The sequence below is a fragment of the Mustelus asterias genome, chromosome 13, assembly GCF_964213995.1.
Source record: "Mustelus asterias chromosome 13, sMusAst1.hap1.1, whole genome shotgun sequence".
NCBI classification, from domain to species: domain Eukaryota; kingdom Metazoa; phylum Chordata; class Chondrichthyes; order Carcharhiniformes; family Triakidae; genus Mustelus; species Mustelus asterias.
This window is the reverse complement of record NC_135813.1, coordinates 39,377,383-39,449,471: the sequence shown is the minus strand read 5'-3', so window position 1 is coordinate 39,449,471 and position 72,089 is coordinate 39,377,383.

Genomic DNA, 72,089 nt, shown 5'->3' with positions numbered 1-72,089 from the left:
AACCCACCGCCCCCCCCACCCCCTCCCCCCCCGCCCCCCCCAACCCCTGCTGCCAGACCACAATGTCAATGAGCAGTGATGCTACTGTTAAGATGTTGTGACATTCAAACACAGACAAAAGAGTTGAATGCCAGAGGAGAACATGATTACCCTTGACATCAAGGCAGCATTTGGCTGAGTACGGCATCAAGGAGCCCTAGCAAAGTGGAGTCAATGGGAATCAGGGGAAAACCTTCCCATGGTTGGAGTCATACCTGGCAGAAAGTAAGATGATTGTGGCTGTTGGAGGGTCAGTCATCTCAGCTCCAGGGCATCATTGCAGGAATTCCTCAGGGTAGTGTCCTAGGCCCAACCATCTTCAGCTGTTTCATCAATGACCTTCCTTCCATCATAAGTTAGAAAGTGGGGATGTTCGCTGATAACCGCACAATGTTCAGCATCATTCGCAACTCCTCAGATACTGAAGCAGCCCATGTCCATATACAGAAAGACCTGGACAATATCCAGGGCTTGGGCTGACAAATGGCAAGTAACATTCGCACCACACAAGTGGCAGGCAGTGACCATCTCCAACAAGAGAGGATCTAACTATCATCTCTTGACATTCCATGGCATTGCCATCACTGAATCCTCCACTATCAACATCCTGGAGGTCACCATTGACCAGAAACTAAACTGAACTAGCCATATAAATACTGTGGCTACAAGAGCAGGTCAGAGGCTAGGAATCCTGCAGCGAGTAACTCGCTTCCTAACTCCCCAAAGCCTGTCCACTATCTACAAGGACAAGTGAGGAGTGTAATGGAATACTCTCTACTTGCCTGGATGGGTGCAGCTCCAGCAACACTCAAGAAGCTGGACACCATCCAGGACAAAACAGCCCACTTGATTGCTATCCCTTATACAAAGATTTAATCCCTCCACCACTGATGAACAGTGGCAGCTGTGTGTACCACCTACAAAATGCACTGCAGAAACTCACCAAGTTTCCTTGTCACTGGGTCAAAACCCTAACAGCGGCACGGTAGCACAGTGGTTAGCACTGCTGCTTCACAGCTCCAGGGTCCCGGGTTCGATTCCTGGCTCGGGTCACTGTCTGTGTGGAGTTTGCACATTCTCCTCGTGTCTGCGTGGGTTTCCTCCGGGTGCTCCGGTTTCCTCCCACAGTCCAAAGATGTGCGGGTTAGGTTGATTGGCCAGGTTAAAATTTGCCCCTTAGAGTCCTGGGACGCGTAGGTTAGAGGGATTAGTGGGTAAATATGTGGGGTAGGGCCTGGGTGGGATTGTGGTCGGTGCAGACTCGATGGGCCGAATGGCCTCCTTCTGCACTGTAGGGTTTCTATGATTCTATGAGCACTGTGGGTGTACCTACACCTTGGCAGTTCAAGAAGGCAGCTCACCACCAGCTTCTCAAGAGCAATTAGGGATGGGCAATAAATGCTGGCCTAGCCAGCAATGCCCACATTCCATAAATGAATAAAAATAAACTTGCAGTGTAAACTTAGTCACAGAGGCACTATATCCAGAATATCTCCTCCAGAATAGAATGGGGAGACTATCTGTGTTATCATCTGTCCTTGCCAATATTTGAGATGGGCGGCACAGTGAGCACTGTTGCCTCACAGCTCCAGGGACCTGGGTTCGATTCCCAGCACGGGTCACTGTCTGTGTGGAGCTTGCACGTTCTCCCCGTGTCTGTGTGGGTTTCCTCTGGGTGCTCCGGTTTCTTTCCCCCAGTCCAAAGATGTGTGGATTAGGTGCATTGGCCAGGCTCCTTAGTGTCCCGGGATGCATAGGTTAGAGGGATTAGCAGGTTAAATATGTGGGGTTACAGGGATAGGGCCAGGATGGGATTGTTGTTGGTGCAGACTCAATGGGCTGAATGGCCTCCTTCTGCACTGTAGAGTTGCTATGATTTCCGTGAATATTTATCCCTTAGTCAACCCCATTGAAACAGGTGACTGGCTTGTGGTTTGGCTCCCACTTGAAATAGTACTTGGAAATCTCTTCAGGTAGTTTGTGCCTAATCTGTATTAAAGAAAGTTTCCCTCTACTCACGAGCGACTCTGTTCCAGTTCAGGTAGGATTCTTCCAAACCTGCTTTATTTATACATAAAAGGCTTGTCATTAAATACATCTCTCTTTTCCATCTCTCTATTCCATCTTTCTTCACAGTCTCCAGCACATGACCATGGCATTGTGATACACATCCCTACCCTGTTACCATAGCCAATAACCCACTATTCTAAAATTACCGATCATCAATGCTGTTTTGGGCTACTTTGCTTCGCACACATTGGCTGCCATTTCAGCTACTTTGCAGTAATGCTACACTTCAAAAGTACTTAAATCAGCTCCAAAGTATTATGAAATGCTCTGAGTGCATGCAAGGTGCTATATAAATACAAGTCTTCCTTTTACTGACCTATTGCCTTGTCATTAAGAGCAAAGCATCAGAGTGGAAACCGACATGTCATGTTCCTTGTTAGCTCCTATAGAGCTGCAAGGTAATTCATTGCAAAACCTTAATTGCCAATAGTGCACCAAAGCATTCTGCTGTTGGAAATCAAATCAGACCCCGTGTTGTTAAAGCTGCTGAAATACAGAATGTTGGCATGGCCTAAAAATATCCGCGGTGATGATTTAAAGTAATATTTTGATAGCAAGGCAGATCTGTCTGTTGAAATGGATTGTGTAGTATGGTGACTGGGTCTGATAATTCCCCAGATTCTGCAAACAAGATTGTTATCAGAACTGCACAAAAGAACATTGTGACACAGTTGAAACGAGAATGTTAGCTGGTAGCTACTTCTGCCAGCCTTCAGCGAATAAAGATATTGGGAGTGTTTGTAAGCGGCAGCACAATGTTTGATCTCAAACAGAAACAACGGCTTCTAACGCTCAGCTCATTACTTGGAGATGGGAAACTGAACCAGGCTGGAGGCCTCACATTGAGTTTTCTGCAGAAACAGATGGATGTACTTATCCCTCTTCTGTATCAGCAAATTAACTGTGTGTTATATACGGTTGTATTACTTGTAAAGAGCTAGGAACTAATTAGCGAGCAACTAATTTGTTACGTGTCAGTGTTCCAGAGGCCACATTTCATGGCTGCATGAGAGACTGATCTGATGTGAAACAGAACCATTTCAAACTGGCCCTTCTTGTGTGCAGAAAGCATCCTTTACAGATGTATCACAGCTTGGTATGTCTCCTGCTCTGACCAAGACCGCAAGAAATTACAAAGGGTTGTGAACATAGCCCAGTCCATCATGCAAACCAGCCTCCGGTCCATTGACTCTGTCTACACTTCCCGCTGACTCAGAAAAGCAGCCAGCATAAGCAAGGGCTCCACGCACCCCGGACATTCACTCTTCCACCTTCTTCCATTGGTAAAAAGATACAAAAGTCTGAGATCATGTTCCAATTGACTCAAAAGCAGCTTCTTCTCTGCTGCCATCAGACTTTTGAATGGATCTATCTTATATTAACCTGATCTTTCTCTACACCCTAGCTATGACTGTAACACTACACTCTGCACCTCTCCTTTCCTTTTCCCCAATGTATTCTATGAATGGTATGCTTTGTCTGTGTAGCACGCAAAAAACAATACTTTTCACGCATAGCAATACATGTGACAATAATAAATCAAATCAAATCAAAAAAGCAAATTAAAGATAAAGAGTACTAAGCTTTCCAAGCTTAAAATGTGATTATTGCCAACACCGAGGAACCAAAATCATGTTGGTAATCGTAATAATAAGAATACGTAACACTGTATATTGTGGTATTAAAGCAGGCAGACTAAAAGCTCCTGAGTTTCATATCTGAAGTAGACTGAGTGATGAGTTTTTCTCTCAGACGCTGTGGTACTGTTTTGCCAGGTATACAAGGGGCACCTTCAGCACATGGATGACAGCAGTTCAAGAAGATGGGCAATGACAGCGTTGCCATTGACATCCACGTCCTGAGATCTACCTTTCTGAATCACTATAAAATTACAGATAAAAACATGTGAAGTTGTGTTGAATTATCACTTTATATATCGAAAGAAAGGTGCAAGTACTCATTTCTAATCAATGACAACCACACACATGATCCAGCATAAAGTAAGAATGAAAATACAACCCAAATCACTGTATGAAATAGTGAGTGGGGTTTTCTGTCATCGTGCATCCCAAGACCAGAAATTCCTGTCTGAGGTCAACGGACCTTCAGGTGGTCCACCCAATTTTCTGTCCCGCCCGTTACAATTCCCCCGATAGGTGGAACAGGAAAATTCTGCCCAATGAGAATCAAATAATGGTCCCAGACAACTATTAAAATTAGAGAGGAAAGTTTGTTAATTAGTTGTTTCTGATTGAAATGTAGGGCAGAATCTTGTGGTGGCGATGGGGGCCTTGGCTGTCAGCTGGAGGGCTGGCGTGAGCCACGCACTACCTTCAGACCCGCTCGCTGCATGTTGTTTCACTCGGGCACATAGCTGGAGACAGCACTGGGTATTCCCCCAGGACCAAAAACCCGGGAGACAGAACATCACCTGCCAAGATCTGCTGGCCCATCATTGCTGGATCCCAGGCCCTAGGTGAGTGATGGCGGGAGGAGGATTGCGGGGTGGGGACGCCGATGAGAGGGGGGGTTGGCTCCAAAGTTTGGGGAGCAATTAGCTGCAGGCCTCCCCTACTGCTCGATGCGGGCTCACGCACTGAGTGCGTTTGAAGGAGCACCCCTCCCCAATCTCGCTGGGAGCTGGCAAGCCACCCTGCGCAGGTTTGTTAGTGTGCTCCCCAATGGTGAGGCCCCCTGCCCGCTGCTGGGCTAATACCAGTGGAAATGGGATCAGGCCCATCAAATGCCCACCCAATGCCCTCAAAATGCAGTGTGACAGGAAGGCAGTCTCTGGGCATTCCCACCACAGATGTATCAAGGTGGAAAGATAACGGGACCCCACCTACCATCCTTCCAGCTGATTAAATTCCCCCACCACCAAACCTGCCCCAGGAGAGGGCAGAAGATTCTGCCCAAATGGATTTGTGCAAAACTACTGTCATTAGCAATAAAAATTCCAGTTCATTGCAGTCCACTGCCATAACCTCTAAAATTCCCTTAAAGAAACATTTCAGTATCTACAAACTATGTTGTGGAAATAAATCTTTTTGAATGTCATGGATTATTGGTGAGGCTGTTGAAATCTTCACAGATGTCAGAGGTTTATTTGCTATTATTCTAGTAGCATCTTGAATGCATTGACTCTGTTGCAGAACAAGTAGACTGCACTTCATCGCATGTAAAATATTTTGGGATGTTTCTTCAAGAGTAAGAAGTAACAACCTTCTTGACTTCAACCCACCGTGCACAACCAAGAACTTGAATCAGATCATAAGATGTGGAAGTGTTGGAAAAGGTGCAGAGGAGATTTACCAGGATGTTGCCTGGTATGGTGGGAAAATCGTATGAGGAAAGGCTGAGGGGCTTGAGGTTGTTTTCTTTAGAGAGAAGAAGGTTAAGAGGTGACTTAATAGAGGCATACAAGATGATCAGAGGATTAGATAGGGTGGATAGTGAGAGCCTTTTTCCTCGGATGGTGATGGCTAGCACGAGGGGACATAGCTTTAAATTGAGGGGTGAGAGATATAGGACAGATGTTAGAGGTAGGTTCTTTATTCAGAGAGTAGTAAGGGTGTGGAATGCCCTGCCTGCAGCAGTAGTGGACTCGTCAACATTAAGAGCATTCAAATGGTTATTGGATAAACATATGGATGATATTGGAATAGTGTAGATTAGACGGGCTTTAGATTGGTTCCACTGGTCGGCACAGCATCGAGAGCCGAAGGGCCTGTACTGCGCTGTAGTTTTCTATGTTCTATAAGAAATAGGGACAGGAGTAGGCTATTCGGCTCCTCGAGCCCATTCTGTCATTCAATAGGATCATGGCTGATCCGACATTCCTCACGTCCACTTTCCTGCCTTTCCCCACAACCCTTGATTCTTTTACTGATCAAAAACATGCCTTAAATACACAAAAGGACTCTGCGCCACAGCTCTCTGGGGAAGGAGTTCCAAAGACTCCCAACCCTCTGAGAAGAAATTCGTCCTCATCTCATTGCATGCTTTTATTTTGAGGTTATGCCTTCTGGTCCTAGACTCTCCCATGAAGGGAAACATTCTCTCAGCATTTGCCCTGTCAAGCCTCTTAAAGAATCCTATACAATGCGGTCACCTCTCATTCTTCTAAATTCCAATGAGTCGAGTCCCAACCTGTTTAATCTTGCCACATAAGACAATCCCCCCTATACCAGGAATCATCCTAGTGAACCTTCTTTGAATAAAATTGGCTATTTTTTTTTGATTCAGTGGCAGTAACAGTTAAATACACATGGTGTAGACAATCACAGCAATGAATAGGACTGCAACACAGCTGAGTAACAGTCAATGAGATCTGCTTTCCACTGCCTTCCTGTGTTACAACAAATCAGTGAATATTAAGGAGTAGCATTCATTGAATATCAGCAGCATTGAGTAGAATCTTTGACAACACACATGTCTTTGTATTGTCGATCTAATGAAGTATGAAATGTTCAATTTAGCAATATTACCAGATAGACAAAGGGAAATTTGGAATTGAGAAAAATCCATTTGGCCCATCAAAGATTATCCTTTCAGGTCAATAATTCTGCCACCAGGAAATTCTCAGCCCCGGGAGAATCATAAAATCATAGAATCCCTACTTGCAGAAGGAGGTCATTTAGCCCATCAAGCCTACACTGACCACAATCCCACCACATCCCTATTCCCATAACCCCACATATTTACCCTGCTAATCCCCTAACACTAGTGTCAATTTAACATGGTCAATCCACCTAACCCACGTATCGTTGGACTGTGGGAGGAAACCGGAGCACCCGGAGAAAAACCACGCAGACACTAGGAGAATGTGCAAACAGTGGCCCAAGGCCGGAATTGAACCCGGGTCCCTGGAGCTGTGAGGCAGCAGTGCTAACCACTGTGCTACCGTGCCGCCCCAAACAGACAACAACTAACTAGTCTTCCATTAACTGCAATCCATAGAGAAATCCAGCTGATTTATAATAAACGCTTAGCATTGCAGACACATGAATAAGGATCCACGGATGTGTGATGGGCTCGGGAATGTAAGAAAGGGAACATGATCCCACATGTTTTGCACTTAACGGCACAGTAGAGTGGATTCGTAAAGGGTTGAATGAGGAGTTTAATGAATCGAATGAAGACAAGCATTTCCATCCCTGCATAACTGGCGATCAAAAAAAAATAAAATAGGGCAAGATTTTTTTTGTCCCGTCCACTGCGGGCGTCATAACGGGTGGGACAGAAAATTCAGCGGACCATTTAAAGGTCTGTTGACCGTAGTCTTGGGGTGTGCGTGGTGGAAAAACCCCATCCATAATTAGAAGAGAAAAGTTGGGAGAATGCTTTTGGTCAGAAGTTGTTAGGTCGAGCAATATCCAATTGGAAACAAAATCTATAATAATAGGAAAAGCTGATTGAAGTGTTTGAAAAGCAGAAGGAAATGGCTGAAGGACAAAGGAACGTGATTAAGTGGGCATCTTTCAGGAAGCCAGCACACGCACAATCTTCCCCATCTGCCTCGCCAGTCAATACAGTCTTGGCTGAGCTTCTACTTCAAACCCATTCTCTCTCCGGCTTCCCAAATAACGGGCAGCGTGGTGGCACAGTGCTGCCTCACAGCGCCAGTTTCAATTCTAGCCTCAGGTCACTGTCTGTGTGGAGTTTGCATGTTCTTCCCGTGTCCACGTGGGTTTCCTCCGGGTGCTCCAATTTTCTCCCACAGTCCAAAGTTGTGTGGGTTAGATTGATTGGCTATGCTAAATTGCCCCTTCGTGTCAGAGGGATTAGCTAGAGTAAATATGTGGGGTTACAGGGATAGGGCCCAGCTTGAATTGCTGTGGATGCAGGCTCAATGGGCCAAATGGGCTTCTTTGGCACTGTAGGGGTCCTTTGATTCAATGATTCTAAATCCCTTGATTCACTGCAAAGCTAAAAATCTCTACATCTCAGCTTGAGACTCTGTGTGGAGTTTGCGTGTTCTCCTGTGTCTGCGTGGGTTTGCTCCGGGTGCTCTCGTTTCCTCCCACAGTCCAAAGATGTGTGGGTTAGGTTGTTTGGCCATGCTAAATTGGCCCTATTGTCAGGGGGTTTAGCAGGATAAATGTGCGGGGTTACAGAAATAGGGCCTGGGTGGGATTGTTGTTGGTACAGACTCGATGGACCAAATGGCTTCCTTCTGTACTGTAGGGATTCTATTCTATGGAAACTCAATGATGGAGCATCCACAATCCTCGAGGGGAGAGAATTCCAAAGATTCATGACCATCTAAATGAAGAGGATTCTCAGTTTTAAGTGATTGACCCTTTATCCTGAGATGGTGTGCTGTGTTTCGAGGTTCTCCAGCCTGGGGAAACAACCTCTCAGTTTCTGCCCTGTCAAGTTCATTCAGTATTCTATGCATTTCATTCCAATTGCCTCTCATTTGTCTAAACTCAGAGAGCATTGACCCAATTCACTCTGCTGGATTTCATCAGACATTCCTGTCACTCCAGGAACCAATCCAGTAACTACCTCTAATGCAAGGATGCACAGGGATTGGGTGGAATGAGTGGGGGTGCTCCCTGTGACAGGATCAGGGATACTGTAAAATGTAATGGTGCCTCCATTTTGCTTTGAAAACCTCAATGTGTTCGCCAAGTGTTTCTTGGTAATTTGTGAAAATTACGGGGCACAAAATATGTTTAAATTTTTGAGTAAGTGAGATGAACAAGCACTGAACTTAATCAGAGGCCTGCATTTTCAGGGGCAGAGAGGTTTTCTGATCTAGTCATAGAATCCATAGAATCCCTACGGTACAGAAGGAAGCCATTCAGCCCATCGAGTCTGTACCGACCACAATCCCACCCGCACCCTATTCCCGCAACTCCCATTTACCCTGCCAATCCTCCTGACACTAGGATCAATTTAGCATGGCCAATCCACCTAACCCGCACATCTTTGGACTGTGGGAGGAAACCGGAGCACCCGGTGGAAACCTATGCAGACACGGGGAGAAAGTGCAAAGTCCACACAGTGACCCGAGGCCAGAATCGAACCCGGGTCCCTGGTGCTGTGAGGCAGCAGCGCTAACCACTGTGCCACCGTGCTGCCCCGCAGCAACATGGGACCAAAGTGTTAATTCCGGACCTGTACCCAAACCTGGCACTCACCATTTTCACTGGTAGGGGAGGAAGGGGGAAGCTTGTGGTTTGTACACCCATCAATATTTTATAAGCTAGATGCCTAAAGCATAACTGGTAGATTTTAAACTTTTCAGGGATAAGTCTAAACTTAATCAGAGTTCTTTGGAGGGGGAGGGTAACCTTTCAGAGAGATAAAATCACCTTCTGGGTAGAGTCAGGGACACTTTTGTGAGAAGGTAAGGGTTCTTGAAGGTTTTAGAAAAGTCAATATAAATGTACAAAGTAAGTGGATCAACTCCCAAGAACTGTCAGTCTGGCAAGATTTTTAAATCTACTGCCCTTTAAACAAAAAAAGAACAATCTGCAATGTTTTTTAAGAAACTGAGCTTGCTATTTCACTCTGTCTGTTGACATAAGCCTCAGGGCTATCATTATAGGTTTCATTCTACAGGACTGATTTCACAATCTACCATTGTCACAGTAGGGTACTGTCAGTTCACAAGTCTGACTGACAGCTCCAAGTGACCTCTGATGTGGAGCTATGAATATAAATACATTTTTAGAATAGATTAAGCAGTTGAAGTAATTTAAATTTACTGACTAGATTTGCAGCAGTGAGATTCCCGAATACGATCTTCCCTTCTCCCCTCCGATGATGCAAGCAGGTTCACACTCATGAAGGGGCATGGTGAGGGGTATGACAGGACAGACCTGGGTGGCATTGCCAGATTGGCACTGCCAAAGGTGAGCCCTTTGGGGAGGAATTCCTGTGAGAGAGTGGAGGATGGGGGAGGGGGGTGGGGGGGGGGGGGGGTTGATGCCTGTGAGGGTGGGGGGGGCGGGGGGGGTGATGCCTGTGGTGGGGTGAGTGCCCCAATGCCTGGGTGGATGCCTGGAATTTTGCATGGTGGGAGGGGGTGCCCTGATACCTGCTTGGTCTGGCGGGGCGGGAGGGGGGCTGTTCTGATGTTTTTTTGTTGGGGAGAGGTCAGAGCTCCAATGCTCACCCTATTATAGAAAGGATACCATTAAACTAGAAAGTGTGCAGAAAAGATTTACTAGGATGCTACCAGGACTTGATGGTTTGAGTTATAAGGAGAGGCTGGATAGACTGGGACATTTCTTCTCTGGAACGTAGGGGACTTAGGGGTGAACGTATAGAGGCCTATGAAATAATGAGGGGCATAGATAAGATAGATAGTCAACATTTTTTCCCAAAGATAGGGGAGTCTAAAACTAGAGCGCATAGGTTTAAGGTGAGAGGGGAGAGATATAAAAGAGTCCAGAGGGGCACTTTTTTCACACAGAGGGTGGTGGGTGTCTGGAACGAGCTGCCAGAGGTAGTAGCAGTAGCAGGTAAAATTTTATCTTCAGAAAGCATTTAGAGTTACATGGGTAAGATGGAATAGATGGATATTGGGCCAAACACGTCAATTGGGAATAGCATAGTGGTAAAAACTGGGCGGCATGGACAAGTTGGACAAAAGGGCCTGTTTCCATGTTGTAAACCTGTATGTCTCTATGACTCTAAATCACGGAGTTCTCTTAAACAGCTGTTTTAATGCAAGCTATAGCAAGGATGCTGGAAAGATACAGCGCACATCTCTGTAGCTAGCCAGAGTGGCATAATCCGAGATACAGAAGCAATTATATTTTCAAATTCAATTACAAATAATTAACATATACCAATTGCAATCACTTTATGCTTGCTTCATTATAATATCCAATCAGTGTGAAGGTTTAAAACAAGTTATCATGATACAGCTCATCCCAGTGTCTGTGGTTCATTCCTTTTCTCCGAGTTACAGATATCTGATTTAATAGGCTTTGCCCAGACTCATGACCTTGGTGCCTATCTGTGAAGGCTCTTATAAGACCTTTGTTTTTCATAGCAGCTTGTGTTATTTTTAAACTTGTGTGATTATTAACTTTTTAAACTTCCTTTTGTTCAGTGTTTGTCTTTCCTGTGAAACACCAGAAGGAAGGTGTTGTGTTTTGTATCACTTTCACTGTTTCGTTGAGGGAAAAGTTGGTTGTCATGTTATACTCAGCAGAATCTGACAAAGAGCGATGAGGTGAACAGTCAGTTGAGCTGTGAGTGAGCAATGGTGTAGAATAGTTAATTAGGTTATTGGTGAAGAAGTGATAACTCTTACTTCGGAGACCAAATAGAATGTGGCCAACTGAAAAAAGATATCTTGAGCAAATAGGAACTGCTTCAGCGGACAGATGGGTGAGATTGAATTCATGATGTGGAGATGCCGGCGTTGGACTGGGGTAAACACAGTAAGAGTTTTAACAACACCAGGTTAAAGCCCAACAGGTTTATTTGGTAGCACTATCACTATTTGGTAGCCTTCACAGATAGGCTAATGGCATTTGCTACCAAATAGACCTGTTGGACTTTAACCTGGTGTTGTTAAAACTCTTACGGAGATTGAATTGCCATGGCTGACTCCTTCCAGGAGTCTTGTTGGGATTAAGTCCAAATTCGGCAGCCCCTTGGCCATCGCTGAGTTTTCTGGCACTGCCAGTGATTATTTCCCACTGCACGTTCTCCTGAAGTGTGTGGATGTCCTGCCTACAAGAGCTGTGAGCCAACCAGAAACCTGCAGCTCTCCAGTAGCTGCAGCAGCCACTCGGAATGGTGGCCATTGTCGGTACCTCAGGACACTCAAGGGTGAAATTCTGGTGCGCAGGAGAATGGGGTGGGATTGCCGAGGCCAGTCAGGAATGGAGGGAGGGAGCCAATGTAAAAGGCAGCGGCTTCCTTCAACTGGATCCCCCCCTCTCCACCGGTTGGTTCCTCCGTTAGACACAGGTGCATGGGAAGAAGGGACCCTCCCCACTTGGGAGCAGGCATGCCCGCCAAGGCTTACCTGGCTATTTGCCCAGTGGGCACATTCCCTGTTGAATCCCAGTGGCCACCTAAGGGCTTCAGTTGGTCGCTGGATGGGAGAGCCATTCTGGACCCTTCCAACATACTCGTTTGGAAGGGAGTCAGGAAGGTGTTGTGTTCTCTCTACCCTGCACTTTCCAGCCTCATTATACCCCACACTGCCTTGAAGTTGCTGAACTGAAATTCCTGATGATCTTAAATCATGCATTCAACAGTTTCTGTTGAACTGCGAGTCTTTTTCTGTGAGGAAATAACCATTGAGAATTTACATTGAGCCACAGTTGTATTTATTAAAAATAAACCGTGGGCTTTCTCTTCTCAAGTAGAGAGAAGCAAGTCCAACTTTCCACTGGGAACAGAAAGACGAGTTTGTACTCTTAAATGGGAATCAATACAATGAAAGAGTTTAAATGTTTCCTTAAGGCATGTGTGCATGTATTCACATACTCTCAGTTATTGATCAGTGTATCCATCGGACTGAGTGTACTGTATTCTGTGGCTGATCCACAGAGTGAAAGATTTGAGTGAGGAATGCCCCTGTAAGCGTTGCATACTGTTAACATTTGTCATCAACAACTACACAGAATTTCTTTGTAATGTTTATAATTGCGGAACAATCCAAATTTCGGAAAACCCGAATTTTGGCGTTGGCTGCAGATCTATTCATCATATCATTGGTTGGAGAGATCACCCAATGTCCCCAACAGCAAGAGACTCTTCACAGTGACAATAAGAAAGATCAAGACAGATATGGTCTTCCAAAACTGGCGTTCATAGAATCCTACAGTGCAGAAAGAGGCCATTTGGCCCATCAAGTTTCACTGACCACAATCCCACCCAGGCCCTATCCCCATTTACCCTAGCTAGTCCTCCTGACACTAAGGGGCAATTTAGCATGGCCAATCCACCTAACTCACACATCTTTGGACTGTGGGAGGAAACCGGAGCAGAAACCCACGCAGACACAGGGAGAACGTGCAAACTCCACACAGACAGTGACCCAAGCCGGAAATCGAACCCAGGTCCCTGGCGCTGTGAGGCAGCAGTGCTAACCACTTTGCTACCGTGCTGCCGTATGAGTTATTGTGTGCCATTGTCATTAGAGTTATATACACCACAATCCCTAACATTGCAGCCCAGTAAATCCCTTACTGGATGATCACCATCAAACCAAGAGACCATCACCCAGGAATGGCACTAGGTGTACTGCAGAATGAGTAGTTATTCAGATCAAGAAAGTGTTACACTAAAGCACCGGAGATTGCAGGCTATAGACGATAGGTGGTTACTCGATCAACAGATCACGGCAGAGCTTTCCAGCCCTATTATATTCTAACCTAGAATAGCATGGAAAATTAGGCAATTAACCAGAGAAGGAAAGCTTCATGAGCATCCCGAATCTCAACCGCAATGGAACCTAGCCTATGACTGCAAGACACAGTCAATCAAAAGTGAGGAGTGGGCAGCCCTTCTTAACCTCTTGTCGATGTCCCCAGTATCACGGATGACTTGGAATTATATGACCATTTTTTTCAGTGTCACTGGATCAGTAGAATATTTGGCCAGAATTTTTACTCCTGCGTCGAAAAAGCAGGATCGGGACAATACTGTACACAATGTTCCAGATGTGATCTCACCAATGTCCTGTATAACTATTTGCAGCTCTCAATCAATCCTTTAAATGGAAGGCACCCCACTGTGACACTGGGAAGTTGCGAAATCGGTCATGCAGCACAAATCCAATAATGATTACCCTCAGGCATACGTCAATAGACATAGTGAAATAGAAATGGTTTTTTTTTAGCATTCCACGGTTTTTCAAAGATTTAAATGGCATAACTTTTAAATGCCTTGAAAGCTTGACTGTTGCTTTTGACATTTTTGACAGTTTTGACTGTTCCTCTTGACAGCTCTCTTGACTGCTCCAATGAGTTCATGGGCTTCTTATGCACATTCATGTCCGCTTTTAGCAATCCCAAAGGGCACCTTACTTCTCCCAGAGGGTAGTTTTCCTCTCCGACAGGTTTCCAGGGACCATATACCTATCTCACCAAAAGGGTACCTCAACTCTCAAAACACTCTCCAAAGTTTAGTCCTGCTCATACCAGATGTGATACACACATGTTGGGTGCAATTTAGCGGCCCCATTAGCCGCAGGCACAAATCCCGTAATGGATGCCAAAATCCACGGGTGGGCAAAAGCGGGATTTGCACCGTGAGATCTCAGTTTGAGATCTTCCCCGCCCTGTGCTGGTGACGTAATCTGGTTCACACCCAGGGAGGGCGTCAACCTGATTTCCATTGTTTTAAATACATTTTAATATAATTATTGGGATTGATGCTGTAGCGTCCGCCCATAATGTATCCATCTCCTGACAGCGTAACATCATGCCAGTGCGAATCAATACTTATTTTCAAAAGTAAAAGCCAGCCGTGATGATTACTCTGGGGCACGGAGGTGCCTGTACCCCTGGGAGTTGAGGGACAAATTGGGCATTGCCCCCAGCACTATGTCAGTGCTGCCCGGCGTGCCCTGGCACTGCCAATGGGAAAGTTCCAAGGGAGAAGTGCCAAGTGGGCACATGAACAGGGAACATGAAGGGGGCAGTGCCAAGGGGGCTCTGGCACAGAGGTAGTCCTCCTCCATGGGGGCAGGATGGTGTAGTTCCCCTTATGTGTGGTTGGGGGCTGGGGGAGAGAGAGGAAGGCCATGATGCCTTTGAGGAGTGAGGAGAGAGAGGGGAGAACCCTGATGCCTGCAAGGGGCGATGTTGGCATTGTGGTGAGGGGGGTACCCTGGTGCTTGAGGGTGGTCTTGTTCACCATGGGGGGTGGTCCCGATGTTCGTGGGGGGGAGGGGGCATTAAATGTAAATTTGAGATCGGGGCACCCTTTGTAAACCATGGAACCAATTACAATCCCAGTGTGTTTAGGTCCTGCCCCTCTAGATGGCTGTGTGATCTAAAGCAACACTTTGTGTAATTTTTAGAGTGCTGCTAAATCAGCAGAGAAAAGAAGTTGACGAGTTTCACACAGCTTTTCTCGCCTGATCCTACACTCCATGCAATTTTGGGAAAATTGCACACACCATGTTTGCCACTCTTGGCAATGAAAATCAGACATGACTGGAGAAAGTAGCCATTTTATATAGACAGCTACCTCCTCAAAATGTGCACTTGCAAATCGGAACTCGGGCCTATTCCCACCCCATGTAAATGGTAGGTGCCCTGTTAAGGGGCGGGAATTGATACTTTAGTCTCTTATGCTATTTTCGCAATGACCGGAAAATTCAGGCCTTGATGTTTATTTGTCAGAGAGGCTTCAGGATCAATGCAGAGAATCCAGATATCCCCTCACTCCATTTTATCCGGTAATCTTTTCCAACACTATTAGCCTCTCTCTATCCATATCTTGGGTTACCGCACAATTCATTCTCCCAATGTTCCATTATGACAGGTTGAGTTGCAGTCAATGTAACCCAGTTCTCTTGAATAATCTTCACCTTGCTACTTTCCGTCATGCATTCCATATCTTCCTAACAACTGATTACAAAGTGACTAACCATTTTCTTAGCTAATCATCTACAATTCTGAGTGTGGGGGTAAGGAATGGACCATAGAATTGGAACAATGTAACTCAGCCAAAGATGTTTAGCTTTCAAAAATAATTGTCACAATGATACACAGATCTCACTAAAGTCCGACAAATTTATTTTCTTTTCTTCTCTTTTATTATGAAAGGTTGAACATCTAAGAGAAAATTATGTTTCCTGTATTGTTCAACTTACATCCTGTCATGCTGTTGCTACAATCAATGTCACTGCTTATCTAAATATCAAACAACAGCAACATCATATGAACCCGGTACCTTTTCTTTCAGAAGAAAAATAATAAAATCCGATTACCTTAGAGAAATGGATATTCAGCAAAAATGGATCTCTAAATAAGCCTGAATTCAATCTGTGCTGCTATATGCATGTGAATTAATGTTAAAAAAAATAACATAGATGGACAAAATTAGTCCTCATTGTTAGAATGTAAATGGTGACAACTTTGTATTGGTTGTAATGTGACTAATGGGAACAAGATGTAAGGGTCAGCTGACCCAGTTACCCATGGAACCAATTACAGAGTGATGTAATAGTCAGCCGACCAGCTGATTCACTACAAATAAGGAACTATGTAGAGTTGTGGAGAGCTTGGAATGGCCCAGGGCGAGGCCTCAAGTTTGGAGTAATGATGTTTCTTTATTAAACCCTTTTTTTGATTTGTAAGTTGGAGTAAGTTTTGTTGCATTTTCATTCGCTGCATTTTGAAGAGTTCCTTCTGAAGAAACACTCATGTTTGGCAGGAGGCAACTAATATGACAACTTGCAAGATCTATTAAATGTAAATCTATAAGTTTCAATCATAATGCCAGAGTCCTTCTCCTTTATATGTGAGCCCATTTGATTTTGGTTTGATTTGATTTAATTTATTATTGTCACATGTATTAACAAAGCATACTATTCATAGAGAAGGAAACGAGAGAGTGCAGAATGTAGTGTTACAGTCACAGCTAGGGTGTAAAGAAAGATCAACTTAATGCAAGGTAAGTCCATTCAAAAGTCTGACAGCAGCAGGGAAGAAGCTGTTCTTGAGTCGGTTGGTACGTGACCTCAGACTTTTGTACCTTTTTCCCGACGGAAAAAGGTGGATTTGATTGTGGCAAGCATGCATGTGTAGTCAATTCTGTTGCCTCGGGATATATTAGTTGAATAATTGCACATAGAAATAGCACTGTGTTTTGGCCAAACTCAATTATATCTTCAAACATTAAACAAAAGGTACTCATTCACTAAATGTTAATTAGATTGAGTTTATAAATCTAAAACAATGCTCTTCAACTTACACTTCAGTGGAATCAATAATATGCTTTTTGAGCAACTTTCCTTCAATACTCTCCTTGGGAATGTATGAATGCTTTTGTACACTGGCCGTGGGTGGTATGGGTGGCACGGGGGTGCAGTGGTTAATGCTGCTGCCTCACAGCACCAGGAATCCGGGTTGAATCCCAGCCTCGGGTCACTGTCTGTGTGGAGTTTCCACGTTCTCCCCATGTCTGCGTGGGCTTCCTCTGGGTGCTCCGGTTTCTTCCCGCAATCCATGGTCATGCTAAGTTGTCCCTTAGTGTCCAAAGATATATAGGTTAGGAGGATTAGTGGAGTAAATATGGTAGGGTTACCTGGATAGGGCCTGGGTGCAATGCTCTGTCGGAGAGTCGGTGCAGACTTGATGGGCCAAATGGCCTCCTCCTGCACTGTAAGGATTCTATGATTCTTTTGGGATTCTATGAGTGTCTGAGTTTACTTCAGGTTTGGAGTGCTGATTCGTACTGACCCATCCAGGACAAAATCCTATCTGGGATCCAAAGACAGTCAATGTCATTCCATCTTTATGTGTAGTGTAATGAGCTAATAGAATAGATATGCTAATGAATGATGTAGACGATGATGTATCAGTGATATCAGCAGTCATGTGTTAGATTACCTTTCCCAAGAGTGGATGGAACACTCTGTACTCAGGAGGGACATACCCACCGTGTAGCCTATCCTTTATACAATGTCAGTAAGCCAGTTTAAAGCAAATACCAGTGTAAGACTGCAGTCTGTCTGGGGGAAGATAGCCACCAACAAGAAGCCAGAAACCATGAAGAGAGTACCACACAGATCATGCTGGCACTACAAAGCAATGTGCTCAAAGCAGTTAAATTAATTCTGAGGCCATTAAAATGTCATTTGACCATTATCCCAGGAGAAACAACTAATTGAGTAAAGTAAACATGTGGGGCGGGATTTTACGGCCTTGCTCGTCCCAAAACCATAAAATCCTGGCCGAGGTCAATGGACCTTTCCGTGGTCTGCCCCTCGCCTGCTCCAATTCCTGTGGCGGGAGGGCCAGTAGAATTCCGGCTGTCGTCTCTGCCCCCACCAGTGGAGGGCAGGGGTGCTGAGAGCATTTATGGGAACCAGCTTTAATTCCAGCTGATGGGAACCTCTCCCGACGGGGTGGGAGACATTAGCGAGCCTGGAGGATACCGTGATGGGCTCGCTCATATTGAAATTAAGATTCCAATGTTGTAATCAGCCTTGCGCTGATTTCCGGTGCGAGGCTGATTACATTTTTAAAAAGGCCTGGGAAAGCTGTGATCGCTGGACACTGGTTACGAATCCCACTACCGGCCCCCCGCTGTTATGTCCCGGCTGATATCTACTCCAACAGTGCAGCAGGCCAGGAAAATCGCACCGTTTATTTCAATATCCTTACTATCCTTGGTCAGCTTTGCCATTTGGAACCCAAACCAAGGAAAATTGGATTCACAGCTGTGTTCAATACCCCGAACTTGAATCTCACCCTATCCAATACTGGGGGTGGCTCAGCATTTGATTGTGGGTTGACTCAATCTGACATTGGCTTTATTTGGTTACCTGCATTCAGATCAAAGTAAAGAACAAACAAACAAAGAACAAAGAACAATACAGCTCAGGAACAGGCCCTTCGGCCCTCCAAGCCCACGCCGCTCCCCGGTCCAGGATTGAATCCTGAATCCAGGATCCCCGCCTAAAGAACTAAAACATTAAAAATGGGGGCGTGAGACACTCCTGAAGGGGGTTAAAATTGTATCATGCCTTGTGATGGGAAAGGAGAACATTATTGAAGCCCTTCTGATAAAAATTCACGGTGTAGTTCAGTCACCATGGTAAGCACAAGTTATGAAGTAAAGCTAACCCAACATGCATGTGGACTTTTTTCCAACCTAATGTGTGTTGCAGCTTCTCACATCTTCAAGGAGAATCTGGTTATTGCTCCCGATTGCACCCTAAGAAGTTTGACATTAGGTAACTGAGCAGCATTGTCTCAGTCCTCCCTCATGAATGATGAGTAGCATGACTCATCGAGAGAGGTGCATGCATTTCTGACTACCGTATCGGCAGGAAATATATCCAAAGCAGAGAGATTCCACCATTTGGAGGCACAGCATTTCGGCAACAGTTACTTGCCTCTCTGCAACCCAACCTCGGTGGGCACAGGTCCCTGAATACATGAGCACATAATGCAATTATCAACATGATGCAGTTTTTGTCCTGCCAGCTATCTCAATATTGAAAAGCTGCTTTACTGTGCACCAAACCTACTCAGCAATATGTGCTGATTCCAGATCCCCATGTCAGTGGGTTTGGGAAAAAATCTGTGCAGGCAGTGACGCTAAATACTCCTCCTTTGTCAGGTTGGTATTGGCTAGCAACTTCCCATACTGCAGCTCTGTGCTTCCTTTCTACAGAGATTTGCCTCAAAGCTTGGTGAAGATTGTGATGTGTGTGTATATAGATATATATATATTGCATGTTGGGGTTTTGTGTGCGGACTGCCCCTTTAAGAGTACGGGTTGGGTGGCCCATGGGCTATAAGCTCCGCCCAGTGTGGGACTCTGTTGGGCAGTCTTGGACCTGACTGTGAATGAGTGTACATCTTCAATAAACAGCTCCCAGGGCAGGATTTTCCAGCCACGCTCGCCCCAAGGACGGCAAATCCCGCTCGAGGTCACTGGGAAATTTGCATGATCCATGTCATGTCCCTTATGATTCCTGTGGCCAGCAGGATGGGAAAATCCTGCTCCCAGTATTGAAGTCATGTTGCAGCTTTATAGAACCTTAGTTAGGCCGCACCTGTTCAATTCTGGTCACCACACTACCAGAAAGATGCGGAGGCTTTGGAGAAGGTACAGAAAAGATTTACCAGGATGTTGCCTAGTATGGAGGGCATTAGCTATGAGGAGAGGTTGGAGAAACTTGGTTTGTTCTCACTGGAGGTTGAGGGGCGACCTGATAAAAGTCTACAAGATTCTGAGGGGCATGGACAAAGTAGATAGTCAGAAGCTTTTTCCTAGGGTGGAAGAGTCAATTACTAGGGGGCATAGATTTAAGGTGCGAGGGGCAAGGTTTAAAGGAGGTGTACGAGGCAAGCTTTTCATACAGAGGGTGGTAGGTGCCGGGGAGGTAGTGGAAGCAGATGCAGTAGTGACTTTTAAGGGGCATCTGGACAAATACATGAATAGGATGGGAATAGAGGGACATGGTCTCCGGAAGGGTAGGGAGTTTTAGTTCAGTCAGGCAGCATGGTCGGTGCAGGCTTGAAGGGCCGAAGGGCCTGTTCCTGTGCTGTAAGTTTCTTTGTTCTTTGTTTATTCAAGCTTACTTTGTGATTCTTTATGGCCCTTAGTCCACAGGGGCATACATAAGAAAGGTCTTTTGCTTCACAAACCAGTCTGCACCAACCATGAATGTGACAGGGAATCAATGTGACAGGAACACAAATAGTGACATATTTCATTTAAAGAAATATGGAAAATAAAGTTTTGAGCCAGTAAGAAATAAAACTGAAATGAAACTTTATTTAGTCCCTCTAGCATTTTTATGTCCACGTTAATCCCACGGGAATGAAGCAAACAATTTTTTATTGGTGTGTGCATATATAGGTTATCGCTAATTCCAGGTGCCTCTCACTAATCTACTAATCACCAAGGTAAAGAAGAAACTTGTTTCCTTTTTGAATTTCTTTTTTGGGAAGAATGTGGAAGGGCCTTTTAATTTATACATGCTGCAACTTTGAAATGCTGACACTACTTACTCTGTATTACAGTTCTGCTGCTCCACTTTCCATTCATTGTACTGTTGGGATTTCTCATGATTGAATTCAAAGATGACATGCCTGGAGGTCTTGCTGTTAACATAAATATTCTGTGTTTTGATGTGTGGGCTTGAGAAAGGGGCTTGCAGGTAGATTCATTACAGATTGGATAAATGTGTTTTCTGCACAGCAAAGCTCTGGTGAAATTTCTAAATATTTGCAACGGGTGGCACAATGGTTAGCACTGCTGCCTCACAGCGCCAGGGACACAGGTTCAATTCTGGCCTCGGGTCACTGTCTGTGTGGAGTCTGCATGTTCCCCCACTGTCTGCGTGGGTTTCCTCCGGGTGCTCCGGTTTCCTCTCACACTCCGAATGACGTGCTGGTTAGATGCATTGGCCATGCTAAATTCTCCCTCAGTGTACCCCAACAGGCGCCGGAGTGTGACAATTCGGGGATTTTCACAGTAACTTCATTGCAGCGTTAATGTAAGCCTTACTTGTGATGCTAATAAATAAACTTGAAACTTTACCTTTTTCTGAAGGTCCACCTTATTTCAGGCATCTCAATTCCATGTGTAAAAAGTGCTGAAGTCCAGTCAATTTCCCATTGCGGTTAATTGCAGTTGGCAGGAGAACTTAGCAGAACTGATCGAGAGGGAGGTATTTCTCAATGAAGAAGTTGGCTTTTTTTTAATGTCATGTAATTTAATGTCGTGTTTTGTGGCAAGTTTGAGCATGTGCAACTGGCAATCCGAACACTTCATTTTCCATCAGCAAATAGGTTGTAATTAACCTCAGGATCTTTAGGCTGTTGTGTGATATGAATGTTGTGTACAGTCCTGGTTACCAGGAGGATGTGGAGACTTTGGAGAGGGTACAGAAAAGGTTTACCAGGATGTTGCCGAGTTTGGAGGATATTAGCTATGAGGAAAGATTGGACAAACTTGGTTTGTTTTCACTTTTATATCGGAGGCTGAGGAACGACCTGATAGAAGTTTACAACATGATGACAGGCATGAATAAAATGGAGAATCAGAGGGTACGTTCATGTTATGTTCCCACTGCAGCAAAGTCGGAGAATTTGGTGCCCAGCAAAATTTCCGTTCATTGCAATGGGATGGGAAAATCCCACCGGCATGAATGGCCATAACATTCCAACCAGTCTTTTTCCCAGGGTAGAAATGTCAATTACTAGGGGACGTAAGAGATGTGAGAGGCAAGTTTTTTTTACACAGAGTGCCTTTTCCCCATAACCCCGATCCCCTGATCAACATACTCAATGACTGAACCTCTGGGGTAGTGAATTCCAAAGATTCACCACCCTCTGAGTGAAGAAATTCATTCTCACCATGGTCTGAAATGTCCTTATTCTGAGACTGTGTCTCCTGGTTCTATACCCTCCCCCAAACCAGGGGAAACATCCACCTTGCAATGACCCTGTCAAGCCCTATAAGAATTTTGTACACTTCTCATATAAATTAGGTTCCCTCTCATTATTCTAATCTCTTGAGAATAAAGGCTCAATCTCCTTAATCATTCCTCATAGAACAATCCCATTACCCAAAGGGTTACTCTGCTGAACCTTTGTTGCACTTCCTCTGTGACCAGTATATCCTTCCTTAGGTACGGAGGTTAAAACTACATACAATACTCCAGGTGTGGTCTCATCAGGGTTCTACACAACTGCAGCAAGATTTCCTTACTCATGTACTCAAATCCCCATGCAATAAAGGCTAACGTACCATTTGCCTTCCTCGTTGCTTGCTGCACCTCACGTTAACTTTCAGTGACTTATGAACAACACCCAGGTCCCTTTGGACATCAACACTTTCCAATCTCTCCCCATTTAAAAAAATACTCTGCATTTCTGTTGTTCCTACCTAAGTGGATAACTTCATGTTTTTCCACATTATATTCCCTGTGCCATGTTCTTGTCCACTCACTTCCTCTGGTCTAAATCCCCTTGATGCTTTTTTGCATCCTCCTCACAACTCACACTCACTTTAGCGTCATCAGCAAACTTACAGTTGGTCCCCACACCCTAATCATTGATGGAGATTGTGAGTAGCTGCGGCGCAAGCATTAATCCTTGTGATACCCCAATCATAACAGCCAACCTAAGAATGATCCCTTTATCCCTATTCTCCATTTGCTATTCATTAACCAATCTTTAATCCATGCCAGTATATTAACCCCCAATCCCATGTGTGCTTTTTTAAAAATACTTTTCCAATTCAATCAAATCAAGTCCAATTCAGAGTCTCAACAAGTTGAGACATTTCCAATTCAGGCTGACAAGACAGGGCAAGCGACCATTTACCCTGTCCTGGGCCTGATCTACATGAGCCAAGCTGATTGGAGGAGGGGCAGGACTTCCTCCTCCAAGGCTTGATCTCATTTGCATCTTAGCCAAAAGGCCGAGATGCCGCTTTTAAAAATTGCTTCATATGAATATGAAGCTTCAATGTAACCTAATGACCTCAACCAAGTGCAGCATCCAATCCATACTACACTTGATCTTAGCCAAAAGGCCGAGAAGCTCATTTGTATTTATTAACATATCGTGTGGGACCATATCCAAAGCTTTCTACAAATCCAAATACACTCTGTCCACTAGTTCTCCCTTCTCTATCCTGCTGATAATGGGTGGGATTCTCCCAAAACATTTCTAAGTATTGAATTTGCATAAAAATGGAGAAAATCCATTTTTTTCAGCGGGAGTTTCAAAATGAATCTCCCACACTCTGAGCACTGCAGAGTGCCCTAGCATGAATCTCATTAAAAATCAGTGGGCAGGGCCTACTCCCACTGAAGAAGCTGGCAGAATAGCGCTGAACAGTCCAGTGCGCATGTGCCGGTCTGTCAGTGCTGAGACTGGCACGTGCGCAGTCGCCCCGCACTGCCAGCCTCCCAATTGCTGGCCAACGCAATCACTGCCCAGCCCCACAACCCCGCAACACTGACCTCCATGGCCCCCTTCACTCCAGCGGGGTCAGATCGCCAGTTCCCCATTAGTTGGAGGGGTTAGCGGACCCGGAGACTTCAGTGCCAGGTCCGCTATTCACATGTTAATGGGCATTTGAATAATTTATACACTGATTTCTATGCTGATTTCTGGGGCAGAGCCGACGGCGCTGGAAATCTGGTGGCCGGAGACACGTGGAGACCATGGCGCCCAGCAGGGAGCCCGCTAAACGCACTCTTCTCAAAGCAATGCAGCGGGCTGGGAGAATATATATCATATGCTAGGGTTTGGGGTGCAGACTGCCCCTTTAAGATTGTGGTTCAGGTGGCCCCTGGGCAATTATCTCCACGCAGTGTGGAACCCAGTTGGGCGTTCTGAGATCTGACTGTGGAACAGTGCACATCGCTAATAAAGATCTCCCAGTGTTCAAGTCTACCTCGTGATTCTTTATGTACCCTTAGTCCATAGAGATATACATAACAGTAATTCCCCACTCTACATAGGGGGCATGGTTAGTAAGTTTGCAGATGACACCAAGATTAGTGGCATGGTGGACAGTGAGGAAGGTTATCTCCAATTGCAGCGGGATCTTGATCAATTGGGCCAGTGGGCTGACGAATGGCAGATGGAGTTTAATTTAGGCAAATGCGAGGTGATGCATTTTGGTAGATTGAACCAGGGCAGGACTTACTCAGTTAATGGTAGGGCATTGGGGAGAGTTACAGAACAAAGAGATCTAGAGGTACATGTTCATAGCTCCTTGAAAGTGGAGTCACAGGTGGACAGAGTGGTGAAGAAGGCATTCAGCATGCTTGGTTTCATCGGTCAGAACATTAAATACAGGAGTTGGGACGTCTTGTTAAAGTTGTACAAGACATTGGTAAGGCCACACTTGGAATACTGTGTGCAATTCTGGACACCCTATTATAGAAAGGATATTATTAAACTAGAAAGAGTGCAGAAAAGATTGACAAGGATGCTACCGGGACTTGATGGATTGAGTTATAAGGAGAGGCTGAATAGACTGGGACTTTTTTCTCTGGAGCGTAGGAGGCTGAGGGGTGACCTTATAGAGGTCTATAAAATAGTGAGGGGCATAGACAAGGTAGATAGTCAATATCTTTCCCCAAAGGTAGGGGAGTCTAAACCTAGAGGGCATAGGTTTAAGGTGAGAGGGGAGAGATACAAAACTGTCCAGAGGGGCAATTTTTTCACACAAAGAGTGGTGAGTGTCTGGAACAAGCTGCCAGAGGTAGTAGTGGAGGCGGGTACAATTTTATCTTTTAAAAAGCATTTAGATAGTTACATGGGTACGATGGGTATAGAGGGATATGGGCCAAATGCGGGTAATTGGGATTAATTTAGGGGTTTTTAAAAAAGGGCGGTATGGACAAGTTGGGCCAAAGGGCCTGTTTCCATGCTGTAAACATCTATGACTGTATGACATCAGCCAATTTACCCCTCATGCCTTCATAGTTCCCTCAATTTGGACTTTCAAACTTTGTGTAAAATTCTATCATTTTATGGTCACTCTTCCCTCAATGTTCCATTTCAATGATATTATTAATTAGGCCCTTTGTCATTGCAGAATTTTAGATTTAAAATAACCCATTGTCTAGTTGGTTCCTTGACATAATGTGCTCGAAAACCATTGTGTAGACATTCCAGGAAATCATTTTTCTCAATGCCACTGCTAATTAGGTTTACCGTAAATGATTACTGTATTTCCCTTTAAATGCATATCTAATTTCCTGATTTATACCATTCCCTACATTACCACTCTTGTGTGGTGGCCTAAAAACAATTCTTACCAAGGCTTCCTGCCCCTTGCTGTCTCTTAGCTCCACACAAACTGATTCCACGTCTTGATCTTAAAATCTAAGATCCTCTCTCACTAATGTACTGTCCACAACCTTTAATAAAACCATTTCCTTTTCCTTTGTGCCTATCCTTGTTAAATGCTGAATTCCCTTGAACTCTGAGTTCCCAACCTTGGTCAGCCTACAGCCATTACTCCTACACCAATCTTTCAACCCTGCATTTACCTCTCTAATCCTATTTGCACTACACCAATTTGCTCATGGCTCAAAAAATAGTTAAGAAATGATTACCTTTGAGGTTCTGCTTTATAATTCAACCCCTAGCTGCTCATACTCTTGAAGCAGAACCTTCATCTTTGTCCTATCTATGTCATTGGTACCAATATGGACCACAAACACTGGATCCTCCTCTTCCTTCCACTCCAAGTTTCTCTCCTGCTCAGAGCAAATATCCTCAATCCTAACAATAGGCAGGCAACCTTCTGGACTCTCACTCTTGGCCCCCTCTCTACACTGTCCTGTACTAGCATTATATACCTGTTAGCTCCTCCCTTTTGAATAACTTGTATGGTGTGATGGTCAGTCCACTCTGCCGTCCCCACTCTCATCTGTATAGGCTGCACACATTGGCTGTATTGGGCTGTTGTATTTAATGGCAGAGCAGGTTCAACAGGTCGAGTGGCCTACTCCTGCTCCCATTTCTTATGTTTGGTAGAATAATAATGTGGATTGTTAATTTGCATATCAGACTATATACGTATAATGGTATCTGGAAGCTCTGTCGGCACATTTAACATGTAAGACATCTGCTCTGTTCTATCGACAGAATAGGTGGGATGAGACATCACATCCTGTCTTGTGATGCATAATGATGGACAACTGTTTAAAATACGCTCCCTTAAAGGTACATCACAACTTTGGCCACTCTTCAAGGCTAGGTGAGCAGCCAAAGAACATACGCCTGTTGGAGATGAGTTAGTAGACATATCTATTCATATTAATTTTTGAATTTGCCTGATTTGCATTTCTCAGTGTTTTTTGTTGTATTTTCCAAAATGGAAGATGTCTACACTAGGGTTGGGAAACATTCTGAAAATATTGCGTGTTCCCACTTCAGCTGGAATTAGGTCTAGATACAGAATGAAGTCAACTGGCATATCAACTTTCACTCCTTGCTTCTAGCTCACAAGGTTGTGGTTCCATGTCTCCACAGGGTGGCACGGTGACACAGTGGTTAGCGCTGCTGCCTCACAGTGCCAGGCACCTCGGTTCGATTCCTGGCTTGGGTGACTGTGTGGAGTCTGCACATTCTCCCCATGTCTGCGTGGGTTTCCTCCGGGTGCTCCAGTTTCCTCCCACAGTCCAAAGATGATTGGCCATGCTAAATTGCTGCTTAGTGTCAGGGGGACTAGCTTGGGTAAATACGGGGATAGGTCCTGGGCGGGATTGTTGTCAGTGTAGATTCGATGGGCTGAATGGCCTCCTTCTGTACTGTAGGGATTCTATGATTCTTTGAAAAAACTGGCACTCGAATGGACTATTAAGGGGAGGATTAGATTGTTGATGCCGATGCCCTGAGTATGAAATGTTAAATGTAGACCTCGCCTGCCTGGCCTCATTGTCAGAGTGGGATTTTGAAGATGCGATAGCATTGGTCAAAGACAAGAACTAGAATCATTGAATCATTTTACTGCATGGAAGGATATAGTTTATCCCATTTTGTTCATACTGCCTGACAAACAGCCAGCCAGCCTCATCCCTCTCAGTGCATATCCAAGCACTCTGAATGATCTGAAGATTTCTTCCTCCACACCCAGGCTGTGAGTTCCAGATCCCCACCACTCTCTGAGTGAATGAAAGGAATGATAGACTCCTCGATGAAACCATTCAGAAACATATCGATTGCCCATTTATCTCGAAGCTATTGGTGCAGAATGCTTGTGTTTTTACACGTCAAGGGTCACTCACTCTATTTAAAATTAGGTAATTTATTCCTTAAAGATGTGACAGCATGCAAGCTTTTGTTGAAGAGTGAATATGTTGACTTGTTGATTGTATCATAGTACCTAAGTTGCAAGATTCCCAGAAGAATGTTCCAGCTCATTTTGTGACAATGGTTAGTTGGTTTGTCTAAAAACAAGTACAAGGGCGTGTGGCCAAGCCACTCGATTCAAATATGAACATCTAGTCAAGTATGGGTCCGAATTCAGTAGTTATTGGAATCCACATGGTCGATGAATGTGTTTATCCACCTGTCTTTTTCAAATAAGTGTAGGTCTGTAGACTTTGGTAGAATTTCCTGATAAACTATTTGATTTGATTTGATTTATTATTATCACATGTAATAACGTACAGTGAAAAATATTGTTTCTTGCGCGCTATACAGACCAAATATATCGTTCATAGAGAAGGAAACGAGAGAGTGCAGAATGTGGTGTTCCAGTCATAGCTAGGGTGTAGAGAAAGATCAACTTAATGCAAGGTAAGTCCATTCAAAAGTCTGACAGCAGCAGGGAAGAAGCTGTTCTTAGTCAGTTGGTACGTGACCTCAGACTTTTGTACCTTTTTCCCAACGGAAGAAGGTGGAAGAGAGAATGTCCGGGCTGTGTGGGGTCCTTAATTGATTATGGTGATTGAATTAGTTGATCCCCTGTGATCTTTCACTTGGGGATTCAAGATCAATTTTAAAATGGCACATTGTGAAACATTCAAATAATTTTCATATGCAACAGATTTCTAATAAAGTCACAGGCCATTTATTATTTCTCATTGCAACAGGGAGCTTGTTCAGCTGAAGGAGGACTGTAAAAATGGCACGGTGCTCGCTTCTGCGTGACTGTTTTATATGATGTTATCCTGCCACCTGCCAATGGTGAAGGCAGATCCACAAAAGACAGAGGGCAAAATTTTCCCATCATGGGAAAATTGACCTCAGGCGGGAATTTTCAGCCTTGGGACAGACGTGGCTGGAAAATCCAATCCAAAGGTAAAAGTTGACAAAGTGAGAGAATTTTTTTAAAATTCAGGAATTCGGAGCAAGCCACATGGGACACCCCTGCTGGAATTTTACCACCTCACCCGCCTGAAGCTCGTAAAATCCTGCTCGAGGCTAATGGAGAATGCCGTTCTGCGAGCCTCTCCTGCCCGATTCCAGGGCAGACTTGCCGGTAAAATTCTGGCTCCCATGTGGGACACAGGGAGCTAACACTTGGCCATTGGGTCAGTCAAAATCATGGAACCTAAAAATCTAATGCGAAAGCTAAAACCAAGATGAGAAAGGGACTGTAAATACTAGAGTCTTATTCTGAAATGATCAACAATCTCACTCATCATTGTTCTGTGAAGGGCAATTTCACTTGTAACATTATGAGTATTCCCATTCTAGGTGCCATCTTTTTTGAATGAAATTGATAGTTTGAGCTGAACTGTCAGAGGTCCACTCATCTGAATCACGGAATCTACAGTCCTGAAGGAGGCCATCCGGCCCATCGAGCCTGCACTGACAACAGTCCCACTCAGACCCCATCCCCGTAACCTCATATATTCACCCCTCCCCCTAATTTCCCTGACACTAAGGGGCAATTTAGTATGGCCAATCAACCTAACCTGCACATTTTTGGAGTGTGGGAGGAAATCGGAGCACCCGGAGGAAACCCATGCAGACACGGGGAGAATGTGCAAACTCCACACAGACAGTTACCCAAGTATGGAATTGAACCCAGGTCCCTGGCACTGTGAGGCAGCAGTGCTAACCACTGTGCCAGCGTGGCTGACTTACACTCCAAAATTTTGTGGAGGGGACGCATGCTTAATCATCCACAGCAAGTTTGTATCCTTTAAAGAGAAATGGCTTCACTGATGTCAATCTAGACTGGATTGAAACCATTACCTTCTAGGTTAAAGGTATTTTCAAGCACTAATCCACAGAGCTCGAACAGTGTCAAAGTGTGACAATCAAGTTGGGTAACAATCAAGTAGCAGCGCATCAGAAATAAATCTCTCTTTGTGGGAGACAGAGTGCTGGCATTGATTAAACCTTATGGATGCTCTGCAGATTCCCTGTGGTAACATCTGTCTCCACAGATTTATGATGGTATTAAACTACTGGGTAAAATAATTGCATTTCGTGTGGTCTGTTTTATGCGGTGACAACTGACTTGTATGCGTGCCTGTCAGCTGCTTAGTTAACAAGCATTAAAGTTGTATACATGTTTGAACAAAGAGGTACAATGAAAGTACTGTTGATTATCTGTGACCGACTAATTGACTTGGACACTGAAAGCACATTCCTTCCCGGTTACACAGAGTTGTGATTTACTGCTGCGTTACTGAGAACTTGTGTGCACAGCTTTCAACACTCGCAGACGGAACTTCCAAAAGTTTGCTGAGTTGCAAAGACACATTTGATTGCCCGATCACTCTTAGATGCAGTTTGGTGTTGGAGTGAAGAGAGGAGAGGGAGCAAGTCGGCTAAATGCCTGCTGCCACAGGGACTGCAGCATGGCCGAGGGGCTGTAGAGTATGACTAGCAGCGGGATTTTGCAGCCTCACTCGTCCCAAAACTGCATAATCTTGCCCGAGGTCAACGGACCTTCCCATTGCCCGCCCCCTCACCCGCTCCGATTCCCCTGGAGGACGGGTGGGTAAAATTCCTGCGATGGTCTATAGCTCCATAGCTACAGGAAAGTGGCACAGGGGGCTGTCATGATACAGGGGTTGCAGCATGGCATACACCATTGCTTGGCACAGGAGCTGAAGAGTGGCACAGGAACTACATATTGGCAATTCAAGGCCTGTCAAAGGGGTAGGAAGAAATTAAACACAACTCAAGCATTGTCTTGTGACAACATTAGGCAATCTAATCTAACGATGCTACAAAGGGATCCAATGTCTGAGACAGGTCGGGCGAATGGCCTAAACCTTGTGAGTGCCTGAATGGAGCTTCAGCAACTTCACAAACTGCCCCTGAAGCACAAAATAACATTATAAATCAAATGAGGCACAATGCGCGTGTACATCCTTATATGTAAATCAACTGCTAGCATCCTGCTACTTGCTTGGGGCTGATCTAATAATTGACAGTGGAATGGTTGGATTGAGAATGTATCTCTTCACTCCACATATGTCGCTGTACTGGCTGTGGGGGGTTTAGAATCAGGGGACATGGTCTGAGGGTGCAGACCATTTAGGACTGAGGTGAAGGGCAATTCTTCAGTCAGAGAGTGGTGGAGCTTTGGAATTCTCCACCTCCGAGATCTATGGAAGTTCCGTTAGTGAGCATGTTCAAGACAGAAATCAATAGATTTCCAGATCTCAAGGGGTTTGGGGATAGGGAGGAAAACACGGTTCTGTTGGGATATCAGCTATTATCTAGTTGGATGGTGGAGCAAGCCCGAAGGGCTGACCTCAATAAAAAAATGAAATTAAAGTCTAATGATGACTTTGTGAAATCATGAAAACATTACTGATTGTCAAAGTTTGTTCACTAATGCCCTTCAGGGAAGGAAAGCTGCCGTTCTTACCTGGGCTGGTGTACATGTCACTCCAGACCCACAGAAATATTGCTGACTCTTAACTGCCCTCTGAAATGGATGAGCAAGTCACTGAGTTCAAGGGCAATTGGTGATGGGCAATAAATAATGGTCCAACCAGTGACGCCCACATCCCGTGAACGAATAAAAGACAATCTCACCTTTGGTGCTAAACTTCAGTTCTTGCAAGAATCTGTGATTTGATCTGTTGATTCATTTCCTGGTCTGTCACATTGTGTTCTTTGCTTTAAAACCTGAATTTGGTGAAAGAATGCCCATGTACCCTGAAAGCCTTAATACAGAGAATGTGCGGACAGTCCGCTGAGCCTGAGAAGCTCCATCTGCAAAGTGCAGAAGGAGACCATTCGGTCCATCGAGTCTGGACTGACTACAATCCCATCCAGACCCTATCCCCATAACCCCATGCATTTACCCTAGCCAGTTCACCTGACACTAAGGGGCAATTTAGCATGGCCAATCCACCTAACCCGCACATCTTTGGACTGTGGGAGGAAACCGGAGCACCTGAACGGTATAGATAGGGTGAACAGTGGGAAGCTTTTTCCCAGGTCGGAGGTGACGATCATGAGGGGTCACGGTGAGAGGGGTGAGGTATAACTCAGATATAACTCGGATATCAGAGGGACGTTTTTTACACAGGGAGTGGTGGGGGCCTGGAATGCGCTGCCAAGTAAGGTGGTGGAGGCAGACACGCTGGCATCGTTTAAGACTTACCTGGATAGTCACATGAGCAGTCTGGGAATGGAGGGATACAAACGAATGGTCTAGTTGTACCAATGAGCGGCACAGGCTTGGAGGGCCGAAGGGCCTGTTTCCTGTGCTGTACTGTTCTTTGTTCTGAAGGAAACCCACGCAGACACGGGGAGAATGTGCAAACTCCACAGAGACAGTGACCCAAGCCAGGAATCGAACCCAGGACCCTGGTGCTGTGAGGCAGCAGTGCTAACCACTGAGCCAACGTGCTGTCCTATAATTTCTTAGCAAGTATTCAGTGAGAAAAAAAGACAAGCAAGAGAAAAGTAGACGGCTCGTTCTGCAATGCACTGCCTGAATGCATAGTGGAAACAGATTAAATGATAACTTTCAAAAGAGAATTGGAAACATACTTACAAGAAAAGGTAACAGGACTATGGAGAACGAGTTTGAAGTGGGACAAATGGATAACTCTTCTGTACTGTAAGAGTCTATGGGAAACAATTGAACAAGGGCCAAAAATGAGTGATTAACTGTCTGCGGATTTTAGTGATCATAGCGTACACTTGTGCACTAAACATGCTGCTGAATAGTTGTACGTACAAGTTCCTGCAAGGCTAACACCACATCAAACTGGCCTGCTATACTGCACTTGAAAGGGAGGTGCAATCTGACAGTAAGTAGCGAGGGAAAAGCTTACGGGGTCTGTGTGAAGAGTTAATATGGTGTAGCCAAACAGACTGTGGGCAGGATTTTACAGCCTCACTCATCCTGAAACCGTAAAATCCCACCCGAGGTCAATGGACATTTCCATGCTCCACCCCTTGCCTGCTCCAATTCGCGTGGCGGGCGGGACGGTAAAATTCCGGACTACGCTCTAGGGCTCTCTATCCCAGCACTGGAGGCCTTGGTGCAGGAGGCCACCTATCCACAGGGGGTAAGGAGACCCTCCAGACAGGGTAGTGGGAGCAGAAATTCATCACAGCAATCAATGGCAGCTTTGGAGACCTGGATACTTTGACACAAGAAATTTAATGACCTCACACATTATGACCAGCCCCAGGTGAAGTTCCCAAAAGCTGTTGATCTTTTGATTGATCCCCTTGATTTGTCACCATCCTGCTGGGATGCCCCGCGATTGCCAGCCCAGTGAACTGTGTTCACACAGTGTAAAGAGTGTGTTAGGAGATCTCCTGTCCCTCCCCTCCCATCATCCCCCACCTCATGGATATTCAAACCTGTGGCTGATCACTTCCTCCCCACCTCCCACCAACCCAGACATCATCCTCTCACCCCCCAGTACAGCGTTCCCCACCCCTCCACATTTCCCCACAGTCCCCCCACCTGGTTGCCATCCCAGCCGATCAACCCCCCCAATAGTTTCCCCCTTCCCACCCTCCCTACAGAGCTCTCCCCCACCTCCCCCAAACAAGGCCCCACCCCTGTCAGCCCCTTCAGGCCCCGCCTCCCTCAGGACCCTTCCCCAGCAATGCAATTTTGCAGTGCCAGGGTGCCCAGTGCCCACTGGCAGGGAGTCAGGCTGGCACCGCCCAAGGGGCACTGTCCACATTTGCATCCGACCAGCCCGGGGGCTTCAATGGCCTCCGGTGACACCGGCAAGGCCATCACTTCTTACCGTCAACGGTGGGGACCATATGTAATCCTCCCTGTCAAGGACCCCAACCGGCGAGGGGGTAAGGTCAAGTGAGCCCGGACGATAGCATCCGGGACTAACTAATGATATTTAAATTGGGTCATGAATACTGCTGCCAAAACAGGCTGGTAAGATCACGAGAGGTGAAAAACCAGGCGCCATCCTGATTTTTTGCCCCTCGCCCAATCTTAACGGTTTGCCTCACCAATCGATTTGCGGGGCTGAACTGGTTAGATCACCCCCAACATGTCTGTATTCAACCCACCTCCTGCTGGTAGCAAAATGGTTTAATCTAACAAGTTTCTCCTTTTCTTGGATATCTTTTCCAGACCCAATAATGATGTTTAAAATGGGGCTCATTTAACCAGGCTTTCTTGAGTTAAGATAGAGTAAGTTTAAATACTAAAAAGGTAAGGAGACCTGGTAAAACACATGCATCTACATTCATTTGGATTAGAAGTAAGAATAAAGCCCAGTAGTAGGTAAATATAAATAAAAAGTTACATGGAACAGTCATTAAGTTGCAAGGAATAGGTGATGAAGCATTGTAGCCATTATAAATTGAATCCAGAATAGTTGAATTCTGCTGCCAAGTATTGATTCTTTGATCCAGGTGATCTGTGGTTTGGTAGAAATATTATAGATTCATCGAATCACAGAAACCCTACAGTGCAGAAGGAGACCATTCAGCCCATCAAGCCTGCACCAACAACAATCTCACCCAGACCCTATCCCCATAACCTCATGCATTTACCCCAGAGAGTCCCGCTGACACTCAGGGTCAATTTTGCATGGTCAATCACCCAAAGCTGCACATCTTTGGAGTGTGAGAGGAAACTGGAGCACCCGAAGGAAAAGCACACAGACACGGGAAGAACATGCAAACTCCTCACAGACAAAGGCCGTAATTGAACCCAGGTCCCTGGCGCTGTGAGGCAGTAGTGCTAAACACTGTGCCACCATGCTTGTTTGCTGGCTGGTTAGCTTCCACAGTCAGAGAGAGAGAGTTTTTCCAGCTGTCTTTCTTCACAGCACGCGCACGCAACAGCTGTAAGTAACTCTCGGCTGGTTTTTAATCCACTTCTTTATGTATTCTAATTAGAGTCTACTAGTCGTCCTTGGGAGGCAATTATACAGAGTCTTTTAGATGAGATAGCCATTATGTTCCTTTGTCCCTACCAGGGATGGTCAACAGTCTTTGGATGCCTTTAGCAAAAATCTGAAGCCCCAGCACAGGTCACTACAAGACTCTACTGTCACATCTTGCATACTTGGTTTTCTGCCAGCCAACCAATCTTCTATCTGGGCTAATATGTTACCCTCTACACTATGAGCTTTTATTTTCTACAATAACCTTGGATGTAGCACCTTATCAAACGCCTTCAGTGCTGTATGTCTCCAGGCTCCCCTTTATCCATAATGCATGTTATGCCTTCAAACCACTCAATAAATTTGTTGAACATGATTTCCCTTTCACAAAACCATGCTAACTTTCCCAATTATGTTGAGTTTTTTGTATCTTCTACAGTGAAGCTAGAAGCAAAATATTTATTCACTTCATCCAAACATTTCCTTATTATCCACGATTAACTCGCCATTGTCATTCTCTACAGGACCAATGCTCACTCTGTTTAATATAAAAGCAAAAAACTGCAGATGCTGGAATCAAACAAAAACAGAAAATTGCTGGAAAATTTCAACAGGGCTGACAGAAAAGGTACAAAAGAAAAAGATACGAGGAATCAAAGACGGTGCTGGTGTGAGAGGAAGCATGATCCACAGGTGGCGAGATCCTTCTTGAAATCCAACTGTTTGTTGAGGTTTGGAGAGAGGTTAATGTACATCAAAGCAAGCTTTAAACATACCTGGAGAGCAGTTGCAAGGAGAGAACTTCGAAAGTCTAGCTGGAAAGGGTTATTTTTAGATTCCTTCCTGCCAGTTGGAATTTACTGTGTTCAGCGGGGGAGGGGCTGTGGATTGCAGCTCAGTCTGCAAACTCTTTGTTCTTTTTTCACCCAAGAAAGGGTCACTGAGGTCCTGCTGCAAGTTGCAAGCTGCTATTTCTACTTTTGGATTGTTTTTTTGCAGCTAGAGCTCCATGAGGGGCATGTTGGGACTTGCAGTTCAGCTGGGAACCATCTTGTAGTTTTTCACTCAGTCAAGTGTGAATTGGTTTAGGGTGGGGGGCAGCCCAGGGGAGAACTCCCGTGTCATAAAAACTGCAACTGTCAGATCAACCTGGGGACAGGGCTGTTTCTTTTCTCACCCAACTAAAGGTGAATTAAAGTGGGGGAGAAGAGTTGCAACTTGCAGCTCGGCTGGGAACCCTTTGCTGTTTCTGTTTGCCCAGTTAAGGGTGAAGTAAGGTGAAAAGCAATCCATGTAAGAACTCTGGTAGATCGAACGGCGAGACAGCTTGATATGTGGACCAAGAAATAGCACTCCAGGCCGAAGGAATGGGCAAGCCCACAGGCGCTGGTACTGGCAAAATGGCAGGAAGCAAACCAAAATCGAAGAGTGGGACCATGGGCAGAGGGGTGGGGGAAGGGTCCCCACCACGGTCTCCTGGAAGGATCCCTGAACAGAGCATGCTGAGCGAAAGGACAGGGGAAGCTATTATGGAGGCCATGCAAAGATTGGACAATAAGTTGAACCGGTGGGCCACTGAATTGCAGGCCAAGACAGACGAGCTGAGAGAGGAGCTCGGATCATCTGTTAAATCTCTCCAAGGTGTGACCGTCGCCCGTGAGAACCGCTTGAAGGAGCTTGAGGACTCAGAGGCATTTAGTGGAAACACTATCTCCGAGCTGAAGAGCCAAGTTCCTCATTTGACATCGGAGGTTAAGTCCCAAAGGGAGAAATGTGATGAGACGGAAGGACGCCAAAGACGAAATAACATCCATCTGATAGGCCTTCGGGAGGGAATCGAGGGCGCAAATATCGCAGACTTTGTCGCCCGGCTATTGAAGAATGTGCTGGAACTTGAGGATGAGCTGCTTCTGGATCGCACACACAGAGTGTTACGGGCAAAGCCCAAACCGAGAGAAGCTCTTCGGCTCATTATTGCATGAGTACATCACACCTCAGCATGAGACAGGATCCTGCGGGAAGCAGCACGGGCTACCATAGAAATCATAGAAACCCTACAGTGCAGAAGGAGGCCATTCGGCCCATCGAGTCTGCACCGACCACAATCCCACCCAGGCCCTACCCCCACATATTTTACCCACTAATCCCTCTAACCTACACATCCCAGGACACTAAGGGGCAATTTTTTAACCTGGCCAATCAACCTAACCCGCACATCTTTGGACTGTGGGAGGAAACCGGAGCACCCGGAGGAAACCCACGCAGACACGAGGAGAATGTGCAAACTCCACACAGACAGTGACCCGAGCCGGGAATCGAACCCGGGACCCTGGAGCTGTGAAGCAGCAGTGCTAACCACTGTGCTACCGTGCCGCCCTACCACTCTGAGGTACCAGGACAATAAGCTGTTGATATTTCCAGATTTTACCCCGGCGGTGGCAAGGAGAAAGGTGCCCTCACTGATGTCAAACGACTTCTGCGTGACCATCCTGGGGTCAGGTTTGGGCTTCGTTTTCCAGCCTGCTTGAGGATTAACCTCAACAATGGAACCGAGCACAAGTTCACAGATCCGGCGGCGGTGATGAAAGTTATGGAGCAGACTTTTAAATCCAGTGACGACACTGCAGATGTAAATTGATATTTGTTTTTTTTGAACCTGCATTCTAAACCCGGGTCGAATTGTCAGCCAGAAAAGGGGAATGGGTTTTGCGACTGTTAAGGGTTAAGTGTTTGGTATTTCTACAGACCTTTTCAGGTTATAGCACCTGTGACTGCGATGGGAATGGAGGTGGAGATTGTGTCCCATGCGAAGTGCTGTGAAGGTGTTGCAATAAGGAGGTGTTGGAGTCACAGGTGTCCTGTTTGGGAGGGCGGGGGAGGGGGAGAACGCTGTGTTTGTGGGTTTGGTATGTGTGGGTGTTTTTATGTCTTTGCGACATCTTTTTTTCTCTGTGGGTGTGGTTTGGCCTCTTTCAAGCCCATCCTCTCTTTCTCATGTTGGTTCCCTGCGGCCGGAGGGGAGGGTGGGGGGGGGGGAGGGGGGGAGGATCCTGGCGTCTGTTGATGTCAGCGGTTGAAGGGAGACTCCCTCAGCTCCAGGCTACTGTTAGGAATGTGGGATGCTGGCTAGGAGGCTCTGAACTCAGAACGACCAAGTTCACGAGCTGGAATGTCAGGGGATTAAATCATCTGGTTAAGCGCGGTAAGATATTTCAACATCTTCGACAACTGGGACCCAAATTCTTCCAAGAGACCCACCTCAGGCCAGTGGACTATTTTAGGCTTCATAGAGGATGGGGCAGGGGGTCAATGCTTTCACTCAACTTTTCACACCAAGGCGCGGGGGGGGTGGTGGCAATCTTCATCCCCAAGTCCTTACCCTTAGTAGTGGCCAATGTCATTTCTGACTCAAATGGCCAATACGTCATTGTCATGGGTAAACTATATGGGACGCCCCTGGTGTTAGCCAATGTGTATGCTCCAAACTGGGACTGTGAAAACTTTTTCCGGTCGTTTTTTGCGCTACTTCCAGATTTGAATTCACATCGGTTGATACTGGGCGGAGATTTCAACTATTGGTTGAATCCTGCCCAGGACCACTCCTCCTCCAGGACCTCTCCTCCCCCAGGACCGCTCCTCCCCCAGGACCACTCTTCTCCCAGGACCGCTCCTCCCCCAGGACCGCTCCTCCCCCAGGACCGCTCCTCCCCCAGGACCGCTCTTCTCCCAGGACCATTGTATCTTCCAAGTCGGCAGAAATTATTAGATAATTTCTCATGGAATATGCAGTATCGGATCCATGGAGGTTTCTTAACCCCATTATTAGGGAATATTTTTTTTTTCACCTGTCCACCAAACGTATTCACGTATAGATTACTTTTCAGTGGATAATAAGTTGCTCCCGCTGTGCGCTCATGCTTCTACAAAACCATTGTCATCTCAGACCATGCTCCCTTGACAATGGATTGGTAGTGGGGTGAAGGGTGGGCCCCTCTACACCTTGGTGATTTAATACTTACCTGCTCTCTGCTGATGAATTTGTTAGATTTCTGTTAACCCAGATTGATGATTTCTTCGAGTTTAATGATGCTCTGGGAGTCTCGGCAGCTACCTTATGGGAGACATTGAAGGCTTATTTAAGGGGCCAGACCATATCTTATTCAGCACACGAGGCGAAGCAGAGAGGTAGGAGGTTATCAGAATTACTGGGGCATATCGCCCAAGCTGATGCTGCGTATGCTGTGGGCTCGTCCCCAGAGGTATACAAGGAACATTTACTACTACAGGTGGAGTTTGAGACCTTGTTCTCACATCAAGCGGAAGAGATGCTGTTCAAATCTAAATATACACACTATGAGCATGGGGACAAGGCAAGCAAGCTACTAGCGTATCAGCTGCGCCAATTCTCCACCAAAAGTCTAATACCACAAATGCAGACTCCGAATGGGGTCTCTACTGATCCACAGTGAATAAATGAACTGTTTAGGGACTTTTACTCAACCTTCTGTAGCTCGGACACTACTGCCAATGAGGCAGACTTTCAGGAGTTCTTTGGGGCACTGAATCTTCCCGTGGTGGACAGAGGAGAGGCCCCGACACTGGAGAAACCAATCGGCGTTGAAGAAATTGTTAGGGCGGCCAGAACGATACCAAGTGGGAAATGTCCAGGACCAGATGGATACCCCATCGAATTTTACAAAATATTTATGGATAAGTTGGCTCCCCTGCTACTGTGCATGATCAATGAACCGCTCTCTCCCGCAGACTTTGAGGCAAGTGAAAATTTTGCTTATCCTTAAAAAGAATAAGGACCCACAAATCTGCAGCTCTTATAGACCGATCGCATTGCTGAATGTGGATCTCAAACTGATCTCGAAGATTCTGGCCATTCGCTTGGAGACATTCTGCCCTCTATCACCTCGCCTGACCAGACTGGGTTCATTAAAAATAGACATATGTACTCGAATATTCGGCAGCTGTTTATGTATGTGCCTGCCACCTCCAAGCTACCAGAGATGTGAATCTCGCTGGACGCTGAAAAAGCGTTTCATCGGGTGGAATGGGATTATTTATTTTCTGCTCTTGGGAGGCTCGGGTTCAGCCCAAAGCTCATCTCCTGGATCAGAATACTGTACTCCGCTTCTCTAGCGTCGGTCCAGACAAACAATGTGCATTCAGCTTTTTTCTCGTTGTCCCGGGGCACTGGGTAAGGATGATCTCTCCCCCCATTATTTGCCATTGCTATTGAACCTCTTTCTGCAGCTTTTCGCAACAGCAAACGAGTGGTAGGGATTGGTCGGGAGGGAATCGAGCAGAGAGAATCGCTGTATGCGGATGACCTACTATTGTACGTCGGTGACCCATCCAACTCGATTCCCGAAGTCTTATCGAGCATAGAGGTTTGGTCATATTTCGGGGTACAAACTTAACTTGAATAAGAGTGAGCTCCTTCCTTCGAATGCAGTGGCCCGTAGCTTCCCTCTCCACTCCCCGCCTTTCAAGATTGTCACTAGGCAGTTTACTTACTTGGGAGTGCAAGTGACGAGCAAATTTAGTGGGCTCTTTGGAGCTAACTTTGTTCCACTCCTGGGGCGGATGGAACAGGACCTCAACGTTGGTCCATCCTCCTGTTATCATTAGGGGCCGTATCAATGCGGTGAAGATGAACATACTACCTCAGTTTTTATATCTCTTTCAGTGCATCCCGGTGTTCATCCCCAAATCCCGTTTTCACAGACTTGATCGGCTCATTTCAAGCTTTGGGCCCGATTTTACCAATCGGAGCCTAAGGGCGGGATCCGGGCGTAATACGGATCTGAGCCTGGAATCCTCTTTGCAGCGCGCCCATACGCGTTTTGCTGGTTTCGGTCCGATTCGTGCTGTGGGCGGGGCTTAGCGCTGCCAGAACGATCGGAGCTCTGAACTGCGCATGCGCAGTTCGAAAAAAATCTGCAGCAGTGAGCCCGGGCGCGAAAGAAAAAAGCAGAGAGAGCGGCTCTCTGACACAGACCATCTGGCGGGGGCGGGGGCGGGGGGGAGTGAGAGGAGAGAGGGTGTGACGTATCATCCCCTGGCGCGGGGAGGGGGGGGAGTGAGAGGAGAGAGGGTGTGACGTATCATCCTCTGGCGGGGGGGGACCGCTGCCACTCTGCGGCCAATCAGTGGGGAAGGAGGGGGCAGGGGGTTCCACTGAGGTGAATAATGACAGTCATGGTGTTTGAAGTATGCGGCTACTCCGGAGAGGAGGGATTCGCTCCTCCGGTGGGGAGGAGGGATCGGCCGCAGCGTGGCAGTGGAACCCCTTGCCCCCTCCCTCCCCACCGATTGGCCGCAGAGTGGCAGCAGCCCCCCCCCACCCAGAGGATGATACATCACACCCTTTCTCCTCCCACCACCACCCCCCCCCCCCCCCCCCCCCCGCCCCAAGGGATGATCGGTCACACCCCCTCCCCTCCCACCACCCCCGCCCAGAGAATGATACGTCACACTCCCTCTCCTCCTCCCACCCCTCTACCCCTCCCCTCCCAAAGGAGGAGTTGGGTCAGAGAGCCGTTGCAGTCTCTGACCCCGCTCTTCGGAGGCTGCAGCGGCGACTTCAGATTTTTATTCGGCAGGTCGATTAGAGTGCGGATCCTCATCGGACCTGAAGACGGTAAAGTGGGATTTGGCGGTAGAGTTGGGCGCGCGGTTCATTAAGTCGATTTAAATGCATGCAAATGCATTTAAATCATCGGGCCGCCCGATTCAGGCGCGGGCCGGACCTGCGCCCGAATTGGGTGTCGGTAAAGCCGCGATCTGCTTGGAATCGGGTGCAGATCGCGGTATAGGCCCGACGCCCAACTTTACCGCGATTTCACGCCCGAAAACGGGTGCAAAGTTTTGGTAAAGTCGGGCCCTTTGTCTGCAATAGGAAAAACCCAAGAATGCGGAGGACAGTCTTGCAAATGGGAGGCGGGTATGGGATTGCCCAATTTTCGATTTTATTATTGGGCAGGCAATATGAGAGTGGTGGTGTATTGGGTGCAGAGACAGAGGCAACAGGAGGTTCCTTGTTGGCTGCAGTTAGAATCCTCCTCCTGTGTCCCGTCTTTCCTGGCTGCCTTGATGTGTTCCCCGGTAAATTTTCCCTCCTCCCAGTAAACTAGGAATGCACTTGTGAAGTCAACTCTTAGAATTTAGACGCCACTTTGGGTTTCAGGCCTAGTCACTGGCCTCCCCGGTATTGGCTAACCATTTTGTTTGCTCCATCTGTTTTGGATGGTTCCTCCAACATATGGGTCAAGCACGGGATCAGAACATTCCGGGACTTGTCGTGAACGGCGTGTTTGCTTCATCCCAGCAGGTGGTGGATAAGTTTGCTTCACCTGCAATGCGCTATTTCAGATATTTGCAAATTCGAGACTTTGTGCATAGAGCCGACCCCCAATTTCCAATGCTCCCACCTCGTGCCTCCATTGACATCTTCTTAGTGCCTCCTATTACTATGCGTGGTATCATTTCTGTTCTTTATTCTCAAATTCTGTCCCAAAAAAACTCAGTGGTTAAATCTTTATGGAAATGAGATCTGGGGAAGGAGTTCTCGGAGGGGGTTTGGGACATGGGGTGCTGCATCGAGTACACTCCTTCTCAATATGTGCCAAGCTGGGTGTGATACAATGTAAACTCCTTCACAGAGCATATCTAGCTAGGGTTTAGATATGGAATGTATCGAGGCACAAGCCCCATTTGTGAATGGTGCAGGCAAGCTCCCGCCACCCTCTTACACGCCCCCCCTCTCCCCCCCGGCTGCCCTGTTTGGGGTCGTGCCTTTAAATCCGCCGCTGATGAAATTCCAAGCGGATTTTGTAGCTTTCACTACACTCCTGGCAAGACGACTAATCCTGTTTAGGTGGAAATCAGGTGCACCCCCGACACACTCACAGTGGATGAAGGAGGTGGTACATACCATTAAGCTGGACAAGATGAGGTGCACGCTACATGGGCCCACTGCTATGTTTTATAAGACCTGGCAACCATTTATAGCGCACGTTGGGACGCAGCAGTTGGAGTCGGGTGAGTAGATACCCGATGGCCCCAGGACCCCGGGTGCTCCCACAGAACCTGCCCACCGCCCCCCCACCCACCGATTGGTAGATGGGCCCTGGCCCTTTACCTGAGTACCTCCGCCCACCCTGCTGAGATGTGGGGACCAACACGAGAACTTTTCTCTTTTCTCTTTCACTCTCTTCTCTCTCCTTCGCTGTCTCTCTTTCTTTTCTCCACTCGCTAGTTTATAGCCTGGGCTGTTGGGGCGCTCAGTTGGTTCTCCAGCGGCGTTCCTCTGCCTTTTTTTATATTACTACCATCATTACCGGTACAATTAGATGGGACTTGGGTGGGGTGGGTGCCAGGGATACCAGGGGCTTGTCCCCTGGCCAAGTTGCTTTGGAATGTACTCGCGAGCACTGTGTGGATCTGGATCTGTGTTTGTTTGCTATGTAAAATATAAGAACATTTTCAACAAACATATCAAAAAATAAGAGAAAGATACAAAAGCCCGAGGTCACGTACCAACCAACTCAAGAACAGCTTCTTCCCTGCTGCTGTAAGACTTTTGAATGGACCTACCTTGCATTAAGTTGATCTTTCTCTACACCCCAGCTATGACTGTAACACTACATTCTCCACTCTCTCCTTTCCTTCTCTATGAACAGTATGCTTTGCCTGTGTAGAGTACAAGAAACAATACTTTTCGCTGTATACTAATACATGTGACACCATAGTTAAGAAAGCCCACCGACGCCTCTACTTTCTCAGAAGACTAAGGAAATTTGCCATATCCGCTATGACTCTCACCAACTTTTACAGAGGCGCCATAGAAAGCATTCTTTCTGGTTGTATCACAGCTTGGTATGGATCCTGCTCTGCCCAAGACCGCAAGAAACTACAGAAAGTCGTGAATGTAACCCAATCCATCACGCAAACCAGCCTCCCATCCATTGACTGTGTCTACACTTCCCGCTGCCTCGGCAAAGCAGCCAGCATAATTATGGACCCCACAAACCCCGGACTCTTCCACCTTCCAACTTCTTCCGTCGGGAAAAAGATACAAAAGTCTGAGGTCATGTACCAACCGACTCAAAAACAGTTTCTTCCCTGCTGCTGTCAGACGTTTGAATGGACTTACCTTGCATTAAGTTGATCTTTCTCTACACCCTAGCTATGACTGTAACACTACATTTTGCACTCTCTTGTTTTCGTCTCTATGAATGGTATGTTTTGTCTGTATAGAGCGCAAGAAACAATACTTTTCAATGTATATTAATACATGTGACAATAATAAATCAAATCAAATAGCATCTGTTGAGAGAGAATAGAGTTAACGTTTTGAGTCTGGATGCCCCTTCATAGAGCACACTTGGATTTACTCTTTTCCTTTATAAACTTTAAAGTTTATTTATTAGTGTCACAAGTAGGCTTCTTTAACACTGCAATGAAGTTATTGTGAACATCCCCAAGTCACCACACTCTTGCGCCAGTTCGGGTACACAGAGGGAGAATTTAGCGTGGCCAATGCACCTAACCAGCATGTCTTTCAGACTGTGGGAGGAAACCGGAGCACCCGGAGGAAACCCACACAATCATGGGGAGGATGTGCAGACTCCACACAGACAGTGACCCAAACCGGAATCAAACCTGGGTCCTTGGCACTGTGAGGCAGCAGGGTTAACCACTGTGCCACGATGCTGTCCAGTTTAAATACCTGTCGAAACTCTTGTTATCTGTAGCGGGATCTTTCTTTTTATTCCACTTGCGGGCCAGTATTTGGGGGTCTGCCAATAGCTGTGAGTGTCTCTCTCCTACAAATTTCAAAGGATCGGGGAATGCCGCACTGGGGCAACTCCACAGGAGAGAGCGCTGAACCAGGCTCACCGTTTATACCTGACCGGTAGCCTGATACTTATATCACACAGCCATCCCAAAACCACCACCAAGGCCTGAGTGATTCTCTCCCTTGTCGGTGGGACAATAGCCACCCTGTACCCACTCCACTCGAGTGGGTTCCCAAGAGAGAGAAACAGAGAGACTCTGATCCTTTATCTCCTGGCCAGCGAGTGAGCGGGTTCGAATCGCTCAGATCACCCTCGGTTCTGGACTCCGGATTTATGGTAAGGGATATTGAAACTGTGACCTCGCCAGAGTGCGTCGATGAGAGAACACAAGAGGCAAGACGAACTCCAAAACGAGATTCAAACTTACAGTGATTTATTTAACAATAGAATCAATCTCTCCAATGCCACACCACACATGAATAAAACTTATGCTTTATGCTATCAATACACCACCCCTCACCTTTCCCTCAACCTCTATCCTAACTTTGGGAACGTCACAAGGTTGGCTGGAATACTCACAATCCGAAAAGGGGTCCCTTTGTGGTGAGCTTGAACGTCTTAGTGCAGGGAGTTTGCGATTCTGGAAGAGGAGCTTGGCCTTGCTTGTCTGCTTTCTCAATCTTGACTTCTGCCCATTCGAACAGCCACACTCTCCAACTAACTTTTCCAAAACGGCTTTCAAGCAGCACAACTCTGAAAACAACTCTGCAGTACCTGTGAGACCTGAAGCCCTGAAGCACCCCTTCTGCCTTGAACCTGTATCTTTTAAGTCTTGACTTTTCAAAAGGGTCCGATCGACTCCGCCCCCGTAGATTCTTTCAAAGACTTTCGATCACCCGCAGTCTTGGTTTAAATTGAGTCAAGTCCAAACACAAAAAGGCTGAAACTGCCTTGATTGATATTTTAATGTCCTTTTGATGTCCCTCCGGAGCTTCCTGAATGGTATCCCATTAGTAGGATGGGTCTTCTTGTCTTCTGGGGATGGGCCGATTTCCATGGCCATTGCCCCCCCGCTGATTTGTTTACTTATTCGTCTGCTGGTCTCCATCTGCCTTTGTTCCAATGATTAGATCTACTTCCACTGGCCGCTTGCATATTCAAGGCTGGCTCACACCTTTCCTTATCCCAGTCCGAGGCCGGCTATGCTTGTCCTGCCGAGCCTTCTGGGAAGCTTTCCATCAGACAGCAGCCAGAGTTGGTCACTTTTAAACTGTCAAGATTTCTTCTGAGTCCTTTAACGTGTGGAGGATTGCCCTGAAACTTACATATCCATTTTGTCATTTATAGCTATCGTCCTCTTGCACACTGATTTCCTTCTCCTGATTAACCCTTTAGTCATTCTCCGCCATTCTTTATATTCTGACCAATCATCTGACCTGCCACTCATCTTTGTGCAGTTGTATGCTTTTTCCTTCGCCTCCACCACCTTCTCAAGGGTAACTCGGGATAGGCAATAAATGCTGGCCAGCTAGCGATGCCCATGTCCCACGAATGATTTTTTAAAATGATGCTTTCCTTAACTTCTTCGGTTAACCGTGGATGGTGGGTTCTCCCTTTGATTTTTTTTCTTTACAGTAGGAATATACTTATCTTGAGTATTCTGAAATAGCCTCTTAAATGTTTGCCACTGTTTCTTTATTGATCTATCCTCTAGCCTAGTATCCCAGTTCAGTTCAGCTAGCTCTGCTTTCCTGCCCAGTGAGTTGCCTTATTTGAGTTTAAAATACTTGTCTCAGACCCACTCTTCTCCCTTTCAAATTGAATGTAAAATTCGATCATATTATGATCGCTGTTACCTAGGCATGTCTTCGCTCTGAGGTCATTAATTAACCCTGTCACATCACAGAATATCAAATCTAAAATAATCTGCTCTCTGGTTGGTTCCAAAAAGTGCTGGCTATTGCTGCCAATCTGATTTTTCCAGTTTCTATCTGGATTACACTCACCCATGATAATTGCCACCCCTTTATCGCAAATATCCAATATTTCTTCTTGTATATTTTCTCCTACACTGTGGTTACTGTTTGAGGGTCTGTAGACCACTCCCACTAGTGACCTCTTCCCCAACTATTCCACATCTCCATCCCAATCTGTTCAACATCCTGACTGCCTGAACCAAGGACATCTCTACCTATTGCTCCAATGTCACCACTGATTAACCGTGCTACCCCTCCACCTTTACCTAGCTTCCTATAATTCTTGAATATCATATACCCATCAGTATTCAGGACCCAATCCTTATCATCCTGAAGCTATAATGGCTAAAGGCAAAATACTGCGGAAGCTGGAACCTGAAGCAGAAACAGAAATACTGGAAAATCTCAGCAGGTCTGACAGCATCTGTGGAAAGAGAATAGAGCTAACATTTCGAGTCAGGATGACCCTTCATCAGAGTTCAATAATGGCTATCAGATCACATTTTTTTTGTTTAAACTCCTCTCCACCCCACTAGATATGCGGCTTCTTGCAACACTGATCCCAGAGGAGTTCAGGTGTAAACATTCTCAACTGTATAGTCTCCACATTCCCCAATACTGATGTCAGTGCCCCATGAACTGGAACTCATTTATCCCACTCATGGGGGCGAATTTTCCTGTTCTGCCCACCACGGGAATTGGAGTGGGTGAAGGGCGGACCATGGAAAGGTCCGTTGACCTCGGGTGGGATTTTCCAATTTTGGGACGAGCAAGGTTGGAAAATCCCGCCCCTGATCATTAATCTCTGCTGTGTAAGGGAAATCCAGTTTCCTCCCACAGTCCAAAAGACGTGCTGATTAGATGCATTGGCCATGCTAAATTCTTCCTCATTGTACCCAAATAGGCACCGGAGTGTTGCGACAAGGATATTTTCACACTAACTTCATTACAGTATAATGTAAACATACTTGCAGCACTGATAAATAAACTTTAAAAATACTTTAAACTTGCTGTGAACAGTTTGGCTGCTGTGCTTTCCTACATTATGCTGGGACAGTGAGTAAATTTGAGGAGGAGTTAGACAGATTTTTAATTGGTAATGGGTTGAAGGGTTATGGGGAGAAGGCAGGAAAATGGGGGTGAGGAGCATATCAGCCACGATCGAATGGCAGAGCAGACTCAGTGGGCCAAATGGCCTAATTCTGCTCCGATATCTTATGAAATTATGAACATGATGTGGAGGTGCTGGTGTTGGACTAGGGTAAGCACAGTAAGAGGTCTCACAACACCAGGTTAAAGTCCTACAGTTTTATTTGGGAGCACGAGCTTTCGGAGTCTCGCTCCTTCATCAGGTGAGTGGGAGTTAGGTTCACAAACAGGGCATATATAGACACAAACTCAATTGCAAGATAACGGTTGGAATGCGAGTCTTAACAGGTAATCAAGTCTTAAAGGTGCAGACAATGTGAGTGGAGAGAGGGTTAAGTACAGGTTAAAGAGATGTGAATTGTCTCAAGCCAGGACAGTTAGTGAGATTTTGCAAGCCAGGCAAGTCGTGGGGGTTACAGATAGTGTGACATGAACCCAAGATCCCGGTTGAGGCCGTCCTCATGTGTGCGGAACTTGGCTATCAGTTTCTGCTTGTCGATTCTGCACTGTCGTGTGTCTTGAAGGCCGCCTTGAAGAACGCTTACCTGAAGATTGGAGGCTGAATGCCCTTGAACCCAACTCCCACTCACCCGATGAAGGAGCAGCACTCCGAAAGTTTGTGCTACCAAATAAACCTGTTGGACTTTAACCTGGTGTCGTGACTTCTTCCTGAAATTATGAACAACAGTGACTACACTTCTAAAGTACTTCATTGATTGTGGAGTACTCTGGCACATCCCAATGCCGTGAAAGGAACTATATAATTAAGAGTTCATTTATTAATTCAGCAAACTAAAGATGATCTCAGCAGATATAACAAGTTTGAAAATAAGAGCAAGTGGCTGGTGGAAGCTGGTGATGAGCGGTTAGCATCAATGACATTTACCACACAGATTGATTAAACATAAACAAGATTCCCCCAAGGAAATGACTTCAAAGGAGTTAATAAATCAATTGTACTCTGGGGCTAAACTAAATTAAAACTTTTGACATATTTATACAGTTTGACCTTTGTCTAATGATTACAGCCGGATTTCTTGGTCAAATAAATGTGGCTCTGCTGATTAGTTTTCACAATGAAGTGACGAGTTGAATGATAAAACATGTCCTTGGTCAGTCAGTTACTGAACAGGCATGTCATGTGCCCTTTATTCCTGAGTTCCATTCATTGAATCCGCAATCATATCTTTGCTGTCAGTTTTGAGACAACTCTTGTTCAATTAATGTCAGTCATTGCAGAAACGAGACAGTGTTGATTAGACAGACCTCCCTTAAGGAGCTAATTAGTTGTTTGAACCACTGCATCTTCAAAGGTTTAATTAAAGTTTAGTGAGGTAACAGCCACCAGATCACTTTTGGGCCCAACCACATAACATACATTTATCCATCGTCTGTGAGGCTTGGCTACTTCTGTTTAGTGTACTCACATTAATTGACATGCCTCTTAGACTGTCTGATCTTTTGATATCTAGAACACATTTTGATATCTACAAATACTTGGGCTTTGAGTTTGAAAATAATGTTTTTTTCCATTTTCTTTGAAAAGCAGAGGATGTTTCTTTAGGGGCAGCTCTCCCACACCTTGCCCAAGTATCCATATCTATTTTGCGAGCCTTGAGGGTGAAAATTGGGTGTTGTCTGGGATGTGGGGGCATTAAAGTTTAGTCTGATTTTGACCTCATTGTCCACCCCTACACTTGCACAATAGCCTTGCTGGATCAGGAACTGGAACCTTGGCTGATTTCCACCTTTAAGATGGCAAGCTGAGACGAAGGCCTGTCAATCCTGATCGCCGGCGGAAATGTATGGCCTGCCAAAGATAGAAAAAAAATTGCATGTTTACGTTTCCTGAGCAGTTCTGCCAAAACTACCGATGGGTGGAGCAGTGTCAGCGCAACGCAAGAGATTCCTAATCCCCTTATAACGTGGCAAGTCTGGGAATGCCCATTGAGGTCCAGGTTCCAAAAGGCAGTTTTGCAGTGAAAACAGGATCCCCTGTTCTTATAAAAAATATCTATTTGTATTTGTGTTTCATTTGTTTTGCTATTTCTTTTAAGTAGTTAATACTACTGTTATTCGCTCACACAAACTGTAATTTTTAAATTTATTTTAATAATTGAACATGACTATTATTTAATATGTATAAATAAATAAATGTTTTATTTGTTTCAAATTTGTGAAAGTACTATTTAGAGTCATAAAATCCTTGGGGCAAAATTTCCCGCTCCACCCGCCACAGGAATCGTAGCGGGTGACGGGCGGACAATGGAAAGGTCTATTGACCTTGGGCGAGATTTTCCAGTTTCTGGATGAACACGGCCAGAAAATCCTGCCCATAGAATCCCTATAGTGCTGAAGGAGGCCATTCGGCCCATCGAGCCTGCACCAACAACAATTCCACCCAGGCCCTATTCCCATAATCCCATAAATTTTATTTGCTAATCCCCCTGACACTAGGGGCAATTTAGCATGGCCAATCAACCTCACCTGCACATCTTTGGACTGTGGGAGGAAACCAGAGCACCCGGAGAAAACCCACGCAGAGACAAGGAGAACAAGCCGACAGGAAAGGATATCCCGAGACGTGGTATATTGGCGAGACCATGCAGACTTTACGACAACAGATGAATGGACACTGCGCGACAATCGCTAGGCAGAAGTGTTCCCTTCCTGTCAGGGAACACTTCAGCAGTCAAGGGCAATCAGCCTCCAATCTTCAAGTAAGCATTCTCCAAAGCGGCCTTCAAGACACATGACAACACAGAATCGCCGAGCAGAAACTAATAGCCAAGTTCCGCACATGAGGACGGCCTCAATTGGGATCTTGGGTTCATGTCACACTACATGTAACCACCCACCATTTGGCCTGGACTTGCAAAATCCTATTAACTGTCCTGGCTTGAGACAATTCACACCTACCTCTAAAGACCCGCATTATCATTATCATAACTATTATCTTGCAATTGTGTCTCTGTCTATATATGCTGTGTTTGTGAACCCACCTCTCCATTCACCTGATGAAGGAACAGCGCTCCGAAAGCTTGTGATTTAATAAACCTGTTGGACTTTAACCTGGTGTTGTGAGACTTTTTACTGTGCCCACCCCAGTCCAACACTGGCATCTCCATATCATGGCTAAACAAGGAGGTGAGGATTGGATCTGAGGGGGATAAGGAGGGCAAGGAAGAGAAAGAGGGAGAAGGGAGAGAAAGAGAGGGAGGGGGAAAGGAGGGGAGGGGAAAAGAATGAGAGGATTAGGGAAAGGGAGGGGGGAAAAGGGGAGAGGGAAGAGTTTGGATTTTACATGTAGCATGACTCTTCCATGCCTACATCAAAATCTCAAAAAGAACTTCAGTTAAGAATTAAGTGAAAAGTGTGATGTTCCAATGGTGGTAGAACACCTGGATCTGTAATACCGAGTTCACATCAGCTTACAGGATACTTGCATATATCATCTTTCCTAAAGCATTTGAATTAGCCGAGTTACACAAGGATCAACGTTGCATCCGGGAAACTCTTAAAATAGAGTTAAAAGCTGCTTAAAATATATTGAAAATCCAAATGCTGAAATTAATTCCGGACACTGACATCCACTTTGTTATACCTGAACAAACATTTTTAATGGAACTAGTTGCCATGCCAAAGTTGTAAAAAAATTTTTAAAATAATTCTTTCACTTTCTGTGCTTTACTTATATGTTAAACAACTTTTTAAAACATGCACCAACCCAAAGAATGTCTACTGCCTCTACACGCTGCAGCTAGATCAAAAAATAAAAGTGTGAATATATAAGGGCAAAAACTCACCGAACAACAGCGCAAGCGGCAGAGGTTTCAGCACAATTGCAGCTCAGCGCTTCAGGACTGGCAGCTTTCCCCCCAACCTCGCTCGGAGGTTCATACTTGGTGCTCTTTCAGCACGCATGTGCCGGGACTTCCATAGCAGCACAGTGGCACAGTGATTTGCACTGCTACCTCAAGGCGCCAGGGACCCAGGTTCGATTCCCATCTTGAGTCACTGTCTGTGTAGAGTTTGCACGTTCTCCCAGTGTCTGCGTGGGTTTCCTTCGGGTGTTCTGGTTTCCTCCCACTGTCTAAAAGACGTGCTGGTTAGGTGCATTGACCCGAACAGGCACCGAAGTGTGGCGACTAGGAGAATTTCACAGTAACTTCATTGCAGTGTTAATGTAAGCCTTACTTGTGATCAATAAATAAACTTAACCTGGCAGTTAACTTAATCAACTTAACCTGGCAGTTCGGACCAGAAGTTACACCCCAATGTGTTGTATCTCATTTCATCAACCCTGCTGAGATTAGTTAATTCAAGAAGCAACGGAAGTCAAACCTCCAAGACACAGTTACTGTGCATATCCACTCATTGATCTAGTTAGAGAAGCCACAAATCTTTCTGTTTGGATGGAATGATGTACATACTCACAAATTTATTCAAATACATGGCATTTATATCCTTTACTTTGATTAGTAATGGCCTTACAGACAGACCCTGCATGCTTTTCCCATTGTAATGCTGGTAGTACACACTTCATTATGGATTGGCATCTGTACTACAATTAGAAAGTCTATGCATGGCTTCCAGGCTTATAAATTTAATCTTCCATATTTGCATAGGGAAATAAGCTGTCTGCACCTGTATATTAATTATATATCTGTATTAGCATTCATGACTTTAGAGGTGAGACTACATGGAACAAATAGATAAAGAAAAATCTTGGGGCTTAAAGTTTCAGGTTAGTCGTTAACTATACCTACTGTGGTGAACCATCGTTGGTTACCACTGGGGGTTGTTATTATGTTACTGTTGGGCTAGGGTGTTGTTACTGTGGGGGTTGTACAATGTTGTTGGGTTAGGGTGTTTACCTGTTATAAGTGTTATCATGGCACATCCCAGTGGGGCCCCGCCTCCGGTGGCGAGGTATAAGACCCTCTGCTCCGGCGGGACCCCTTCAGTCTGAACTGGTGTATTCATGTTAGTAGTTCCATTGTTACACAATAAAAGCCTTCAATATCGAAGCCTTGGTTCCACGTGCTTGATTGTCGCGCATCAATTTTATTGTGTAACAGAAAACTCTCAGCTGTACAAAAAAAAGAGTATGGAACAGATCTTAAAACCAGATCGTCTGGCGCTGGACCCACGTGCGGTCGGTGCCGCTAACACCTTCGACCACTGGTGGAAGTGTTTCGAAGACTACCTGGCAGCCTCTGTAGCTATCACTACAGACAGTGACAAACTCCAAGTCCTCCACGCAAGGGTAAGCGACACGATTTATCTCGCGATTCGTGCGGCTCCCACTTACCCGAGGGCCGTCGAGCTCCTGAAGAAACGATACACGAAACCACCCAACGAGATACACGCTCGTTACCTCCTCGCTACACGACGTCGGCAGTCGGGCGAAACCATGGAGGACTATGCCAATGAGCTCCTGCAGCTTGCCAGGGGTTGCGATTGTAAAGACGTATCAGCCGAACAATATATGTACGACCTCGCCCGAGACGCGTTCGTAGCAGGGGTAGGGTCCTCGTACATCAGGCTTAAATTGCTGGAAAAGGGGAACCTCGACTTGACCCAAGCAATGGAGATGGCTGAGATGCTGGAAGCGGCGTCGAAAAGCTTGGCGCTGTACCCCGAGGACCACGTGCAGTCAACGTGGCAGGAGCAAGCTCAGCTCCCTCCTCGCCCCGCAAACCCGCGCTCCCAGATCGATCCGACGACGGCGGCAGCTCCAGGTGGCCAGCGATGCTATTTTTGTGGTGGGGCCAAGCATCCACGGCAACAGTGTCCGGCAAGAACAGCTATCTGCAGCCAGTGCGGTAAAAAAGGCCACTACGGTAAAGTCTGCAGGTCGAAGTCTAAAAACGGCAGTGCAGCTTGTAACCCTCCAGAACGGAGACAATCTCCTTCGGCGTCGCAGTACCCACGAGGTCCGACCACGTGCGAGCCCAGAACGGCGCCATCGTGGCTGACGGAGGAGGAGGAAGACCACCAGGAGTCGCTGCGTTTGGCGCCCTCGCCCACGTGCGATTCATGGGGGCGGCCATCATGGTCCACGACGACTAGGAGCGACCAGCAGGGGTCCTCAGCATCAACATCGGCGGCATGCAGTGACGCCCAGGGGCCAACGGTGGCGTCGATCTCCCTGGACCAGACTAAGCACCACAGGCTTGAGAATTCCATGATGGATATAAAGGTAAATGGTCGAACTGTGAATTGTCTGTTTGACAGTGGGAGCACCGAAAGTTTCATACACCCTGAAACTGCCAAAAGGTGTGGACTCCGGGTTCTCCCTGCCAAGCAGACAATTTCCATGGCATCACGGTCCCGGTCTGTACCGATCCAAGGACGATGTATGGTTACTCTAGAGGTACAGGGCACAATTTACGAGCAATACAGGCTCCTTGTGTTACCTCACCTTTGTGCGCCAATTCTCCTCGGACTAAATTTTATGGTCCACATGAAGAGTGTGATCCTACAGTACGGTGGGCCACTCCCTTCACTGGCAGTAGGGAATCAGCCGCAGCCTCCAAATTGCCCAAAGCGCCCCGCATGCAATCTTTCCACTCTGAAAATCACTACACCATCCCTCTTTAAGAATCTGGTACCAGGCTGCAAGCCCATCGCTACTAAAAGTAGGCGTTACAGCGCTGAGGACCGGATCTTTATTAGATCTGAGGTTCAGCGGCTCCTCAAGGAAGGGATCATACAGGCCAGTGCTAGTCCGTGGAGAGCGCAGGTCGTGGTAGTCAAAAACGGGAACAAACCTCGGATGGTCATCGACTATAGTCAGACCATTAATCGTTATACGCAGCTGGATGCGTATCCTCTCCCGCGCATTTCTGATATGGTCAATCAGATTGCACAGTACCGAGTGTTCTCTACCATAGACCTTAAGTCCGCCTACCATCAACTCCCCATCCGCCCAGAGGACCGACAATACACGGCTTTTGAGGCGGATGGTCGTCTATACCAATTCCTCAGGGTTCCATTTGGTGTCACCAATGGGGTCTCGGTCTTCCAGCATGCTATGGACCGAATGGTGGACCAGAACGGGTTGCGGGCTACCTTCCCGTACCTGGATAACGTCACCATCTGCGGCCATGACCAGCAGGACCACGACACGAATCTCCAACACTTTCTGCGCACTGCATCTCGCCTGAACCTGACCTATAACAGGGAGAAGTGCGTATTCCGTACGCGCAGGTTAGCCATCCTCGGATACGTGGTGGAAAACGGGGTCATTGGCCCTGATCCAGACCGTATGCGCCCCCTTACTGAACTTCCCTTGCCCGCTAGCACGAAAGCACTGAGGAGATGCCTCGGGTTCTTTTCGTACTATGCGCAGTGGGTCCCCAACTACGCGGACAAAGCTCGTCCGCTCATCAAGTCCACGACCTTCCCACTTACGCCGGAGGCCCAATTGGCCTTCAAGGCTTTGAAAAGCGACATCTCGAAAGCCACGATGCACGCGGTGGATGAATCCATCCCTTTCCAGGTGGAGAGTGATGCATCTGATTTCGCCCTAGCCGCCACACTAAACCAGGCAGGCAGGCCTGTCGCGTTCTTTTCCCGCACCCTTCAAGGCCCCGAAATTCGGCACTCAGCGGTGGAGAAGGAGGCTCAGGCCATTGTGGAGGCAGTCAGACACTGGCGCCATTACCTGGCGGGGAAGCGGTTCACCCTGATCACGGATCAACGATCCGTGGCGTTTATGTTCAGCAACACGCAGAGGGGCAAGATCAAGAACGATAAGATCTTGCGGTGGAGAATTGAGCTCTCCACCTATAATTACGATATTATGTATCGTCCAGGGAAGCTCAATGAGCCCTCGGATGCCCTCTCGCGCGGAACATGCGCCATCATGCAGGAGGACCGCTTGAAGGCCCTCCACAATGATCTGTGTCATCCTGGAGTCACCAGACTCTACCATTTCGTCAAAGCCCGCAACCTGCCCTACTCGGTGGAGGATGTCAGGTCAGTGACGAGAAGCTGTCGGATTTGCGCAGAATGCAAACCACACTTTTATCGACCAGACCGGGCACAATTGGTCAAGGCCACTCGCCCTTTTGAGAGGCTGAGTGTGGATTTTAAGGGCCCCCTTCCCTCAACGGACCGGAACGTCTATTTCCTCAACATAATAGACGAGTATTCCCGGTTCCCGTTTGTTGTCCCCTGTGCGGACACGTCGACTGCCACCATCATCAAGGCATTCAGTGAGCTTTTTACCCTGTTTGGGTACCCCTGCTACATTCATAGCAACAGGGGCTCGTCGTTCATGAGCAACGACTTGAGGCAATTCCTGCTCTCATTCGGGATTGCCTCTAGTAGAACCACGAGCTACAACCCTAGGGGTAACGGACAGGTGGAAAGGGAGAATGCTACAGTCTGGAAGGCTGTCCTACTGGCACTGAAATCCAGGGGCCTTCCAGTCTCCCGTTGGCAGGAGGTCCTTCCAAATGCGCTCCATTCTATCCGCTCCCTCCTGTGTACGGCAACCAATGCTACTCCCCACGAGAGGATGTTCTCATTCCCTCGGAAGTCGTCCTCGGGGATCTATTGCCAGCCTGGTTGACGTACCCAGGACCTGTCCTTCTGCGGCGACATGTGAGGGCTCGCAGGTCCGACCCCTTGGTCGAACCGGTCCAACTCCTCCACGCCAACCCTCAGTATGCCTATGTGGCATATCCTGACGGGCGAGAGGACACTGTCTCCATTAGAGACCTGGCACCCGCAGGGGACGTAGCAACTCCTGTCGCTCCTATTCCCCCTGTCACGAATCCACTACTCCTCATTGCTTCCCCAGACGTGGCGCGGTCAGCACCGGGACCAGTGCATAACAGTTCTACTCCCATGTACAGCTTGCCTGAGACTCGGAGATCGGCGCCACCACCGAAGGTTCCAGGATCCCCTGCACCATCGCCTCACCAGGGCCAACCGGCCCGGGAGTCCTTGAGGGGACAGCCGGACGTTGTTTTGGAGAGAACGCCACCGCAAGCACCTGCTCCGGTTTCGCAACCGGTGTTGAGGAGATCACAGCGTCGGTGCGGTCCTCCAGACCGTCTGGACTTGTGAATTCTGTATATATGACCTGTTTTTTTTCTTGCACCCCGCCGCCTTTTGTTTTTAAAGGAGGGGTGAATGTGGTGAACTATCGTTGGTTACCACTGGGGGTTGTTATTATGTTACTGTTGGGCTAGGGTGTTGTTACTGTGGGGGTTGTACAATGTTGTTGGGTTAGGGTGTTTACCTGTTATAAGTGTTATCATGGCACATCCCAGTGGAGCCCCGCCTCCGGTGGCGAGGTATAAGACCCTCTGCTCCGGCGGGACCCCTTCATCTGAACTGGTGTATTCGTGTTAGTAGTTCCATTGTTACACAATAAAAGCCTTCAATATCGAAGCCTTGGTTCCACGTGCTTGATTGTCGCGCATCACCTACATACCGAGATGATGCTTCAAGATTGATTGGAATTTAATTTAAGTTGCTTGAGTTATTTAGGAATAAATAACTTCCACAAATACATAAAAGGCAAAAGAGTAACTAGGGAGAGAGTAGGGCCTCTTAAGGATCAAAAAGGTCACCTATGTGTGGATCCACAAGAGATGGGTGAGATCCTAAATGAATATTTCTCATCAGTATTTACGGTTGAGAAAGGCATGGATGTTAGGGAACTTGGGGAAATAAATAGTGATGTCTTGAGGAATGTACATATTACAGAGAAAGAGGGGTCTTAAAGCGCATCAAGATAGATAAATCCCCAGGACATGATGAGGTGTATCCCAGGACGTTGTAGGAAGCTAGGGAAGAAATTATGGGTCCTCGGGCAAAGATATTTGAATCACTGACAGCCACAGGTGAGGTGCCTGAAGATTGGAGGGTGGCAAATGTTGTGCCTTTGTTTAAGAAGGGCTGCAGGGAAAAGCCTGGGAACTACAGACTGGTGAGCCTAACATCTATAGTGGGTGAGTTGTGAGAAGATATTTTGAGGGACAGGATCTACTGGAATTTAGAGAGGCAAGGACTGATTAGGGACAGTCAGCATGGCTTTGTGAGTGGAAAATCATGTCTCACAAATTTGATTGAGGTTTTTGAAGGGGTAACCAAGAAGGTAGATCAGGGGTGTGCAGTTGATGTTGTCTACATGGACTTTAGCAGGGGCTTTGACAAGGTACCACATGGTGGGTTGTTGCATAAGGTTAAATCTCACAGGATCCAGGATGAGGTCGTAAATGGATACAAAATTGGCTTGATGACAGAAGACAGAGGGTGGTTATAGAGGGTTGTTTTTCAAATTGGAGGCCTGTGACCAACGGTATGCCTCAGGGATCGGTGCTGGGTCCACTGTTATTTGTCATTTATATTAATTTTGATGAGAATTTGTCATTTATATTTGATTTGGATGAGAATTTAGGAGGCATGGTTAGTAAGTTTGCAGATGACAGCAAGATTGGTGGCATTGGGAAAGTGAAGAAGGTTATCTAGGATTGCAATGGGATCTTGATCAATTGGGCCAGTGGGCTGATGAATGGCAGATGGAGTTTAAATTTAGATACATGCATTTTGGTACATTGAACCAGGGTAGGACTTACTCAGTTAATGGTAGGGCATTGGGGAGAGTTATAGAACAAAGAGATCTAGGGGTAGAGGTTCATAGCTCCTTGAAAGTGGAGTCACAGGTGGACAGGTGGTGAAGAAGACTTTCGGCATGCTTGGTTTCATTGGTCAAAACATTGAATACAGGAGTTGGGACGTCTGATCGAAATTGTACAACACATTGGTAAGGCCACACTTGGAATACTGTGTGCAGATCTGGTCACCCTATTATAGAAAGGATATTATCAAACTGGAAAGAGTGCAGAAAAGATTTACTAGGATGCTACCGGGACTTGATGGTTTGAGTTATAAGGAGAGGCTGGATAGACTGGGACTTTTTTCCCTGGAGCGCAGGAGACTTTGGAGTGATCTTATAGAGGTCTATAAAATAATGAGGGGCATAGATCAGTTAGACAGTCAACATCTTTTCCCAAATAAAGGGGAGACTAAAACTAGAGAGCATAGGTTTAAGGTGAGAGGGGAAAGATACAAAAGGGTCCAGAGGGGAAATTTTTTCACACAGAGGATGGTGAGTGTCTGGAACAAGCTGCCAGAGCTAGTAGTAGAAGCAGGTACAATTTTGTCTTTTAAAAAGCATTTAGACAGTTACATGGGTAAGATGGGTATAGAGGGATATGGGCGAAACACGGGCAATTGGGACCAGCTTAATGGCTAAAAAAAGGAGCGGCATGGACAAGTTGGGCCGAAGGGCCTGTTCCCATGCTGTAAACCTCTATGACTCTATGACTTTAAGTGAAACCATGGAGATGCTAAGATAGTTTTAATACCTCTTCACCCTTTGCAAGGCATTAACTTCCTAAATTGTGCATTGGTTGGACATTAAGTTTGGGGAGAAGATGTTTTTGCACCAAGGAGTGCTTTTAATCCTGCACAAAAATAGTTAATCAGACATTTCCAATCATTAATTCAGTCTTTCCACATAGGACTTCGACACTCACTTTGATATCTCAACAATAAGACACTGGAAGATGGAGGGAGCTTCATCACACATTGCTGTTGTGGATTTTCCAGTTGTGGAAAATGAAGCGGGAGAATGAAGCTTAGGAACAATTGTTTCAGTACAGCGTCTTAGCCTTGGCATTGCATAATGCAAGCAAGTCTGAAAACCTGAAGAATTCCTGACATCAAGGGTGGGATTTTCCAACCACGCTCACCCTGAAACTGAAAATCCCACCCAAGGTCAACGGACATTTCCGTGATCCACCCCTTGCCCACTGCGATTCCTGTGGCGAATGGAATGAGAAAATTCACACCCAAGATTCCTTGTGAACTTTTTTAAGGGAAAACACAATTATGTCGCTGCCAGGGGGGTTGGTAATGTGGGGAACTAGAATCTAAAAACCAGAGATCATTCCTTACTCAAAGTTGTGCATGCAAATTCTGCAATTATTTTGACCCTATTCCTGTTTTCGACAAGATTGATATGAGCAGATACAGTAATGTTAAAGTTTAAAATTTAAAAGTTTATTTATTAGTGTCACAAGTAGGCTTACATTAACACTGCAATGAAGTTACTATGAAAATCCCCTAGTCGCCAGCCACACTTCGGCGCCTGTTTGGGTACACCGAGGGAGAATTTAGCATGGCCAAAGCACCTAACCAGCACGTCTTTCAGAGTGTGGAAGGAAACCGGAGCACCCGGGGGAAACCCACGCAGACACGGGGAGAATGTGCAGACTCCACACAGACAGTGACCCAAGCCGGGAATCAAGCTTGAGTCCTTGGCACTGTGAGGCAGCAGTGCTAACCACTGTGCCACCCCATCTGCTTTTAAAAGTAAACATTTTTGATTTGTGCTTGTTTGAATCGATTCTGAGTTTACCTTGTACCTCTGGCATTAGGTGGTGGAGTCACGGTGCTGCAGATTGTGATCAGTCCTAAAAGTTTCTCTGAAGACATCATATTATCTCTTTGTCACCATCCATTCCCCCACTCCTCTTCTATTGCGGAATTTGAGGGATTGGGAGCACATCTTTGATAGGGCCCACGTTATCAAGTGTTGTTCAGCAGCAGGAATGCAGCATGACTGACATAGGAACCTGAAACAAGAAAAGAAAATGCTGGAAAATCTCAACAGTTGTGACAGTATCTGTGGAGAGAGAATAGAGCCAACGTTTCAAGTCTGGATGACTCTTCAACAGAGCTGAAGAAAGCTCGAAATAGGATGTTGTGGGAGTTGGGGGGAGAGAGGAGTGTGCGTATGTGTGTGTGCATGCACATGTGCGTGTGTGTGATGTGTGTGCGTGTATGTGCGCATGTGCGCGTGTATGTGTGTGTGTGTGTGGAGAGTGATAGCAGGAGTCTAGGGAGAGATTGACAAGATTTAATGAACAAAAGACAAAGGGAATGCAAACGGTGGCGATCATGGCTAAGAATGGTGCAATTAGTAGCACGTTAAGAGATCAGAATGTTTTAATGGCAGAACAAATATAAGCAGTGTGCCAAAGGACAACCTGCAACAGTTGACAGGTGGTCCTTGTGGTCGGGGGAGTGGAGACTGCGTTAAGGGAAAAAAAGATGGAAAGTGGGATAAAAAACGGGATAGAAAAATAAATTAATGGAAGAAATTAAAATAAATTGATAGAAATAAAAGATGGGATGAAAGTGGAGGAGAGAGTCTACCATCTGAGGTCTTTTTTAATTAATTTATGGGATGTTGTTGGCATCGCTGGCTGGACCAGCATTTATTGCCCACCCCTAGTTGCCCTTAAGGAAGGTGGTGGTGAGCTGCCTTAAAGTAAGGTTTATTTATTAGTCACAAGTAAGACTTACATTAACATCGCAATGAAGTTACTGTGAAATTCCCCCAGTCGCCACACTCTGGCGCCTGTTCAGGTCAATGCACCTAACCAGCACATCTTTTGGACTGTGGGAGGAAACCGGAGCACCCAGAGGAAACCCTCACAGACATGGGGAGAAGGTGCAAACTCAACACAGACAGTGACCCAAGCCGGGAATCGAACCCGGTCACTGGCACTGTGAGGCAGCAGTGCTGGCCACTGTGCCATCGTGCCACTCACACCATTGTGCCCTTCTTGAACCTTTGCAGTCTCTTATGTGTAGATACACCCATAGTGCTGTTAGGGAGAGAATTCCAGGATTTTGGACCAGCGTTGGTGATGGCGCGGTGATATATTTCCAAGTCAGAATGGCGAGTGACTTGGAGGGGAACCTCCAAGTGATGCTGTTCCCAGATATCTGCTACTCTTGACCTTCTAGATGGTAATGGTTGTGGGTTTGGAAGATGCTGCCTAAGGAACCTTGGTGAGTTCCTGCAGTGCATCTTGTAGATGGTACACTCAGCTGCCACCGTTCGTCGGTGGTGAAAGGATTGAATGTATGTGGAAAGCGTGGCATCAAGTGGACTGTTTGGTCCTGGATAGTGTCGAGCTTCTTGAGTGTTGTTGGAACTGCACTCATCCAAGCAAGTGAAGAGTATTCCATTACACTCCTGACTTGTGCCTTGTAGCAGGTGGGATGGCTTTAGGGAGTCAGGATGTGAGTTACTCACTGCAGGATTCTTAGCCTTTGACCTGCTCTGGTACTAAATAAATATAATTATATTTATAAGACTAGTCCAGTTGAGTTTCTGGTCAATGGTAACCCCCAGGATGTTGATAGTGGGGGATTCAGTGATGGTTATGCCATTGAATATCAAGAGAAGATTGTTAGATCCACTGTTGTTGGAGATGGTCATTACCTGATACTTGTGTGGCATAAATGTTACTTGCTACTTGTCAGCCCAAGCCTGGATATTGTCCAGGTCTTATTTTATTGAGCATGAACTGCTTCAGTGTCTGAGGAGGCACAAATGATACTGAAAATTGTACAGTTGTTATGATGGAAGGAAGGTCATTGGTGGAGCAGCTAAAGATGGTTGGACCTAAGACACTACCCTGTGGAACTCCTGTGGTGATGTCCTGGAGTTGAGATGATTGACATCCAACAACCACAACCACCTCCCTTTGCGCCAGATATGATTGCAACCAGCGGAGTGTTTTCCTCCTGATTCCTTTTGACACCAGATGCTGAACTCAGTGTTAAGTCTGGAAGGTTATATGCCTAATTGAAAGTTCAGGTGCTGCTCCTCCAGTTTACGTTGGGCTTCAGTGGAACATTGCAGCAGGCCAAGGACAGATATGTGGACATGAGAGCAGTATGGTGTGTTGAAATGGTGGCCAATTAAGTAATTGATTTTCTGTTCATGTGCAGGCAAGTGCACATGAGCTGATGGCAGCCATCATGCATGGCCAACTTGCATTAACAGAAGACTCTGTATAATTTGATACACTACAAACATCAGTCTAAGTTAGCGGCTGAGCGTGACCTTGCTGCCACAAGTGACTGGCCAGTTATTGCACTAATATCCAGTGCAACAGGCCCTCATTGATCACTCATCACGTTACATCCTTGACTTGCGGCCTAATTAGGCTGCTCCAACAACCAGCCCAGTGACACAAACAATCATTCCAGTTCTTGCATGCTAAAATACTCAGCTCATCCGGAAGTCTACTAATAAGTTTGAAATTTGAATCAAGTCCTTCTCATTTCTGAATTTGCAAGGTAAAAATGGGATATGTGAGCCATTGCCACTGAACATGGAATTCATCCCATAAATAACGGAGACAATCATTACTCACTTGTGTTTGTGGCTTTTGCAAATTATTCAGCTCCGTGGTTCAAGAGGTTAATCTGTATTCAGTACTCGCATCGAGTATCCTCCAATTCTGACATTTGAATCCATTTTCTTATCTTGTACTTTGATCTTTGTGTGTAAATATTTCCACCTTCACAGTCTGCGGTGCTTCGGAAAAAAACATTTCTTGTAACATCTTTCACTAATCTATCGGAGCCCCTTGACAAAATAATTTGAATAAATTAAAAAATACCCTGCAGGGTTATAATTGGAAAAGTGCAAGAAGCAGCTCGGAGGTTCCATGTGAGTCTTCCGTAGAATCTAGATCTTCAGCAAAACATTGGATGTTCAGTAGAGAGGAATTGAATGCAATTTCCAATAGAGGTGAACGCATACAGTTGAACAACAGGCCTCAGTATTTCTTATCTGAGAATAATTCCTTGCTCCTATACCAAAATGCACCCTCCCTATATCTTGGATTATTTTATCCTAAACCACAATTACTGAGGGCCAAGGCATGAATAATAACATCGTCGCTGTTCATTATCTCTACTATTGAATCAGTATCATAGAAATCATAGAAACCCTACAGTGCAGAAGGAGGCCATTCGGCCCATCGAGTCTGCACCGACCACAATCCCACCCAGGTCCTACCCCCACATATTTACCCGCTAATCCCTCTAACCTACGCATCTCAGGACTCTAAGGGGCAATTTTTAACCTGGCCAATCAACCTAACCCACACATCTTTGGACTGTGGGAGGAAACCGGAGCACCCGGAGGAAACCCACGCAAACACGAGGAGAATGTGCAAACTCCACACAGACAGTGACCCGAGCCGGGAATCGAACCTGGGACCCTGGAGCTGTGAAGCAGCAGTGCTAACCACTGTGCTACCGTGCCGCCCTTGTGTCGTGAGGTTGTACGCTGTACCAATACAGGAACAGCCAAATAAATTCCTCAGCTCCAGGTGGTACACGTTAAGAGTGTTGTCTGAGGGAAAACATCTGCAGTTGGAGTTACATTAAATATTCCACCTTGCCTGTGTTAAAGGGAATGAGAAATGAAGTTGGATAACACTGAATATTTATGTTGAAGATAAACCATGCCTTTGAATGTAATAAATCACATCTTCCTGTCAGTTGGGTTCTGCCCTGGGGGCAGGTCTTAAGTCGATGTGAGATTCATGAGCCGCTTTCTCGGGAAGGATAGCCGAGGTGTCTTCCCCTTGCCTTCCGCACAGCTTTTAATCAATGGAGCACCTTCTTCAAGATGAGCTTCAACCAAGGCCAAAGGACCCAACCTTCCCATTGCATTTGAGGAGGGCCACCTCTAGACATCAGGAACAATAACTTGTGTTTACCCAATTCCTTTCCCATCTGAAGGTTTCTCATGGAAGGGTTTTCTCATAAAGAAATGGACACCGAGACTCATGAGGAGATATGAGGGCAGGGAACCAAACATTTGGACAAAGAGCTGGAGGAGTGTTTTACAGAGAAACATAGAAACTAGAAGCAGGAGGAGGCCATTCAGCCCTTTGAGCCTACTCTGCCATTTATTTTGATCATGGCTAATCATCAAATTCAATATTCTGATCCCCCCCTTCCCCCCATATCCCTTGATCCCTTTAGAATCATAGAATCTCTACAGTGCAGAAGGAGGCCATTCAGCCCATCAAGTCTGAACCAATCAGAATCCCAGCCCAGTCCCATAATAACCACATATTTACCCTGCTAATTCCCCTGACACTGGGGTCAACCTAGCATGGCCAATCAACCTAACCTCAAACCTCAAGAGCTATATCTAATTTCTTCTTGAAATCACACAATGTTTTGGCCTCAATTACTTTCTGTGGTAGTGAATTCCAGAGATTTACCACTCTCTGGGTGAAAAGATTTCTCCTCACCTCAGTCTTAAAAGGTTTACCCCTTATCCTCAAATTATGATCCTTAGCTCTGGACTCCCCAATATCGGGAACATTCTTTCCGAATCTACCCTGTCTAACCCTGTTAGAATTTTATAGGTTTCTATGAGATCTCCTCTCACTCTTCTAAACTCCAATGAATACAATCCTAACCGACTTAGTCTCTCCTCATATGACAGACTTGTCATCCCAGGAATCAGCCTGGTAAATCTTTGCTGCACTCCACCTATAGCAAGAACATCCTTCCTCAGATAAGGACCCCAAAACTGCACACAGTGCTCCAGATGTGGCCTTAAAGGAGGAACAAGAAAAAGAAAGCTGGAAAAGTTTAGGAAGGGACTTCCAGAGCTGATAGCTGCCAACGCAGGAGTGATTAATATCAGGGATAATATACAGGTTAGAATTGGAGGAGCACAGATATCCCAGAGAATTGTAGGAAATGTTGCCACTAATTCCCTTTCATGTGGCCCATTTGGCATACTGCATGTTCTCTTTAGGATTGCTGGGTGCACACATCTTAAAGGACTGGTTGCTACATGAGGCCTGTGCAACAGCCTTGTGGCTTAGAGGGAGCATTAGTTGTAGGGCTTGAGGAGATTTCGGTGTTAGGAAGAGGTGAGGTTATGGAGGGACTTGAAAAATAAGGCTGTGAGTTTTAAAATCAGAGTGTTACTTTGACCACTGCGGGTCAATGAGGACAAGAGTGATGGACAAGTGTGACTTGGTGCAAGTTAGGATACGAGCAATGGAGTTTAGAATGACCTCAAATTCACCAAGGGAAAACACGGGAGAATGGCTTTGGGTTGTCAACGTTTGTAAGGGGGTTTCAGCAGCAAATGAGCTGAGACAGAGTCAGGAACTTGGGCAATGTTACAACAGTGGAAATGGATAAAGTGGCCTTTGTATCCAATTGATGTGTGCCTGGGGTTAATTTTGTTTTTCTTCATTCATGAAACCTGGGCGTCACTGGTTGGCCGCATTTATTACTCATCCCTAGTTGCCCTTGGAGGGCAGTTGAGAGTCAACCACATTGCTGTGGCTCTGGAGTCACATGGAGGCCAGACTAGGTAAAGACGGTAGATTTCCTTCCCTGAAGGACATTAGTGAACCAGATGGGTTTTTCAGACAATCGACAATGGTTTCATGGTCATCAGTAGACTCTTAATTCCAGATAATTTTTATTAAATTCAAATTCCACCACTTGTCACGGCGGGATTCGAAGCCAGGTCCTCAGAAGCTGAATTCCTGGATTAATAGTCTAACGACAATGCCACTAGGCCATCGCCTCCCCTTAATGGTAATATGATCCAGAGGTTGCAAACAGTCAGCTTCGGCCTCAGATAGTTGGCAGGGATAGGAGTGGAATTGATAGCCACTGAACAGAGATTTTGGTTGGGACCAAAGGCAATGGTTTCAATCCTCCAAAACCCCCCTGCTAGATGTCAACTCAATATTCAGAACTGACATTCCATTTTACACAGATTGGGTTCAAACTCTAACTCCTAACAAGCATATTACCTCGGAACTAATGATCAATCTATCCTCTGCTTGGTATCAACTCAGTAATTAGACACCGCATTCTAATCTCCACTCACTAAGGCTGTCTGGATCCTTCATGGTCTAACTGAGAAGCAGGTGTGCTGACACTAAGCCACTCTCAGGTATGGGCCAGAATTCTCCATCCTCGCCCACGGCTGGGATTCTCCAGTCCCGTTGCAGTGAATGGAGATTTGGCTGGGTGCCAAATTCTCTCTTCCTGTTGGCAGCAGGGGAGGGGTGTACGAGACTGGAGGATTTCAGCCATGGAGTTGAAAATGGGATGATACTATTCAATAAAAACTCCCATCATTTCTGCACTTGAGGATTAAGAACACAGACTCCCCCATGATAATTTAATCACACTGGAAATAGAACAGAGTTTTTAAATTAAATAATGCATGAATTATAATCATTCAGTATTTTTCCATCCCGTGGTGAAGTATGAGAGAATCTTGAGTGTTTTGATCTAATGTGGGCAACATGTTGCCCACTGAAAAAAAAGTTAAGTTAAATGCAATTTTAAAAGCAGTAAGCGCTTCACATCCAGATCTTCAGATAGGGAGTAGAATGATTGTAACCTTCCACATAGCAGTAACCAGCTGGAAAAATTGTCAGAAAACACAATGGGTGTTGAGACAGCCTCAGTGAGCTGTGTAGTTGAGGTGTTGTACAGATTTGCATCAATTTAATAGGACAAAGGCAAGCAGTTCGCATTTAAACTCTGTGCCTTTAATTCTAAGTTAGAAATAGAAAGAAAATAAAGGCTTCTTTACATAAAATCCTATTGACTGTCTCAGAAATTTCCCAAAGTTTAAGTTTATTTATTAATGTCACAAGTAGGCTTACATTAACACTGCAATGAAGTTGTTGTGAAAATCCCCTAGTCGCCACACTCCAGCACCTGTTCAGGTACACTGAGGGAGAATTTAGCATAGCCAATGCACCTAACCAGCACGTCTTTCTGACTGTGGAAGGAAACAGGAGCACCCAGAGGCAACCCACACAGACATGAAGAGAATGTGTAAACTCCACACAGACAGTGACCCAAGCGGGAATCGAACCCAAGACCCTGGTTGCTGTGAGCAGCAGTGTTAACCATTGTGCCACTGTGCTTCTCATTTTTGAGTTAGTCAGAAGTGAAATTGCTCTTCAACCTATTTGACTTCTCTGTAACCTTTGACATGCTTGACTATATCATTCCCCTCCAATCCCACTCCTAATGGTCCAGCTCAGGGGCCACCTGATTCCACCTTTATCTGTCAGAATGTAGCCAAGAGCCTCTCTCATATTGGATTCCCTTCCCACCCTGTTCCATTATCTTGGCAGCCCTCAATGATCTATCCTTGCTCCCACTCCTTTCTTTCACATTCCGCTCCTTGTTCACATCCGCAGGATATATGGGGTCAAGTTCACTATTAATGATCTGGATGAGGGTATAGTTGGGTGGATTAGCAAATTTGCTGATGACACCAAAGTCGGTGGTGTGGTAGACAGTGAGGAAGGGTGTCGTAGTTTGCAGGAAGACTTAGACAGGTTGCAAATTTGGGCCGAGAGGTGGCGGATGGAGTTTAATGCGGAGAAGTGTGAGGTAATTCACTTTGGTAGGAATAACAGATGTGTTGAGTATAGGGCTAACGGGAGGACTTTGAATAGTGTGGAGGAGCAGAGGGATCTAGGTGTATGTGTGCATAGATCCCTGAAAGTTGGGAATCAAGTAGATAAGGTTGTTAAGATGGCATATGGTGTCTTGGCGTTTATTGGTAGGGGGATTGAATTTAGGAGTCGTAGCGTTATGTTGCAACTGTACACAACTCTGGTGCGGCCGCACTTGGAGTACTGTGTGCAGTTCTGGTCCCCACATTACAGGAAGGATGTGGAGGCTTTGGAGAGGGTGCAGAGGAGGTTTACCAGGATGTTGCCTGGTATGGAGGGGAGATCCTATGAGGAGAGGCTGAGGGATTTGGGATTGTTTTCGCTGGAAAGGCGGCGGCTAAGAGGGGATCTTATTGAAACATATAAGATGATTAGAGGTTTAGATAGGGTGGATAGTGATAGCCTTTTTCCTCTGATGGAGAAATCCAGCACGAGGGGGCATGGCTTTAAATTGAGGGGGGGTAGTTATAGAACCGATGTCAGGGGTAGGTTCTTTACCCAGAGGGTGGTGAGGGATTGGAATGCCCTGCCAGCATCAGTAGTAAATGCGCCTAGTTTGGGGGCGTTTAAGAGATCCGTAGATAGGTTCATGGACGAAAAGAAATTGGTTTAGGTTGGAGGGTCACAGTTTTTTTTTTTAACTGGTCGGTGCAACATCGTGGGCCGAAGGGCCTGTTCTGCGCTGTAATGTTCTATGTTTAACACCCAACTCTACGACATGATCTCTCTATCACCTTCTTCGATACTCTGTGCTTTAACTTGCTTCTATGTCCATTCTTGGGTTAGCTACAAATTTCTTCAGTTGATATTGCTCAGTGTGATGATACCCTATCTTTAAGAAATGTATTTTTATCATGTTTCTTGTGAGGGGTATGTTTAGAATTCAGCTCTGATTACACTGTGCAAATTTGTCTGCACCAGGCAGCTCACATGCTGAGAATGCAGGTTGATATTTGATCTTAGCCAATGGGATGTTTGTTTTAATCTGTGTTAATGCAGTTTTGTTTATTTTGGTTTTTCACCTGGGGTTCCAGAGTAGGGTTTAATTAGGTTGATTGACAGAAGCAGAGTCATGTGCTAATGGGAGCAGCTAAGCCGACAAGGAAAAGCAAGCAGTTTCTCCATAGACCTGAAAGAAGTAAGAAACCATAAGATATAGGAGCAGAGTTCGGTCATTTGGCCCATTGAGTCTGCTCTGCCATTCAATAATGGTTGATAAATTTCTCAACTCCATTCTCCCACTTTTTCCCCATAACCTTTGTTCCCTTTACCAATTGAGAACATATCTATCTCTGTCGTAAATACACTTAATGATCTGGCCTCCACAGCCTTCTGTAGCAATGAGTGCCATAGATTCACCACATTCTGGCTGAAGAAATTCCTCTTCATCTTGGTTCTAAAGGGTCGTCCCTTTACTCTGAGGCCATGCCCTCGGATCCTAATCTCTCCTACTGATGGAAACATCTTCCCCACATCCACTCTATCAGGGCCTTTCAGTATTCTGTAAATTTCAATGAGATCCCCCCTCATCCTCCTAAACTCCATCGAGTACAGACAGAGTCCTCAAACACTCCTTATATGTCAAGCCTTTCATTCCCAGGATCATTCTTGTGAATCTCCTCTGGACCCTTCCCAAGGCCAGCACATCCTTCCTTAGATACGGGGCCCACAATTACTCACAATATTCCAAGCGTGGTCTGCCCAGAACCTTATTATGTCTCAGTAGTACATCCCTGCTTTTGTATTCTAGTCCTCTCAAATTGAATGCTAACATTGCATTTGTCTTCCTAACTATCAACTCAACCTGCAAGTTAACCTTATGAGAATCCTGAACTAGGAGTCCCAAGTCAATTTGTGCTTCTGATTTCTGAATTCTGTCCCCATTTAAAAAATAGTCTACACCTCTATTTTTGCGATCGAAGTGCATAACTTCACATTTTCCCATGTTGTATTCCATCTGCCCACTCTCCGAACATGTCCAAGTCCTTATGCAGCCTCCATGCCTCCTCAATACTACTTGTCCCTCCACCTTTCTTCGTATCATCTGCAAACTTAGCCACAATGCCCCCTATTCCTTCATCTAGATCATTGATGTATAAAGTGAAAAGTTGTGGTCCCAAAACTGACCCGTGCAGCGCTCCACTAGTCATCGGCTACCATCCTGAAAAGGACCCTTTTGTGCCCACTCTCTGCCTGCCTTCAGTCAGCCAATCTTCTATCCGTGCTAGTACCTTGCCTCGAACACCATGGGCTCTTATCTTACTTAGAAGCCTCCTGTGTGTCACCTTGTCAAAGATCTTCTGGAAATCCAAGTAGATAACATCCACTGGCTCTCCTTTGTCTAACCTAGGTTTCTCTGTCTCTCATTCTCTCTCTTTGGAGGCCGCTGTATGAGTGTCAGGAGACAGTTATCTTTCTCTCTATCTCTCTCCAGAAGTGTTCAAAGTCTTTCGCACTGTTTACAAGTAAAAACACGTAAGCCTGCATAATTTGCTAACTGATTTTGAAGAGGAGTTTAAGTCTACAAGAGGAACATTGCTTGAATTGGAACTAATGGAGATAGGTTATCAGTTAAGAATTGTATCTAGTCATGTTTAAGTAATTCAATTGGTAAAGTTAAACTAATTCATTCATTATTGTTACAAATAAAGTTTGTTTTGATAAAAGCTTTCCAGTGGGTTAATAGAATCACACCTGCAATGAAACACCATATCCTCACACTAATACCAAAATTTAAAAAATAGTTGGGGTTTAGTCTAACTCAGAATATATCTTGGGGTTTTTGATCTGCTCCCTAACAATAAGAACTATAGTATTGACCTTGACACGAGCAACAAGTGAATTACCCTTGCCACAAATATCATCCTCCTGCTTAAATCATACATGGCCTCACCCTTCCCCACCTGTGTAAAACCCGTCAGCCCATATATTCCAGCAAAGAATACTCCAAATCTTTGATTCTACCCTCCTGTGCAACCCCTTTTCCTCTCACCAGCCATAGCCAGCTGTGTGTTTAGTTACCGAGATCCTTTATTTTTAACTCATTCTCTCATGGGATGTGGGCATCACTGACAAGGCCAGCATTTGTTGTCCATCTTTAATTGCCCTTGAACTGTGTGACTAGCTAGGCCATTTCTGAGGGTAGTTAAGAGACAACCACTCTGCTGTGGGCCTGAAATCACGTGTAGGCCAGACCAGGTAAGAACGGCAGATTTCCTTCCCGAAAGGACAATTGGTGAAGAAGATGGGTTTTTACAACAATTGATGATAGTTTTATCATCACCGTTACTGATATTAGTTTTATATTCCAGAATTATTAATTTAGTTTAAGTTCCACCAGCTGCCATGGTGGGATTTTAACCCAAGTCCCCATACCACTATGCCATCACTCCCCCAAATGGAATTTGGAATTCCCTACTAAACTCCACTGCCTGTTTAGCTCCATATTTATATTTTAAGACCCTGTTTAAAATGGATATGTTGACTAAGCATTGCCCAGGAAATGTTGGACAGATTAAAACCTGGCCTAACACCTGAGTAACTATTCAACTATCCCCCCAATCACTCACATTGAGCCCTGACTCCATCCTGCCTTGATCCCCTGACCTTCCCCTGAACCCGTAACTAGGCGCCCTGACCCTCTGACTCCCCCGCAACTCCTCTCAACCTGACTTGACTGTCCACCAACACCCAACTCTCCCCCAACCACCTGACTATCCCGATCCTCTGACTACACCCGCACACCATTTGAGTACCCCTTTGAGATGCTCCCCAGTCCCTCCCTGACCTTCCAACTAACCAACTGCCCCCCTGATCTCCGCCAACTCCCACCCGACCTGACCTAACCCACCTCCACCCAATCCCCTTACCATTTTTATTACCCATCCTATCCCTTTACCCACTTTTCTCACCTAATCTATCCTATAACACAAATATCTTCTCTTTGGAGCATTTTAAAGAAGCTTTGGCACATTTAAACCTCTACCAGAATATGGGTAGCTTGTGCCATTAAAAGTAACAGTGCATTCTGCACAGATTCTGTCCTCTGCTCCCCCCCAAGGTTTCCTACCTGCATCAGTTTGATCCTTGGAAAAATCTGAGGAAAGTAAGCGTGTATTTTTTTTGAAAGTTCACAGTTGGAAATAAAGGGTGGCACGATGGCGCAGTGGTCAGCCCTGCTGCCTCACAGCACCAGGAACCTGCA